General features: G+C 39.5%; 1 protein-coding gene across 2 annotated transcripts; it reads left to right on the forward strand.

The window, feature by feature from the left end:
• Positions 1 to 6,096: 6,096 nt before the first annotated feature.
• LOC308388138 (uncharacterized protein) lies at positions 6,097 to 53,217 on the forward strand. 2 transcript variants are annotated; one of them, XR_013970061.1, is made up of 4 exons: positions 6,097 to 6,798; positions 7,601 to 8,677; positions 45,354 to 45,411; positions 49,407 to 53,217. XR_013970061.1 is itself a non-coding variant. In XM_080868665.1 (4 exons), the coding sequence occupies exons 1-4, from the start codon at positions 6,574 to 6,576 to the stop codon at positions 49,426 to 49,428; spliced, it is 1,371 nt and encodes a 456-aa protein (XP_080724791.1). In that variant the 5' UTR covers positions 6,097 to 6,573; the 3' UTR covers positions 49,429 to 53,217. The 2 variants fall into 2 exon arrangements, 1 of the variants encoding a protein (XP_080724791.1); XM_080868665.1 differs by having other exon boundaries at positions 7,601 to 8,666.
• The last annotated feature ends 18,872 nt before the right edge of the window (positions 53,218 to 72,089 follow it).

The raw sequence follows: 72,089 nt of genomic DNA on the forward strand, positions 1-72,089 counted from the left end.
AGACTCTCTCTTTGTCTTAGCAGATGTAAGCTTCTTTAATACAGCTCTAGGTTTAATGCTGTTGCTTGCTGTCCTGTTTTTTTTTTTCATTACATAAAATGTCTTGGTCCTTTATCTGGCAGGAAACCAGGATGTCCCTTGAAGCCAAGAGCAACCTGGCAATCAACCCAAGGCTGATTATGCTTGGTAAGAAATCATTTATGAAATAGAGCTGATTAGACCATATTACAACTTCTGTTTGGCACAGGAGTTTTTCATGGAGACAGGTATCCAGTCTCTGTTTATTTAGCTCACATTTCTGTAATTTCCTTTATAAACCAAGGTTGTTGGATATGTGTTTCGGTGAATCCAGCAAAGTAACAATATCAAATTTCACATTACATATTACTGATCAACATGGTAGTCTAGCTACACTAACAGCAGAAATACTGAAGTCAATACTGTAAAGTTTAACAGCACCACAAACTATAAACTCCAAAATAACCATACAGTTGATGGAACTCCAGTAATTTAACTGGGCTGACTCTTTGTTAGGTGTGTTTAATGTGCAGAATAATTCCCAATTATGTACAATAATAATATGTTAACACGGACTACATAAGGCCATTAATAATTAACTGTACGTAGCTATTTCCTTTATGATTATCTAGACAGTGTGAAGAAGTGAAGTATTGAAATTATTTTGTGTTACATAATGACAATGTTGCCCCTGTACATTTAAAGACAAAGTTTAATGACCGCCACCTGCTGGATGGTGAGTGCAGAGGGGCGTGTAATTGTTGAGCTGGACAAAGAGAACACCTTTGCTGATGCAATGTCAGTCTTCTTTGGTTCATTCTATGTATTGAACCTGGAATACCAGGAGTCAGCATGTGCAACATTGGAACTAATTCAGAGGTATGTTTTAACAGTTAGCTAATTGTGACAGATGATGAATAAATTATCCCTAAGTAGGTCATTTTTTTCACATCACAACTCAATGTTACTGTATGTTACTATTTATTGTGGCATGCTTTAAGGGTTTTTGTAAGGATAAACCCTGAAGAGGGAACCAAATGTACCTCCAAGGTTGGGACAAGCAGAAAGACTGGGACCACTGTGAAGCGAAAGGTTGTTCACATTAACCCTCATGTCTCCAAAAAGTTGATTCTGTTCATCTGGACGTAGCATTTTGTGGGAGAAACTTTTCGTCACTCATCCAAGTGACTTCTTCAGTCTCAGCTGACTGCAGGTTTCCCCAATCTTATAAACAGTACATTTGCATAATGACTGAAACCAGGCAGAAAGACTGGGACCACTGTGAAGCGAAAGGTTGTTCACATTAACCCTCATGTCACAACTTTCCTCCAGCGGCTTACTGAATTTGAGTGGAAAACTTCAAATTAGGTAACTGTTGTTGCCATTTATAGTAAATTTCTTGCATAATTTAAGTGAACAATGTATTGTTACCTGTGTCTCCACAGATGATCCATGGCCCATGCTTTCTGGACATTTACACGAGGCGAACAACAATGAAGACAAGCTCTTTTGCCACCTTGCAAGAAGCTGTCTCTGTCCAATAGGTTTTATGAGTGCAACAGTTTTGATTTTTTCCCCCTTCTTTTACCCGTTTCTTAAAATTTATTTCAGGTACTTACACTTTTATTGTCACATGCATTAGCTCACCCTACAAATCAATGAACTCGGTCCACAAAGCAAGATCAGGGTTCAGTGCAGGTCCTGCTCCTCCATGTCCTTGTAGACCCTGCTTTGTACATTAATTTGGTGGTGTGAGCCAGTATTTTGGATAAGTGTATATAGAGGCAGAAGTGTGGGGCTTGATGTTCTATTCATTTCAATTCAGTTTATTTGTATGGTGCCAACAAAATGAATGCCAAAGCACTTCACAGTGTAGGTTTAAGACCCTACAAAATATAACTAAGAAAACTCATCACTTGAGCATATGTTGTCTGTTGTGATATGGATATGACATAATATCGCAACCATCTGAGAAAATACATGGGTTAAATGGTTTAGTAAAAACAAGTGCTTCCTCAATCAAAATATGTTTTCAGTTCTTTTCAGTTTTTGATTTTGGAAATGTGTATTTCTGCAGAGGAAAATCAGACCTGAGTGGTGTAAAGCACATGAATTATGAATTATATGTATATATATATATATATATATATATATATATATATATATATATATATATATATATATATATATAGATAGATTTAGGAGCAAACAAGAAATTGATTAAAACGTTCTATTTTATTTTAGCAATCATCAACTTCATATCCAGGTTTCGTACGGGTGCTTGAAATGCTTGAAAAATCTTGGATTATAATATTGTAGTATTGGATTTCAGATTTGGTGCTTAAAACCTCTTGAAACTGTAACCGTATTTCATTCACTACAAATAACTATCTGATTGAATAGTTTTCTTATCAGATAGAGAAATAAAATGAGTCGCAAAGTCTAAAAGCAACATTCTCTGTCTGGGCTGCCTTGTACCTCTGCACGTCAGTCTGTTTCAATGTGTGACCCCCAGCGACTGTAGAAAATATGGACGACGCGACAGCTCCCCAAAAATGAAGCCAAAACGTCTCTATCGCCCCCTGGTGTCTGGCTGTAGTACAGGTCATAAACCCCGCCTCCTACATGTTAGCGGATGGGACAAGGGTCAGACTAAAATAAATTAATTCTCCTCAGATCATGTTTTTCCAAAGATTCTTCCTTTGTTATCAATAGTTCTCATCACGCTGATTTATGTCCAAGGGGTCTCGTTTCCCATAAGTTTGATTCTAATTTCTACCACGGTGATGTTAAATTGGGGTGTAACGTCATCATAGCAGCTTTGACTGGAGTCACGGAGAAACTTGCGTATCTCTGTTCGGGAATAGCAGATGGAGCGTAGGCTGTGAGAGGAGGGCTAGCGTTTACGTTACGAAAACACGACCGACTGTTTTAACCTGACAGCCTGAGGTGTTCTTCATAGTAGTGATGTGTCGGTCGCGAATGAAACTGAGCCGACTCTTTGAAGTGAACGACGCGAGCCCTGGGTTTCTTTCTTTCTCTCACCCTCTCTCTCGCACTTTTTTTCCGCTTCACTCCGCACGCGAGCCCTGTGCTTTGCGCTGATGAATCGCATTATTGGCTGGACTATGGGATAAGGCAACATCGTTCTAATCCCATACAGCAGCCAGTCACTTACTGACTAACACTGCAAAACAGAATTGTTAAAGTGTTAATGTTAATTTCAATTCAGGTTAGATTTTTTTTTTGTACGCAACGCAGTGTGCAATTGCGCACACCCGCAGCTTAGAGGGAACATTGGTTACAGTCATTAGGATTCACTAAATTTTTAGTTAATTTTCCACTGGTTTAGAAAGAATGCCTGCCCTCTTTTACGTTTCACGTCACACATCAAGTCCTAATAATCTATTGTTTAACAGGCGTTAAAATTACGCCATGTTAACAGAAACTAAGACAAAATGCAGAATCAATCAAACTACCTACACAGATTCAATAGCTTGCAGCACTATTTTGAGCGACAATAACTTGAAGTGAGCTTTTCAGTATGACTTCTCATACATATCTTTCACATTATTATGGAGGAATTGTGGCCTCCTCTTCTCATTGCTTCAGTTCATTGAGGTCCGCCAGGGTTTGTTTATGTACAACTCTCTTTAGGACCTGCCACAGCATTTCATTCGAATGAAATGCTGTGGCAGGTCAGCCTAACCCTAACCCTATGCTCTGAACTTTGACTGGGCCATTATAACAATTTGATTCTTTTCTTTTTCAGCTGTTCTGCTGCTGATTTGCTGCTGTGCTTGGGATCACTGGCCCACCTTTGACCTAACCTCTAGCTGTCAGACAGATGGCCTCACATGTGACTCTAGAACACTTCGGTCCACATTGTGGTCAATGAGTGGAAGGTGGCCAGGTTCTGAGGTTGTAATATAAGTCAAACCATCATCATCTTTTCATCATCATGTTTGACAGTTAGTATGAGCTGTTTGTGCTGATACGCTATGTTTGGTTTTAACTATATGTGATGCTATGCATTATGACCAAGCATCTCTACTTTGGTGGGCCCAAAAGAGATTGTTCAGTAAGTCTTTGGTTGTGTTTTGTTTAATTTCAGATGCAGTTTTGCAAATCTAAGCCATGTTGCCATGTTCTTTGAACCTTTTAAAAGTCATTCGGGATGCCTGGGCACTCTTTTGTCCAGAAACTAAAATTAAGAAATAATCTTTCACTGAAAAGGGCAGCACGGTGGCACGGTGGTTAGCACTGTTGCTGCACAGCAAGAAGGTCCTGAGTTCAATTCCACCATCAGGCCGGGGACTTTCTGTGTGGAGTTTGCATGTTCTCCCTGTGTTTGCGTGGGTTCTCTCCGGGTACTCCGGCTTCCTCCCACAGTCCAAAGACATGCAACTTGTGGGGATAGGTTAATTGGATAATCCAAATTGCCACTAGGTGTGAATGTGAGTGTGAATGGTTGTCTGTCCTTGTGTGTTAGCCCTGCGACAGACTGGCGACCTGTCCAGGGTGTACCCCGCCTCTCGCCCTATGACAGCTGGGATTGGCTCCAGCACCCCCCGCGACCCTGAAAAGGATAAGCGGTAGCGAATGGATCGATGGATGGAGAAATGTCACCTGCTTTGTGGATAGGCTAAGTATAGAGCTATAATCTTTATGAAAGATGTTTAGTCAACAATAGAAAGTAGTAAATGAACACCATGCTCATGGAAAAAGAATATGGGGAAATTGAGTAGCAATGGATATAAAGATTTTTATATGAAAATAATATTTTTTTCAACTGTTTTGGGTGGAGAGTGCTTCCTTTCTTAATGAATAACTACTCCACATGCAAAAAATATCTAATCATAGTGTGACCCTTATGGTTATCCATAGGTATTATTTGCAAAAATGTAAAGGCAACACATGATTGGCTCATGTGCCCTTGGAACAAATGTATTAGTGAGATATTTTTTGTCCACTACAGCACCATCAGCAGTTGCACTGTGGGTCTTGTGGTTTACACTGTCAAAAAGTTCCCACAAATTGTCTGAGTGCATTGTTGTTGTTGCCACTTAAACTCGTAGTGATGCTGCTGACTCTTAAGCTCTGTCAGAGTTTGCAGTGTCATCAGGTTTTTTCTACACTCTCTCAATCAAACCTAGAAGCAGCGGTAAGCCATCTGTTGAAACTGGGGTGAAATACACCAAAACCTCAAAAAGCCATAGTCACGTGATATCTATAGTGTTTCCAACTTTTATTTTATCCATACTGTGATTTTTAAATGCCTGTCCATGAGTGCCTTTCATTCTTCTTATTCTTCTTAATAATAATAAATCAAAACAGCATCAATCTGTCACTATCAAACAGCTAATCTTTATTTCTGTTCCACGTCAGACTTTCACCTGTCTCAGCTGGGAGGCCTCAAGCAAAAACAAAACACCTAAAACATACCAGACCTCTCTACATGAGTGTATTTCTTCATAGATATAGTGTCACAGTAATCATGTGTAAATACATGCTGCTTCTGCATTTTAGTTTAATTTTTGTCAAATAAATAATGACATTGTGTAAAATATCGTGTTTTGTTATTCATCTGAGGTTAGATTAATTAATACACATGACACTATGTTTTATTATCTCCTGATATGTAATACCTTGGAAATGAAAGAGGGTGTGCGTTCTTTTTACTGTATTTATTTATATAGATTTTTTCTATTTTCCTTGGCCCTCTCCTGACCGGTTTTGGTATCATCTCATTTATAAAAATCCTGGAAATGCTCCTGGGAGTTGTATTTTTAGCTTACAATCTGGCAGTGACACTTTTTGGAAATGAGGATTGACTCTTCCCCTTTTAGTGATTGCTATCCTTAAGAAGAGAGGTCACGCTTCCATAAATATCAGAGCAAACCATGATCAGTGCTATCTGCCCTGATTATAAACGAACCTAAAAATAGAAGCAGCCCGTCACTTTGAACAATCAGAGTGCAGCACTGTTCACATCTAACTCCAGCAGATGGCGTAACAAACCAAGAGGCACAAGGAGAGAGCGAGTAAGCGAGTGATGGTAGAACGAGAGAGGCTCTCCACACTATCACACCTTATCATCCTGGCTCTTCGGCTATGCACCTGCAACCTCTCCTTGGAGCCCCCCTTCTTATCATCCTCCTCTTTTTTCCGCCCTCCGCCCGGCGGTCGGACTGAGGTAGTGCGCGCTCAGCAGCGGGAGTGCGCAAAGCGGTCGGCATGCACCTGGAGAGAAACCGCCCCGCCAAGCCGGCCAAGGGCTTAACCAGAGACGCAGCAGGATGCGGAACGATGCTCTAACGACAGTGATATAGCAGCAGAGCACCGGGTGGATATCAGAGCTGCAGCATGGGCGTGGGAAAGAGGCGCAATGACAGCGATGTGATTCCACAGATATAAGAAGGGTGGGTGGGGGGAACCCGAGTTACGTTTGGACCAGAGTTGTGCATTTGAAAGCTTCGATTTGGTTGCTCTAAAATTCATCAGACACAACACTTTGTTTTACCTCCCGGTCTACCTTCACCGGAGTTTAAAGGGATGGAGAAAAGCGCACAGCAGCAGTCCAAAAGCGCAGAGAGACCAGCAGAGGACATCTCCAAAATACCCGATGAGGAGCTGCTGAAGTGGGGTAAAGAGGAGCTGGTGAGGCGGCTGCGGAGGGCAGAAGCAGAAAAAAGGGGCGTCATCGTGGAGCACGGCAATCTGATGCGGGAGGTGAACCGGAGACTCCAACAACACCTGAACGAGATACGGAGTTTGAAGGTGAGGTCGGGTGGTGCTGATGAAGGGGATCCCGGGGAGCCAGGCTGTGCCAGGGCCCGTGTGGGGTTTCTTCCAATGTGTAGACTATGTGTAGACAGCCTACTGACTGAAACAAGTGTGGGCTCTGCATGAGAAGAAATACGGCCAGGTTACAGGGGTAGATTTAAGGTCAAATTTAGCTTTAAATAAGCAGATTAAACCTGTTGCTTCTCCATGCAGGAATTTGGAAACATTAATAAAAGGAAAATTGTACCTTGTACCTCTGTTTTATGGTTTATTATTATGTGCTAAACAACATATTAACTTAGAACAGGTTTTCTGAGAAACTATTTTGTAATGCATTTTTTTTTTAAATTTTCTGCACTAAAAAATCAGTTAGTGGAGCTGGTAGACTAATACTGCCAATTATCATTGACTGAAGCTCCAGTTTCATTAGTGGTTACGTATTGGTTGCGTCCTTGACAAACCATTTTATCCTTTAACCAATAAAATGTTGAAGAATAGATAAAATTGTCCATCATTCTGCCCTGCCTCCCTAATAGTCCAGAAGCTAAAGACACACACAGACACACACAGACACACACACAGAGACACAGAGAGACACACAGAGACACACACACACACACACACACACACACGTAATCTTCTTCATCAAAGCTTCATTCATAGCAGGAATGACTATGTAATCTCTCTATGTGCTTCTGTGCTGTGTGTGTGTGTGTGTGTGTGTGTGTGTGTGTGTGTGTGTGTGTGTGTGTGTGTGTGTGTGTGTGTGTGTGCGCGCGTGCTCTGTGTAAACCAGGACGTGAACCAGAAACTGCAGGAGGACAACCAGGAGCTGAGGGACCTGTGCTGCTTCCTGGATGACGACCGGCAGAAAGGGAAGCGGGTGTCGCGGGAATGGCAGCGATTGGGTCGCTACAGCGCTGGCCTGATGAGGAAGGAAGTGGCTATCTATTTGCAGAAGCTTAAGGAGCTGGAGCAGCGGCAGATGGAGGTGATCCGGGAGAACCTGGAGCTTAAGGAGGTGTGCCTCATGTTAGAAGAGGAGAGGGCCACAGTTGTGGCTGCAAGCACAGGGGGAAGTGGTGGTGGTCAGGGAGGGCCTGGCTGCAGGAGCTCCATTGACAGTCAAAGTAGCCTGTCTCAGCTGGGCGGTGGCATGCCTACACCAGGCCTGTTGCGGGATGTTGGCGATGGAAGCAGCACCTCCAGCGCAGGGAGCACAGACAGCCCAGATAACCCTCACCATAAACCCTCCCCTCTTGGCTCCAATTCAAGCCCTGGATCTGGCTCAAGATGCAGCTCTTCAGGACAAAAGAGAGATGTTTGTGAATTCAGCGGGAGGAGGCGCAGCTCCACCACGGAGTACCACACCTTTCCCCAGTCCTGCCGGCCCCGTGGAGGTTCCCTCACCAACCTAGAGCTTCACAGCTTTCGAGGACACAGCCCAGAGAAACACAGCAAGTCTCCTACCAGGCTACCTTGTGGCTCCCACTCCAAACCCTGCAGCTCTGACCTACTAGCACAGAAACAGCTACTGATGTCAGGACAGGCATCTCCAGGCAGTGACAAGGGCTCAGCTAAGTCCAGCCCAGATCTGAGTCAGCGACACCGGCAGGTAAACTCAGCAGGGGCTGGGAGTCCTGAAGCCAAGCAGGTAGCAATGGGCACACCTGAGCACCTGAGAAAAGGGCGGGTGATTGTGGGAAGTCCAGAGTCTATACGGCACCACTATCACTATCATCAGAGCCCAGGGGTGGAGCACAGCAAGGGGAAGTATAGTAGTGGCTCCCCTGGCAGGGATGGAAGTCACAGGAGACCAGCGGGTGAAGAGATTGCCCCCCACCACCAGAGTCTGTACAACGGTAGGCACATGGTAACTCTTATCTTGTATTTTTTCATTCATAAACCATTTTATGACACATAAATGAACACTTATACATTTATAGAGAGATGCACTAACATATTGTTTTATCTAACTAGAAAATGGTGGAAGCAAGTACTAATAATGACCAAATAGAGATATTTTTATCAATTACATGAGCCGTACATTCACAACAAGCATACAAACATTTGAATGTTTTCAACAATATACATTTATTGCATTTCTTTACTTAATGAGGATAAAGGGGGCGATGGCGCGATATGGCAGCCTCGCCTCTGTCAGTCTGCCCCAGGGCAGCTGTGGCTACAACTGTAGCTGCCTCCACCAGTGTGTGAATGTGAGAGTGAATGAATAGTGGTATTGTAAAGCGCTTTGAGGGGTCCCGAAAAGCACTATATAAAAATGCAATCCATTATTATTATTAAACTGTTTACTGTTTGGAGTCCATGTTAGCGGTGTGCCTATTAAAGCAACAAGATAAAGAATAGAATAGAATAGAATTAAACTTTATTGTCATTGCACATGCACAGGTACAGGGCAACGAAATGCAGTTTGCATCCATGCAGAAGTTCTTCAGTGATATAGATATATTACAATATATATTAGCAATAATATAGATATGTAAAGGAACTACATAGCTGATATCAATGCTTTAGTATTTGTTTGCCATCATCTCAGTATATTATTTTTTAACGTATTCCTTCAGATTGTTAAAACCTAATAGGCATATAGAAGATTTGTTATGTAAATACACCTTAGTCTATTTGATCTAATGCTTTTTTTTACTTGACCATTTTAATAATTTTCAACCAGGCTTCTACTCCCATATTCCACCTTTCATTTATATTATTTGTGATTCAGATTCATTTTTGTATATCTTTACATATATTAAAAAGTTGAGCCTTTCAATGTAAGTTAAATGAAAAAATATTAACTTATGGCTTATTTGCCAGTGTTCTCTGGGAAGTTTGTATTTATAACAACAAGCTTTTAGTTGCTAATATAATTAAAAAACAGAAAGAAGCACATGTAATACTTTTATTAACAATAACTCAGTTGACCAAAAACTGATGCAATATCAAAACAGTTCAGGAAGTGGAGAATGGAAGTGAGAATTTGTAGAGATAAATTCTCATTATTTTATAATCTTTCAGTATAAAAGATTATACAAACTAATGGACTGCTCATGGACTTTCTATGCTGTGGTACTCCCAAACTCTTAAGTGTAAAGTCACAGTAATGGATGACCTTGGTTCAAGGAAACACAAGACTGAGTTAACTCATAGAAACTGCTGAGGACTTAGCTAGGTTTAGACGTGGCCTATGAGCTAGACCTACAATTATAGTCGCACATACATGTTTGGATGCACATGCGCACACAGTGACAGCTGAAGGATGAGTAGACAGTATTTAGGCATGGAAACAAATAAAGAGAGTTTAACATGCATGTATATATAGTGTAGTATGCATGCAGGGACACAGGTAAGTGTGACTTTGTACCCATTCATTTTTATTAGCTCACATCTGACAGCTGCTCAGCTCTTCTGAAACGCTCACGTGGAATTTTTCCACATGCACACTGCACAGGCCCCTTCAATTTTTGACAGCAAAAGGACTCATGACATTCTTTGAAACAGCTGAGCGGATTTGAAATGCATTGGCTTGGCTTTTAAGCTTGACTTAATTTTGGCTTCCATTAAATATTCCAAAGTCCTCCCTTGTGACTCTTTGGTTTAGTTGTTTCTCTGTGTTTTTGAGTGTCGGCTTTGCATGTGAAAAACAGCATCGGCACAACAAGCTCACATCAACTAGGGTGGTCCAAAAAATCGATACTCACATATTAATTGATACTAAATTAAATCACTCAATTCATACAATATTACAGTGTTCACTTGCAACGATCGATATCTTCTAGCTGCACCGCTGCAGACAGACGGGCGTTCAGCTCCTCCCCTCACTAACAGTTGAAGTATTTAACATTCATGATATTGAACTACACTTTGGGATGATTTTTAGTGGTCAATAAATGTTTTCAAAACATTCATTTATAAATAGTTATAAAAAATGTTAACCTGGCTGGTGCACATGCACATTTAGCTCCTTAACTATTAGCAGTTACTCATTAGCCGCATTAGCCACCTGTTATAATTACGTAGCGGCTCGTGGACTTGAGTTGCAAATGGAATATTGAGCCATGGTTGTTGGCTGTGCAGAGCAGTGGGGGAACTGTTGCTGAACTGAGCAGAGTATCCAGAGAGTGGACGACTAATCCGAGCAAGCAGAATAAACTCGAGCAGAGCACCACAATCAGATGGTTTAAGGTCTGAAGAGCAAAGCTGAGGATGTTGAGAGCTGCAGACTGAGACGAAAAAGCGTAAATGGTAGATATGAGAGAGGCTACAGGCAGATGCAGACAAGATGATGAACTTTTTTTACTTTCACAATAATTTATTCAAATGTTTCTTATTTTGTTTTAAAATGCAGGAAGTGACTAGTTTAATCTTTCACAGTGAGCTTTAACTTTTCCATAATGCTCTTCTGCAGTCAATGAGTGGAGCATGATCTCCTCTGTAGTAGCAGCTTTGTATTCTAGAGTCACATATGAGGCCATCTGTCTGACAGCTTTGCCAAAGCTGGAACATGCAACAGAACAATGATCCCAAGGACACACCAGCAAATCACAATGCTCTAGTGTTGTCTGTCCAAAGGAATACTCTTGTGGTTTCTTCAGATGCAACTTTGCAAACCTTTGTGATGCTGCCATGTTCTCTTTAGAGAGAAAAGGCTTTCTCCTCAGTCTTTTTCTAATTGCACTGTCACGAACTTTAATATTTACATACTATCTGAGGATTTTAGGGTCTGAGATGCAAGTCTCTGGATTTTTGGAATTTCAAGGAGTCTACTACAGTCTGACCTTCTTCTGGAAAGTATTAACACACACCTGAATACTCCAGATGATCAAACTGCCAAAACGATTTGACAGAGGGGTGTCACACTTGTTGATCAACTAATCAAATGCATTGGATCTGCAGCAACTGGCTCTATCTAATCTCTAAATTACTTTTTTACATGTCTGTACAACCCAGGCCATTTTCATGATTTTTCTAATTTCACAGGATTGTATGTTGTGAATTCTTGGGCTAGACTGTCAACACAAACTATGACTGTTTTATTCTAAAACATCTGAAGAAGAATATTGCCTCATATTACAGCATATCACTTGTGCTGTAAAAAACATAGAGTTCATGAATAAATCATGTATTTTTAGGCCATAACACAATCTTTGTTTATCTCCTGCCCAAACCTGCCTCCCTACATCCAAAATGAAATTAGGTTTTGACACACAGTAGGAGAACCAGAGGGGACTGCAGAGGCAAGTGAGGAAGTGGTTAGAACCATACTGAAGTGGCTCAGTCTTAAAATAGGTTCAGAAGACGGCGATCTTACACCAGAAATTGGCCACATTTTAAATCAGGGTAGACAGTTCAGATACCACCAAGTATATGAATTACAATGGCACATGTTTTTATAATTTTGTACATCACCGTAGTAGAATTTAAATCAAACAATCAAGATGTGACTTAAGTACAGTCTTTCAGCTTTATTTCTCAAGGTTGAACTAAACAACTGTTTCAAACAGACATCTATTTTTATACACAGTTCTCACTGCCAGGATTAAAAGTTGTGATGGACAGGGCTTAGCAGCGACTGACCTTTCAAAATAAGAGGGAACATAACTAATTTGAAAATATGCATGAGGGCTATATAAATAAGGAAAGTGTGATTTGTCAAACGTACACGTGACACAGTGGGGAGTGACAAATCTTATCATGCTCTATGTCTGTCTGCTTGTGCAGTGGCTCGTTTACATAAAAAATGGCAAATGCTGTCTTAAAAATCCTCATATTCCCGGGAGATCCTTGTTTCTAGCCTTCAGTAATGAAGCTCATGGCTGCTGTAGGACATACTAGTTCAGCACTAGTATAAGTAGAACAAAATGAAGTGTTCTTGATTTAATTTGTGTATTTTCAATCTGTTATTTTAAACAATAGTTAAAAAGTATGATGCACACTATCACTTTGCCATTGTAAGACAACATTAAAGGTTGCAGTTAGGTCTTTGTATTTAGCACTACATTACAAAGTGCACATGACCCTTCCTACTGAAACATGACTGTATAAATACTGTGTTGTGGTAGTCTAGCATCAGTAATGATTTCTACTGTGCTGAGTGGAAGTGCTCTATATTACAGCTGAGACCATGGGAAATAGCTTTGTACCTTAGGTGGACACAGGATGCCTGACTCAGCTATTACTAGGAAACAATAGTGGCTGGATGTACTGTACTGTAAACTGAGATGCTGCACAACTTTTCACACATCCTACTATGAAAGAGAACAAAGCATATGCTTTTGGTAGAATTTACAGTATAGAAAATCACAAGCTCCTCAGAAGTTTTCTGTCTATTAGCTCTCAGAGAGAATAGCAAGTAACAAAAAGATGCATAGACCTAAAAAAATAAATCGATCTGAAAAATGAGTCGGATGCTATGAAACCCGGTCTGGTTATAAATGGTTTAACTAAGAACACGGATGTCACCATAGCTGAAATTTTAGCTGCAGGAGACTAAATTCAGGAGGCAGGAACAGAAATGCTGATTTAGTTTATTAAGATTTAATTTGCTCCAAATTGAGACTTAATGAGTTTTTTGGCATTAAAATGAAGTTAAATGCTCTTTGTAGATATTCAGAGGGAAATGCTGTTGCAGGAAGAGTTGCAGGGAAGCTGAAGCTTAAAGTGAATGAATCTGGATTATACACACTATGGTGAAGAAATCAACAACACACTCTTCAATAAGCCAAACAAAGTATTATCTGACCAAATATGCAGCTGGCCTCATCCCAAAAAAGTCACAAAAATGGTGCCAAAATGACTTTCTGTTGCCTTTCGAATCCAGCATTTTCATACATATACATGAAACACAGCGGTGGGGCAGAGGCATCTTGTTCTACCCATTTAAGAGACACAAGCTTTCAGCACACCTGTGATGTGTGTAAGTTTTTATGAGCTTTTAAATATGTTTAGGCCCTAAATAAGATATTTATTTGTGTAAATAATAAGATACAACAGGGCCTTCAAACTATCAGTGCTCAGGTGTTTATCTCTAAAAGCATATAAATAGTTTTTTTTAATTACCCTCACTTTGGTTACCTACATACATTGATATATACATAATTCAATTCAATTCAATTTTATTTATATAGCGCCAAATCACAACATAAGTCGCCTCAAGGCGCTTCATAGATACAGAGAAAAACCCAACAATCATATGACCCCCTATGAGCAAGCACTTTGGCAACAGTGGGAAGGAAAAACTCCCTTTTAACAGGAAGAAACCTCCGGCAGAACCAGGCTCAGGGAGGGGCGGGGCCATCTGCTGCGACCGGTTGGGGTGAGAGAAAGAAGACAGGATAAAAGACATGCTGTGGAAGAGAGACAGAGGTTAATAACAGATATGATTCAATGCAGAGAGGTCTGTTAACACAGTGAGCGAGAAAGGTGACTGGAAAGGAAAAACTCAATGCATCATGGGAATCCCCCGGCAGCCTACGTCTATTGCAGCATAACTAAGGGAGGATTCAGGGTCACCTGGTCCAGCCCTAACTATATGCTTTAGCAAAAAGGAAAGTTTGAAGCCTAATCTTAAAAGTAGAGATAGTGTCTGTCTCCTGAATCCAAACTGGAAGCTGGTTCCACAGAAGAGGGGCCTGGAAACTGAAGGCTCTCCCTCCCATTCTACTTTTAAATACTCTAGGAACAACAAGTAGGCCTGCAGCGCGAGAGCGAAGTGCTCTAATAGGGTGATATGGTACTACAAGGTCATTAAGATAAGATGGGGCCTGATTATTTAAGACCTTGTATGTGAGGAGCAGGATTTTGAATTCAATTCTGGATTTAACAGGAAGCCAATGAAGGGAAGCCAAAACAGGAGAAATCTGCTCTCTCTTTCTAGTCCCTGTCAGGACTCTTGCTGCAGCATTTTGGATTAGCTGAAGGCTTTTCAGCGAGTTTTTTGGACATCCTGATAATAATGAATTACAGTAGTCCAGCCTGGAAGTAATAAATGCATGAACTAGTTTTTCAGCGTCACTCTGAGACAGGATATTTCTAATTTTAGAGATGTTGCGCAAATGGAAGAACGCAGTCTTACATATTTGTTTAATATGTGCATTGAAGGACATGTCCTGGTCAAAAATGACTCCAAGGTTCCTCACAGCGTTACTGGAGGCCAAGGTAATGCCATCCAGAGTAAGAATCTGCTTAGATACCATATTTCTAAGCTTTTCAGGGCCGAGTACAATAACCTCAGTTTGATCTGAATTAAGAAGCAGAAAGTTAGCGGCCATCCAGGTCTTTATGTCTTTAAGACATTCCTGCAGTTTAACTAATTGGTGTGTGTTATCTGTACGTATATATATATATATATATATATATATATATATATATATATATATATATATATATATATATATATATATATATATATATATATAAATTAATAACTGATGCTATGCTAACTAAATAATTCTTTACAAATATTTCAGTCACTACAGACTGTTGGCTGGACCTGCACTTGCTGCCCATTCTACCTCAAGTGGTATGATAGAAGAACATCCAGAGTTTTAGCTCCTTGTGACATCCAAGTGTTGTTGCTGCACTACAAATTGGATATGTTTGGACTTATTTAGTATTAGTAGAAATAATTCATTGGTTATTTTATAAAAGAATTATTATTCATTCTACTTTTTTTTCTTTGATTGGTTCATGAAATGATCACTGCAACGTTCTTATCCTCTTATTCTTTAAGATCATCTATCTCTTCTACTGCTCATTCATTCTGCTTCTGCTTCCTTTGTGCTGTCTCCTTTCTGTCTACTTCATGCCTTTGGACTATAGCAGTTGGATAATACAAATTCTTAACTGAAGCTCTTCACTTCTTGTTGCAAACTTACACACAGCCAGTCTAAATCTTCATTAAGCAAGTTCCATCAAGGGCCAGCACCTTTACAAATTGAGGTCATTAACATCAATATGCTCTCTGCTCTCCAGTCTTGGTGCACTAAATAATTGACTAGGCGCTATGTAATTTTCACCCTTTATAGTAGCACTGCTATGCTGGTATCAGTATATGGTGTCTATGTAATGTGACCCTCAGGCTGTCTACTGGGACTGTAATTGAGGTATGTCAATTGTAGAGATATACACATTAAATGATATTAGATACAGTACTTTATCATGACAAATGACACTGAATGAACTGTAAAAAAAAAAAAAAAAAATTACACATAACATATAATGTAATTACAAGGAGGTATTTCTGTAGTCTATTGATACTAGATAGTGGAAAAGGGGTGGGATTAAATAAGCTTATGCTTCTTCCTGCTCCTTTTTGAACATGAACGTTATTTGGAGTTGTGGTTGCTCGTTTTCCTTTTGTTTTTCTTTGTTCATTTGTCTCTTTTAATTCTATTTTGTTGTACTTTTTCAACATGTTCAAAATAAAGATTCAATCAACCAATCAACCATAACTGGGTATAAATATACTCAAGTTTAAAGTTCGTCATATATTTTAATGCCATTTAAAGATATGTTATTTGCAACTATTCACTGATAGTGATTTTATTTTCGTTCATACTGCATGGGTAGAAGATGCCATGATACAATTTTAAATTTAATCATATAAAATCAGATGTGGGCTGTAGCAGTTATGGCATCTTTATTAAGGTAGGACAGTGAGCTTTTAGCACCTATTACACTATTTCAAAGGGGGAAAAAAGAGCTGTGCTTCAGTAAATATTCATTGTTATTCTGAGGGATATACAGTGCATCTAGAAAGTATTGACAGTGCTTGGCATGTTCCACATTTAGTCATGTTTACATCACAATATTTTATTCATGACATAAATCATGAAAAAAAAATCTGTTGCATTTGTGATATCGCTGTGGTTTTTTTTATGTCATACGGTACGGGAGGAAATTTCTGGGAATTATGCACGGATTGCATTCTGCAGCTAAACAATCAACTGTGCAATGTTCAAATTTATTCATGGCCGCACCAAAAAGAAAACAGAAAATGAGAAAAAAAGCATGTTGGCAATGCTTCAGATAGAAAAAAATATATTTTGGTATTACCTGCCTTTCTAGGAACATGTTTTTGACACAGTTTGTATGGTGCTTTGATTTCTTGGCAGACCTTAAGTAGTAAAATATCTCCACACTACCGACTTCCTTAGACCCATCTTTTCAGCAAATAAGGATCCTTGTCTTATGAGCCTTGGGCTGCATCCATTGGGTTGTTAAATTTTCATTAAGGTTTTTTGTTGTTATTTTGTCTTTTATCTTGCCCATGCTCCTAGCAAGCTCAATGGCACAGATGCAGCAGCCCAAACATGTGTTGTTCCAACCACATGATTGATTTAGCGTGACACAATTCTCATTGTCAGTGGTTTTTTGTCTTATCAGTCAAAACATGGATGGAATGAGTTCTATCGACTTTACAATGACAACAGAAAAGTTATTTTAGCATAACTAGCTTTATCATTTCATTGATTAGTCCTAGATATAAAGGGCTGTTACAGTTCTTCTAAAGGGGGAAAATATATGTTAGTAAAATTGCAATCACCAATTATTAGTATTAGTATTTTTGTCTAGGAAATGATAAAATGTACATCCAGCATCCACAGCTCTATTTTGGCCCCTGGTTTATTGCACAGGATTTAAATCTGTTATCTCCTTCTGCTATCTCCTGAGCGAGCTTGTTATTATTGTGAAATCCAATAGTGCTATTTTTCTCAGTTCTGACAAAGCTCTTCTGGAGCTAGTGGGACCATACAATTGTTTTTTCTGGAGTATGAGGCATGATCAAAAAGCTCTAAGAATTACCTAGAAAAAATCTTACCTGATTTTATTTGGCCAATATCCTGTTCCCATTCTTCCCAGGCTTGTCCAGACAGCTGGACAAGTAACAGCTTTTTCAGATTGCTCCCTGGTCCCATTTTGATCCCTTACACTGTGCCCTCCACAGCTTTGACATGGTCAGCAAACTTTTGCAGGGAGCAAACACCAAATTCTCTTTCCAGCTGACCCAAATGGCCCAAGAGTCTCACTTTTCCAAACCTGAAGGCAGTACCTCACTTTGAGGATGAGCAAGAATAAGAGCATGCTTATCCAGTATTCACGGTGTTGTGCACAGTAAAACCCAGGGGGCAGTGTTATGCATGTTTCTATCATGCTATCACATGCTGGCCCAGAGCATGTTTAAAACACAGGGTTTTCAATACTATATACATTACATAATCTTCACTCATCACATGCCCTAGTCACAAGATTTATCTCCCTCTTCTGCTCCCCAAAGAAATGAAAAGAAGTTGAAGGATCTGCTTGGTTTGAGATAGACACATGTAGGATGTCTCTGTTAGTCCTTTTGTTTAGTGGTTTGAGCTGTTATATTGAGCCCAGCTGGTCTGGCTGTCAACTCAGGTTATATTTGTGCTGAATCAGATGGGAAAAATGAGTGTGCCAAACTCATTAGGCTCTGTAAATAGCCAGAACCCAAAGTACGGTCTAATGGCGGTTGGTTAGTTACAAAGTCTTTGTTCTTGCACAGAAGGGGATCAGAAGATTTTCTGTGCTTTTTTAAAAAAAAAACTATTATCTTGAATGAAGCATGCGTGGCAGAGACCCAATCATGGAAACAGCTATACCAATACACACAGGTACATTCACAGCTGCATATCACATAATCACACACAAGCTTATTTACACACACAACTTTGGATGTGTGTGTAAATAAGTATATATCTATATATCTATCTCTCTCTATCTCTCTCTATCTATATCTATATATATCTTGTAGCTACATGCACAGACACAAGCCACAGGTGCACGCAATGCAAACATTAAACACTAACCCTTAAATGCATCCCCATTTCATAAACACACAATTATTTGTACAAGCATAAAAAGCTCTCTAATTAAAGAGAAAAATTATGAATTAAGTAATAGGAGCATCTGAAGATTTCCAAATTTTGGGGGAAGAATAGAGATATCACTTTCTAAACTGGCTTCTCCAAGAATGTAAATGGACTGATTCTTATAGAGCGCTTTTCTACTCTCCCGGAGTACTCAAAGTGCTCTATACAACATGCCACATTCACCCAATCTCACAAGCACTTTCATTATAGATAATGCTTTCTAAATACATTCACACACATTCATACGCTGATGGATGCATTGGAGAGCAACTTGGGGTTAGTATCTTGCCCAAGGATACTTGACATGCAGACTGGAGGAGCCAGGAATCGAACTGCCAACCTTCCGATCAGTAGATGACCTGCTCTACCTCCTGAGTTACAGCCAACCCTAATGTCAGTGTGCAGAAAAAATACTGGCATTCTAACAAACCATGAGCTGAATCATGTACTAGAACTAACACATACTGAACAGTCCTGAAGGTACTGTTCTCCTGGTAGATAGAGTGAGGTCTATAGGTCTCAGATCACTACTGGCGATTATTCTGTTTTGCATCAGTATTGGATTCTTCAGTTAAAAATTCAAGTTTCTGACAACAGAAACTCAGAGACTGTTAGAATATCTTAGAATATGTTTGCTTTACTTTTTACTTTAATGACAACACCAGATGAGTAGCATGGACTTCTCAAAAAGCTTCTTCCAGCCTGGTCTTCTTTCTGTCTGATGTACTCTGACAGCTCTTTGGTCTTGCTCATGGTGGTGGAGAGGTTGGAATGGAAGAAACTGATTCTGTGGACAGGTGTGCTTTGTACACAAAATTCCTAAAGAATTATTGATTGTAATCTGTGGGAGGCAGGGATTAAATACTGAGTTTCCTCACTAATATGCAAATCAATTCATAACTTTTATGTAATGTGTTTCTGGATTTTTGATTGAACTAAAGTTCAATCAAAAATCCAGAAATGAGACAGAATGGTGATGGTGATATCCATTCCAGGGAAACAAGACAGCTTCCACAAACAGTGGAGTGCAACATTCTCTTTTTTCTCTTAGCCTCAAAATATTACATAGTATACCTTTAAAAAACATTCAGATAATTACAATTAGTAATAAAGTTTTGAATCACTTGTATATAGTCATATATAACTATAATGCCAAAACCAAATAGTCACTCAATATTGTAGTAGAACTACAATTATTAGTAAGAGAAGTAGGGTAACGCTGGGCTGAGATGATCTGGAATGGTGCTCCGCCACCTTCTGGCTGAAACCTGTCCGAGCTGTCATAGGGTGAGAGGCGGGCTGCACCTTGGAAAGGTGATTAGTCTGTTCCGGGCCTGAAAGAGAAGACAATCATTCACAGTCACATTCACACCTTTCACTCATTAAGTTAACATGACTCTAGGAAGAAGCTGGAGAATCGAGCCATACACAGGGAGAACTACATCAGGTGTGGTTTCGTTTCATGGTTTTGTTACAAGATCTCGCTTACAGTGTAAAACACCTTCAGATGATTGTGATCCGTTGCTACATAATTAAAATAATACATTTTTTGAAGATTTTGACTTCATATCTGTTCACATTTTGTGGTTTCTCAGCCCTTTTTTATATTTTTCTGTCTCTCTCTGTCTTACACACACAAACAAACACACATGCACACACGCATGCACGCACACACACAGAGACAGGGGCTTAAGGGTGTCATGTAACAAGCTTGCGCTCTTCAGATAAGCCTATTTAGCAAGTGCTGGTCTAATTGAATTACTGTGCTGCAGACAGTTTGTGTGACTGTGTGTGTGTGTTTTTTACTCTGACGCAAGGCATCAGAGCATAACGTCGACTTGGCCTGTTTTGGTGTCAAACTGGAATGTAATTTGTGTCTCTCAGAGATCTTGACTGTAGGAGGGAGAGATGGAGCCGGGACTGCATCTCTTTTCCATCCTACATCTGCTCATCCTTTCTCCTCCCATCCTTTTCTGTCCATTTCTATTTCTAAATCAGGCCTCTCCTGTTTGGGAACTGGTGGTTTTTCATCATGAACTACTGCCCTGACTTAAGACATACTTACATAAATCTTTACTGTAAAAGCTGTACATGTGTGGTTACAGAATTTCATTTTACAAAAATTATATGTGGTGGATTTAGTAATTTAATTTAATAATAGTGGCAACAAAAAAAACCCCCAACCACTGGTATTACATTACTGACTATGGTCCAGATTGTAAAAATCAGTTTTGTGAATTTCAATGTCTTTTTGTAGTGTACTTTAACGATTCAGACTATCTTCATTGAAGTCCGCTGTCTCTGGACCATTCTTCCCAAAGAAAGCTGTCAACTTCATTTTTTTTAATATTACTAAGAAAGAGAAAATAGCTCATTACCACTTAATTTCTCCCTGTTTCTTCTTATCCAGACACGTCTCCTGTTTCTGTTTGTCGCCATCATTACAATCTCCTTGAAATTAATATAGGTTTCTCAGATTTCCATCATTTGTTCAGAAATTTTTACAAAAGGTTGTTTTCAATGAAGCCTAGTTTTCTAAAGTAGTACAGTAATTTATTTCCTGCCACTGTCACTTTTTCGAATTCTGTTGCCTGTAAATAGGCAAAGCTATTAGCCTAGGAGCAGGTAGAGTAAGATCACTTAACTGTTGTGATTTATGTACACCTACTGGATATTTCATTACATCCTTCTGGCTGAAATTGCAGCAAAAGGATTTGTTGCTTTTACATCACAGCAGGCGATTTAGGAAATGAGAAAGGCCTCTTTTTGTCATTATTCATCTGTTAATGGTCCCAGAGTTAAACAGACTCAATCCCCAACAATGGCTCATCTTGATTAACATTACTATTGAGTGTGATATCCCATAAATTTATCAGTTTCACTACAAATTTAGACATTTTCCCCTGATGTAGCTCAAGTTGGCTGTTTATCATACTTTGCACAGGTTACACTTGTTTATCAGGGACTGTAGTTTTTCTAGTTCTGCTAATCTCTCTGTGTGTCTTTCTCTCTCTCTCTCTCTGTTTGTGTGTATGTGTGCTTCATCAAGTGAAATCACAGCAGTTTTGTTGGGCTCTGCTGACCTGGGCTCACATTACTGTGCATAGGCAGAAAATAGCCTATCTTCACGGAAAGCTCAGAGTGTATACACAGACAAACACATCACCATCTAGTTAGTGCCAAGGGAGCACATAATATATTACCCTACTGCTGCTGCTAGTAACAAACACAAGCTATGTACTTGTGGATACCTGCACTGTTTGAGCTGTCACTAAAACAAATGTGGGCATAAACACATTCAGAGATGGTCTGAACATCTGAACTACTTAAGTATATCTCGCTGTTACGTAAAAAGCCACATGTGACATTTGAACATCGGAAGTACCTTCCATATTAAATAAGTGTTACGATCAAAAATGTTTAGTTGGCCATTTGTCAGTAATATTAAAGCGAGGAGGGGGGCTGACTTTTTCAATCATTAAACTTATAGTCTAGTTCCATAGTGCCAAGTTTTGTGGTATTATAGGTGTTTAAAAATTACTACTATGGTTACTATTAAATAGACTGATGCCTGTAGCATCCCAGTACTAGAGACTAGCTTGTTGGCTTGTGAGTATCATTCATGGAGAAAATTAATGCCTTTATATAGACTAAACTGACATATAACCACTCAAAGCAGTGAGTACTGACATTCAGCACAGACACATGGACATTAATCTACAAAGAAAGGTCTGTTATTGCTAGCCCGCCAACTGTTAGCAGACCCCACAAGTTAATCTGACATTGCTGTGTACAGGGCTCTATGTAGTGCATTTCAGTGTAATTTAAAATCAAATCAGATGTTATCAAATAATGTTATTAAAGATGTTAAATGGCTGTAAAATATAAAATATTTATATGTGTAATAGTTAATGGATGTGCAGCAGGTTTGAGTGATCAAAGATAGAGATGGAAATGTACAAGTGAGTGAAGCGCGTGTGTTGAGTGTCAGAGTGAAGAAAATGAGAGCGAGAGAGAAAGAGAAAAGTGGACAGCTGGAGGAAAGTTAGTGAATCACAAAGTGCAAAGTAGGAGGACGTGGAAGAACCTATATAAGATCATGAATAGGGATGGGTACCGGTGTCCGGTGCCATGATGGCACCGGTTCTGACATAAACGGTAGTAACCAGACCGAAAAGCAGCGCACATTTCGGTGCTTTATTTCGGTGCTTTTTTTTCCTGAGCTGTGATACACTTCTAGCCAATCATTTTACGTTTCCGAGGATAGTAGGCGGGGCCAGGTACGTACGTTCTGTTAGAGCAGAGCTACAGATTAAAAATGTCCAAGGCGAAGCGGTCAAAAGTCTGGCTGTACTTCACAGCAAAATATGCAAACTCAGCAGCCTGCAACAAGTGCTTTAAGCTGATACTGTGATACTGTCAAAGGAGGTAACACCTCAAATCCGATGAAACACCTGGCGACGCATAGCGTTTTTTTTAAAAGCCGAGAAATGCGCCGTATTTGATAGCTTGCTGCGAGACCTCATACCGTGCACGTCGGGTGGGTTGCCAGTTATCGGACCCGGAGCAACATCCCCCAAAAACCCGAAGAATAGAGTCCTGGCCCCTAGCCCTGCCAGTGTAGCAGAAATGATGACAGATGATAATGGCAGCAGCAGCCGTTCTTCTCTGCATGAGTAGCTTAATGTTGTTCGTGTGTAATTTACGTTGAGTAGGCTAACCACGTTATTACATTAATGCACGTAAGGTGAACTAGCAAACATCATCATAGCTACATGCGGCTGTCTTCTTGTTTGATGGCAGATACTCCCTTCACCCTGGCCAAAAAGGCTAAAATGACCAAAGAAAAAGTGGGAAACAGTTAAACATGAGAGGGTTTAAGTTTGTGTTTTTTCCATTGTTTAAGCACTGCTTCCAGCCAAGAGTGATGCCATATATGCCCCATAGCTGCAGAAAAGGCTAACATTGTTATCTTTTTACAAAAAAAACCAGCTGAACATGAGAGGTTTTTGGACCAATTTTGTGTTCTCCATTCTTTAAGCACTGGTTCGAGCACCGTTTAAGCACCGGCACCGTTTCAAAAGTACCGATTTGGCACCGGTATCGGATAAAACCTAATCCCATCCCTAATCATGAATAGTGGAAAGGCAGTAGGTCCAGATTACATACCTGCTGAGGTATGGAGATGTGTGCTTTTTAATTAGATTGTTTAATCCTATTCTGGTGAGTGGAAGGATTTCTGAGAAATGGAGAAGAGTCTACTGGTACCGATTTTCAAGAGCAACAGTGCTGTACAGAGCTATACACACCATGAAGATATCGGAAAGTTGTTGAAGCTAGGTTAAGCAGAGAGGTGATGATCAGTGAGCAGCAGTATGACTTCATGCAAATAAGGAGCACTACAGATGTTTGCTTTTAATAGCAAACTGTGTACCCCAATAAATTTGGCACCTACGTTATTGACAATGCCACTTGACTGTCAGGAATTTAGCCTAAGATTTAGGTGTGCTATAGTAGCAAAATGCTTACATTCTGGCCTGTATACTTTTTTGTAGCATACTGTGATGATAATATATATGCTGTGCTTTGTTATGTGAAGCTGAGAAAAACATATCTGGAACAAGAGGCTCCATCTTTTTTTCCTCATTAGTGTCCATTCTTGCTGAGAGATACTACAGCAGCTCTATATTTTTGGTATTTCTTTGATCTGGTTTATCTTCACTGCTAGTGTATTTATAACAGAGTAGTAGATTCTTGAAATAATGAAAGCACAAATGTGTATAGTCCATATTGTAGTTGCCGTTGGTCACAAAGAATGCTATAAATAATCTGAAATTATGATTGATATAAGGATTTTTCTCCTGTGATGCCTCTGGGTCAGGGTTTAGCTGCATTATGAGCCCCCATTAATAATGCTTTAGTGCACTGAAGAAGATGATCACAATGCTAAATCCCTCAATAATCAAATAATTCCCATCCATCAGCAATGGGATTTAATTTAAGTGCCTCTGAGACAGCAGGTCCCTCTGCCATCATAACAATGATTGCTCTAAATCATGTTGCATTGCATGACATTGACTTTTGGCTCTCTAAAATGATGGGACAAACACTAAGAACCAGTTAAAGATAAGAGGCTGATTGTTCCACATGAAACACAATTATTGCTTTCATGTCAAGGACATTACTGTGCTTGGTTCTTCTGAAATCTGGAGTTGGAATATATCACGAAGAGCTGACGAGGCCTGTGTTAGTGATTGGGAAACAAATGAAGTATTGTTTTAATTTGACTCTAGAGGACACAGTCCTTACAATTCAATTCAATTCAATTTTATTTATACAAATCAAAACAACAGTCACTTCAAGGCGCTGTATATTGTAAGGTGGACCCTACAATAATACATACAGATAAAAACCCAACAATCATATGACCTCCTATGAGCAAGCACTTTGGCGACAGTGGGAAGGAAAAACTCCCTTTGAACAGGAAGAAACCGGCAGAACCAGGCTCAGGGAGGGGCGGCCATCTGCTGTGCACCATCATCATAGCATAGCAACATAGCAGCATCAACAGAGATTAAAACTAAAAGATAGAGGAAAATACTTGGGAAACTAGAGCTGGGCGATAGAACGATAATGATACGTATCGCGATATAACTTTTACTCGATAGAGAAATTAAGCTATCGCGATAGACCTCGCCGCTCTTGTCCTCAAAAAAAAAAAAAAAAAAAAAAAAAGGTCAGCCAATCCAAATTAAGTAGCGCAGAGCCGAACCAATCACAGCCGCAGCGTCACGTCGCGTGACTTGTTACGTACAGCACAAGTGCCAAGCCGCACGTGTGTTTGTTTGGGAAGCAGCCAGCGGGTAATGGAGCCAGCGCGTAATGGAGGAAATGAGTGTGCCGACTAGAAAAATCAACCGAGCGTGACCGAAGAGAAAACAGATGATGGTTCCAATGCCGGAGAGATTGTCGAACGGAAGAGCCAAAGAAGTTCCGTAGTGTGAAGGTATTTCGGCTATTTCAAGTCTGACAAAAAATAGAGTAGCGTGCACTGTAAATTGTGCCGAAAGCAAGTCTGGAAATACAATAAACTGGTGCATGCGTCACACTGTGCGCCACGTTATTGTTTCGGTGAAATGAATTTCTACAATACTGTTAATTCTACACTCTGCAGTGTTTAAATGCTTACATATACACACAGTTACTGTCCCTCCACACATACGACTCGGTTCTGCTTCTATGCCGCAGCTTTGTTTACTTTTTCCCACCAGGCTTCTAGACTTCTGATTGGCCAACATTTCTGCACGGTTAGGAATCTAGCGCCACCTGCTGCTTTGGCATGTTCATAGCAGCGTTTTCCTTCATTTCTGCCTTTATGTGTGGACGGGATTATTTTTTAAAACGAAAACGGAAAATCTCCGTTTTCAAAAATACCCGTGTACGTGTGGACGTAGCCTCAGTCTCTGACTGGAAGCGCTAATTCGTCATTCGGCTAAAGTAAAGTAACTGTTAAAACTGTTTGAAAAGCTCAACTATACAACAAGGAGAGATTGAGAATTTCCTTTTAGTTCTCAGTTTATTTGATATTGACAAAAGTTAGTCAGTTTTGTCTGTTCTTCTGTAAAACAAACTAAGATTTATTTTTAGAATTAATATTTTGTTTCTAAGTGGAATTGACAATTTAGTCTGTTTTGTTTGTTCTATTTTGAAACTTAAACGCTTTAGTGGCTGCCTTTTGTGTAGTTTGGAATATTTGCCTTTATTTATCTGAAAAAGTCTCATGTTCCTTAAGTACATCTACCCTGTTGAACTTATTATGGGAAATAAATATTTAAATAAAAACAAGCTGCTGATTATTTCACATTTTACTTGTGAGCAACGGCACATTTAAATCTTACAAATATAGTTATTTGGCTTATATCGTGATAGATATCGTTATCGCCTGAAATGAAAAAAACATATCGTGATATTAAAAAATCTCATATCGCCCAGCTCTATGGGAAACTGAGAAAAATAGAACCTGCTGTGTATAACTTCTACATGTAAAGGCCTGGTTATTTCTGCAGAAATGGCCTAACAGAGACATTATCTTGAATTATTTCCAGAATTACTCTTGAGGAACTTGGCAAAAGAGATGAAGGAATAAAATTCACTTTGCTCCCTTAGCTATGCTATTGGTGTTAGGGATTATGAACATAAGTATTTGGTTTGCAGCAATGTAGTTCCAGGAGTAAAGCAATACTTTATGGCAACTATAAGAGTTGGAAAATGAGCACTGAAAAGGAGTTGCGGAATTGGATGGCACTAATTTCATATTAGAGCTAATGGTACTTTTAATTATTTTGTAAATATTCCATTCTAGCCTGAGATGTTTGATTTCATAATTTGACGTAACATTTGTTACTACAAGGATGAAACCTACATCTGATCGTCTTTCATCTCCACAGAGAGAGAAAACACATAGGGTGGAGATGAGTGGTATGTTTGGATGAAGATTCAGCAAGCCAAAATGAAGGGAGATTTCACTGCCTCAATCTGAATTCCTTCTTTGGGGGGAAAGGGAAGGGAATGGGAAGTTTGGAATGGACAGTCAGTGCAAGCTAAGCCTCTACAATCTGCCCAATTTAGTGTTTGTGTGTGTAAGAGCAGTCTGTCATCTGTCGTTGAATAAAAACTGTCTGACGACTAACTAGTGCATGACGCATGCTGATAGACTGACGCAGGCTGTGAGTATTTACCTTGGTGATGTGTCATAAGAGCTGTGTGCCAAGCTGAAGGTCGCTGTGCCGTTCATGATCACTGTGAGTAACTGGGTAAAACAAACATGCATCTATACCTTCTTCCAATTACTTCCTATTCATTCTTTGTAGAAATTACACTAGTCTTTCATTAAGTGTTTCACACATATATATATATATATACTGGCCAAAAGTTTGAAGTCATTTTAAAGTTTATTTATTTATGAAACAAAAATATTTGACTTCATCAAATATTTTTTTCTTACTGGTAAATACAGCTAATGTAGATTTATGATCTTGACTACAACTTTATTGACATTCTTTATTGCTTTCATACTGGTGACCAAGTATCTTTATGCTTTCAGCTGGGAGCAATACCAGGCTGCAGTACATGAAAAATTATTTCACTTAGTATTATGTGTTAATCTGACTATCATATTGCTCATTAACTGGATTCCAGGTTCCACCCCATTCTATCTTCTGCCTGTCTTCCACCAGTCTTCACCTTACGGATGCACAACAAAGTCTTTCAACTACAAAGAATGAAAAAAGTTTATTAGGGGACAGACTAGGGGTGGGCGATATAAACCATATACAATAGAAACGATATAAATTTGGCCAGCTATAGAGATTTTGACTATATCGCTCTATCGCGATAGCGCATGTTGATTATGTCATCAAGCTGCGCCTGTTTTGGTCGAAAGCATCGCAGCGGCTATAACCATTATCATCTGCAAATTATGGCGGGCGACAGTCACAGCAAAGAGATGAAGCACTTTTGAAATATGGGGGAAGCCAAAAACTACGCTTCCTCCACTTCCGTAACATTGATTCATTAATGTTGAATTCTCTCGCAGCTGTTCTATTCCCATGTTGTTGCAGTATATTAATAACTAACCTCGTATTGTGGATGAATAATCTCAATTGTTCTCCTGACTGAAGTTTGGCCCGTGTATAGCATCCTGCTATGCGATTGCATTTGTCCCTGACCACCAGAATCCCTCACGTTAACTTTTATGGAGTGGAAAAAAAGTTGCCGTTCATCCTCCAGCTTCACTGTGCTAATGTTATGCTAACATAGCTGTTAGCTAGCAATCACGTAGCACAACATTATATACCAGGTAGTCCAACTTCAGTAACCCTGCAAACGCCACTGCTGTTTAGTTTTCTGTCTTCATTTATGTTGGAAGTGGTAGCAGAGCTGTACGTTTTAATTCGTTTCAAAAATCTCTCAGTCAGAACATGGTATGAAATGTTTAGGTTTAAACTAGCGAGCTAACTTCCTGTTAACTTCTAACTGCGTTAAATTTAATAAATTCTGTTTTCATGGATGCATGGTTGTAAAACGTAATTGTTACACCCGATAAAGCAGCAACGTTGATGATTTAATTAAAGATGAGAGAATTTAGACCGTTTTTAACTCTTAGTGTTTGTTTGACTTTGGGACCTGAAATGGACGGAGTTTTGGACCCAGATTACTCCGCGAAGCTCCTCACTACGGCAGCCGTAATGCTCTGACAATCCATCAAGCAGTGCGGCTTACCAAAGTTGTACTAAAACATTTTTTAACAGATTTCTGCACGCCAAAATCAGTTCGAGGTCAGTAAGTACAACCAGAATTCAAACATAAGGAACACTCTCAATTTTTGAGAAAATTAAAGGATTTTCAGTGTGCCTTATAGTGCGGAAAATACGTTATACAGAAGAAAAGAATATATCGTGATATATATCGTTACCGCACATGCTTCAAATTATATCACGATATGAATTTTAGGCCATATCGCCCAGCCCTAGGACAGACCATCTCTAAAAATGCACTGTTACCTTAAATTCAATTTTAAAACCAGGCTAACAGAGAAACACCCACTCTTTGTTTCTTCGTCTCTGGTTTTGAGATGATGAATCAGTGCACAAGCATTGCAAATTTCTTCCAATCTCATTAGTTTGTTTGCACTGTTTTGTGGAGGGAGCGAGTGCAGGGAATTGTATGCACATCTGGGCATGTTAAATGCAGAGATGCTAACATGAAACTACAGTGGGGTTAGTGATGATATAGTAATAATAATATTAATTATCTAGACTGGTAAAATATGCTTGAATGCTGTGATTGCCATCCATTGTCCATTGACACAACCCTACTACACTCAACAAAAATATAAACGCAACACCTTTGTTACTGCTCCCATTCCCCATGGGATGGACGTAGAGACCTAAAATTCATTCCAGATACACAATATAACCATCCCTCCCAAACAGTGGTCACAAATCAGTCCAAATGTGTGGTAGTGGGCACATCTGCTATATTGAGATAATCCATCCCACCTCACAGGTGTGCCACATCAGGATGTTGATCTGACATCATGAGTAGTGCACAGGTGTACCTCAGACTGCCCACAACAAAAGGCCACCCTGGAATGTGCAGTTTTGTCTCACAGCAAAATGCCACAGATGCCACAAGCAATGAGGGAGCGTGCAATTGGCATGCTGACAGCAGGAATTTCAACCAAATCTGTCGCCCGTGCATTGAATGTTCATTTCTCAACCATAAGCCGTCTCCACAGGCGTTTCAGAGAATATGGCAGCACATCCAACCGGCCTCACAACCGCAGACCTCGTGTAACCACACCAGCCCAGGACCTCCACATCCAGCAGGTTCACCTCCAAGATCGTCTGAGACCAGCCACCCAGACAGCTGCTGGAACAATTGGTTTGCACAACCAAACAATTTCTGCACAAACTGTCAGAAACCGTCTCAGGGACGCTCAACTGCATGCCCGTCGTCCTCATCGGGGTCTTGACATTTTGACACAAGATGGCGCGGCCACGTCCAGACGCCTTCCTGACCGCTCCGCTCCGACTATCCACTTTTCTTGTTTTTTACCTATTTTTTGCTCTGGTTTACATCCCAAAATCCTCTAGTCTTATAGTATACAACAGCGGATCACTTGTAAACTGGCCGCCAGAGATTCTACGCGGCGCGGAAAACAACAAAGGACGGGCCGCTCATCCGAGGCGCAGAACAAAGAAGCGCCGGGGAAAACGCGCTGGTATTAGGAACAGACTGAGACAGCAGGCGCATCGCGCACCACTGCCCAGTATCCTACTGGCCAATGTACAATCCATGGAGAACAAGCTCGATGACCTAAGAGCAAGGGACTGCAACATTCTGTGCTTCACGGAGACATGGCTGACCCCCACCGTGCTGGACCAGGCCGTAACTCCGTCGGATTCATTCTTTGTGCTCCGCGCGGACAGAACGGCAGAGTCGAACAAAACCAAAGGTGGGGGAGTGTGTTTCATGATAAACAGAAAGTGGTGTGATGCCAGGAGCATTTCTACTCTCTCCAGCGGCTGCTCGCCACATCTGGAGTTCCTGAGCATTAAGTGCCGCCCTTTCTATCTGCCCCGTGAGTTCACCTCAGTCATCGCCACGGCGGTCTACATCCCACCCCAAGCGGACACAGGTATGGCTTTGTCCGAATTACATGATGTGCTGAGCTCGCTTCAAAACAAGGACCCGGGCGCAGCCCTCATTGTAGCAGGAGACTTTAACAAAGCGAACCTCAGACAAGTCATGCCAAACTTTTACCAGCATGTCTCGTGTCCAACGAGAGGGGATCGGATTTTGGATCACTGCTACACGCCATACAAGCAGGGCTACAAAGCTGTCTCACACCCGGCTTTTGGGAAGTCTGACCACAACGCCATCTTCCTCATTCCCCAGTATAAACAAAGCATACGGAGGGAAGACGTGACCAAGAGGGAGGTAAAACGGTGGACTGCCCAATCAGAAGCTACGCTACAGGACGCACTCAACGACGTCGACTGGGACATGTTCAGAGCATGCGCAGTCGACATCAACGAGTTTACGGAAGTAGCAGTATGCTTCGTCAATATGCTAGCGGAGGAGATTATCCCCACTGCGAGAGTCACCACATTCCCAAACCAGAAACCGTGGATGGACAGATCGATCCGCACTGCCGTAAACACCAGGACCGCCTCCTACAACGCGGGTCTCGCCACTGGCGATATGAGCGCCTACAAAGCGGCCTCATACGGCGTGCGGCGCGCGGTGAGAGATGCCAAACGCCGGTACCGGGAACGTGTGGAGTCCCGCTTCCACCAGGGTGACACACGGAGTATGTGGCACGGACTACGCACCATTATGGACTACAAAGCCAGGGACACTGCGCCGATCAACGCCGACTCTGCATTCACCAACGAGCTGAATCGGTTCTACGCCCGTTTCGAGGTTAGCCAGGCAGCTAATGCTATCTACTGCCTGACTACCGAGGACAGTGACGTCATCAGCGAGAGACCGGTGACCAGCATCGCGGAGCATGATGTCCGAGTGGCACTGAGGAGAGTGAACACAAGGAAAGCGGCGGGGCCAGACGGCATCACCGGCCGTCTGCTGCGCTGCTGTGCTGACCAGCTAGCAGGTGTGTTCACTTACATCTTCAACGAGTCCCTGGCGAAGTCTGTGGTCCCCACATGCTTCAAAAGATCCACCATCATCCCTGTGCCCAAGAACAGCAAACCCTCATCCCTGAACGATTACCGGCCAGTTGCACTGACCTCGGTAGTAATGAAGGTGTTTGAGAGGCTGCTGAAGAACATCATCTCCCCCTCCATCCCAGACACCACAGATCCGCTGCAGTTCGCCTACAGATCCAACAGATCCACAGAGGATGCCATCACCCACGTCCTACACACCACTCTCAGCCACGTGGACAAGAAACAGGGTAACTATGTGCGAATGCTGTTTGTTGATTACAGTTCAGCGTTTAACACAATAGTGCCCTGCAGACTGTTCACAAAGCTGAGGGATCTGGGACTTAACAGCCGTCTGTGTGCATGGGTGTTGGACTTCTTCACTGGCAGAACTCAGGTGGTGAGGGTGGGCAGGTGCTTCTCCAACAGCATCAGCATCAACACAGGAGCACCTCAGGGATGTGTCCTCTCACCACTGCTCTACTCCCTCTACACTTCAGACTGTGTGGCCACCCATGGCTCCAACACCATTGTGAAGTTTGCTGACGACACAGTGGTGTTGGGTGCCATCTCCAACAACGATGAGGCGGCCTACATGGATGAAGTGAAGAATCTGGCATCGTGGTGCCAGGACAACCACCTCCAGCTGAACGTCAGCAAGACCAAGGAGCTGGTGGTGGACTTCAGAAGGGGTCAGCACAGAGACTACAAGCCCATCATCATCAATGGTGCTCCAGTGGAGAGGGTGCAGTCCTTCAAGTATCTTGGTGTCCACATCTCCTCAGACCTGACATGGGCTGCCCACATTCAGGTCCAGACCAAAAAGGCTAGGCAGCACCTGTATCACCTACGACAACTGAGGAAGTTCAGGGTCTCTCCAAAGATCCTCAGGATTTTCTATACAGGCGCTGTGGAGAGCATCCTCACACAGAACATGACATCGTGGTTTGGGAACAGCTGTGTGAAGGACCAAAAAGCTCTCCAGAGAGTGATCCGTACAGCAGAACGCTGCTGCAGGATTGCTCTCCCCCCGCTTCAGGACACCTACACCAGGAGATGCCGGACTAGAGCAGCGCAGATACTGAAGGACCCGTCCCATCCAGGCAACAAACTGTTCCAACTTCTGCAATCTGGTAGAAGGTTCCGCATCTTCCGGGCAAGGACAGAGAGACTCAAGAGGAGCTTCTATCCCCAAGCCATCCGTGCCCTAAACACACACACCCGCCCTCTCACATCATCTATAATTGACTGAGACAGGACTCTCTTCCAGACACGCTAAACCAAGGCACAATGTACATTTCAATTCCTTTAATTTTAAATATGTTTATATTGTCTATCCTGTAAAATAGTCAGATGTCTATTCATATTAATGTACAGAATTCACCTGCTTGCTGCTACTACTGCACATTCACCCTGTGTATATACTATATGTATGTATATATATATATAGTGTTCTTCCTCTACACCCCCCCCCCCCCCCCCCCCAATTTTTGCACATGTCGAGGAGCGTGTCAGGCTACATTTCACAGTGTTATACTTGTATAACTATGCATGTGACAAATAAAGAACCTTGAACCTTGAACCTTGAACCTGACTCCAGCTCGTCGCCGTAACAGACTTGTGTGGGCAAATGCTCACATTCGATGGCGTCTGGCACGTTGGAGAGGTGTGCGCTTTACGGATGAATCATGGTTCACATTGTTCAGGGCAGATGACAGCTGAGAATGTCCCAGTTCTTGCATGGCCAGCATACTCACCGGACATGTCACCCATTGAGCATGTTCGGGATGTGCTTGACCGGCGTATACGACAGCGTGTACCAGTTCCCACGAATATCCAACAACCTCGCACAGCCATTGAAGTGGAGTGGACCAACATTCCACAGGCCACAATTGACAATCTGATAGACTCCATGCGACGATGTGTTGCACTGCATGAGGCAAATGGTGGTCACACCAGATACTGACCGGTTCTGGGTCCCCAGACCCCCAATAGCGCAAAAAACTGCACATTCCAGGGTGGCCTTTTGTTGTGGGCAGTCTGAGGTACACCTGTGCACTACTCATGATGTCAGATCAGCATCCTGATGTGGCACACCTGTGAGGTGGGATGGATTATCTCAATATAGCAGATGTGCCCACTACCACACATTTGGACTGATTTGTGACCACTGTTTGGGAGGGATGGTTATATTGTGTATCTGGAATGAATTTTAGGTCTCTACGTCCATCCCATGGGGAATGGGAGCAGTAACAAAGGTGTTGCGTTTATATTTTTGTTGAGTGTATATTACAGTCTCAACTTGAATAATGAAGGACTTTCATTTGAAACTTATATAATATTATATAATAATCCGTTCTTGGAAACAGAAACTGTTCCGCATGGAAAACTGCCAAAATAAAACAAACCAGTGCAAACAGACTAATGAGATTGGAAGAAATCTGCAATGCTTGTGTTTACGGCTAAGCAAAAGAACAAGTGCTTCAGAGTCTCAAGTTTGAGAAACAGGGAAGAAACAGATTTAGAATAATTCTGTTTTGCTAAGATATTCAAGGTCCTAAGAAATACATTGGAAGTGTGCATATTTCATGAATATGATGGTAATTCTGTGCTTTTTTCACTTTTACTCATTACTAAGTGTTATGTTAAGTAAAATGTTTTTCTGCACTTAACTGAATGTTTTAAATATCAAGGGGAAAAAGTCAAGATCAAGCTAATTCAAGTTGTGGGTCTTAATAATATCTCTCCATATATTTTCATTGTTTTAAAATTCACAAATCAAGAGAAAGGACTTTGGCTGTGTCCATATTGTGAACAAATCATACACATATATGCTTCTAATGTTTTTAATATAGATGTACTGGAACATGATATAAACATCTTTTCCGCCACACACTCTGGCGGTAAAGAATTTGCTGTCACCTCTAGTCCACTCAGATATTCATGCAAAAGCACAGTGTATTTCCCTGTGACTCTCAGCCACCGAATAAATGCTGCATGTATAGAAAAGGTGTGACTTTATGCATGATGTCTGGATAGTACTAGAACTGGAGCCTGGCTGAAGTGTCAAAGCAGTGGGTCTGTGGAGGCAAGCGTACCTTTTTCACTTCTCTTTTTCGCTGTCAGTCAATTCCTCTTGTGTATCATTCAGTACAGATGAATAAGCTGCATTCCAAATCAAATAGAGCCTGTTGAAAACAACTGTTATTTCTTTCACAAACAGGTGCAACCACTGATGTGAATCCTACAAGCTGAGCTTAAAAAGAACTTCCCTAGTATTAGGTTAAATTAACACGTAACCCTCAGTGATAAACCCTAAAGAGCCCAAGTGTCCTTTTTTGTTGCTAGGGAACTGCGGAGTTAGCTGTCAAACCTGCATTCATATGGCTGCTTAGTTACAGGAAAGGTTGTGGCGTTAACATAACTCAACATCACATAGCTTTACCTCAGTATAACTGTTTTTGGCTTGTTTTCAGTAAAAAAAAAAAAAAAAAAGAATGTTTAAGTACAGTACAAGAACCTACAAATTCAACTGAAGTATGTACCACCTCTGTCTAAAGTAAGAAAATAATTTAATCACTACTTAAACTGACATATAATTAAATTGAATAACATTATCCAAGCAAAAACCCCAAGGTGGTTAGGGTTATTTGTTATTTATAATACTAGTTTTTTGTTGTAATGTTTTTTTTACCTGCCTATTGTGCACTTTCCAACCAGCCTGTATTAGCAGGCTGCATTAGCTCGGGACAACTAGCATGCCTATAGCATCAATGCAGAGAAAGCAAGTAAGCCAGTGCTGAGCTTGTGATGACACTCTTATTTTCTGCTGTCTCTGTGCGATCATAGTTTATGTTCCACTGATGCATTTTTGCCTTAATGTGACTCAATCCAAATAAGCCTGTTTACAGTTTTTCACTACACAAAAGACAAAAACTGATAAGGAAGCAATTTTTCAGGAAAGGCTTATGAAGTCAAAGTAATAAGAAAAAGAGAGGAAGTGGTGTACAGTCCTGTGTGGATTTCAGTATCCACTAGGATACATTTTCCACATTATGCATATGTAAGCAGTTTTCTGTAAGAATCTATAGACCAGTGATGTGCTACTGTTACAGCAGCACTTTTCACGCAGCCTACTTAAGATTGAACTCTTATATGTTTTTTCAGCCTTTTATTACTTTTCTGTTTTCTGTGATTGGTAACGAGATGGAGCAGATGGGCATTGGGCCTGCTTTGATTGATAATACCCTGACACATGGAAGTGTGGTCAACTTGTGTCTGCTGAGCCTCACCTTTGCTAACTGGACCTCTTGACAGTGTTTGTGGTGTGAATGCCTTTTGGAACCAATAATATGGTTATACAGGGTGGGCCATTTATATGGATACATGTTAGGATGGCTGGGTCGTTGACCCAGGGTTTTGAGTTTATATATTATTTATCATTTCTATTCTTTGGTTTCTTTGTTAGAGTTATGTCTTATGGTTTGTCTCTGTGTAATCCTTAGTTGCTGTCTCCCCTGTCCGCTATATCCCCGTGTCCAGTCAGTGCCTGTGTCTGCCCTGGTCCCACATCTCTGTTCCCTCTGTTTTAGTGCCTGCATGTGAGTCTGTGTCTTTTGTTCAGTCTGTGTTATGTGTTTCCTGTTTTACTTTGAGGGTCTCTGTCTTATCTCAGTGTGTTCAGTTTACGCTTCCTTGTCTCGTCAGTTCTGATTTCCCCCAGCTGCGCTCTCCTTCTGTGTCTCATTCCCCTCGTTACTTCCCAGTGTATTTAAACCCTGTGTTTCTCTGAGTCATTGTCGTGTCGTCCCTCATTCTGTGTGGATCTTATTGGTAATGTCACAAGAAAAACAATGGTGTGCTTGGTTCCAACGTAACTTTATTCTTTCACGAATTGTTTACAAGTTTCTGACCACTTATAAAATGTGTTCAATGTGCTGCCCATTGTGTTGGATTGTCAATGCAACCCTCTTCTCCCACTCTTCACACACTGATAGCAACACTGCAGGAGAAATGCCAGCACAGGCATCCAGTATCTGTAGTTTCAGGTGCTGCACATCTCGTATCTTCACACCATAGACAGTTGCCTTCAGATGACCCCAAAGATAAAAGTCTAAGGGGGTCAGATCGGGAGACCTTGGGGGCCATTCAACTGGCCCACGACGACCAATCCACTTTCCAGGAAACTGTTCATCTAGGAATGCTCAGACCTGGCACCCATAATGTGGTGGTGCACCATCTTGCTGGAAAAACTCAGGGAACGTGCCAGCTTCAGTGCATAAAGAGGGAAACACATCATCATGTAGCAATTTCAAATATCCAGTGGCCTTGAGGTTTCCATTGATGAAGAATGGACCCACTATCGTTGTACCCCATATACCACACCAAACCATCACTTTTGTTGTTCCAACAGTCTTGGAGGCATCCATCCAATGTGGGTTAGTGTCAGACCAATAGCGGTGGTTTTGTTTGTTAACTTCACCATTCACATAAAAGTTTGCCTCATCACTGAACAAAGTCTTCTGCGTGAACTGAGGGTCCTGTTCCAATTTTTGTTTTGCCCATTCTGCAAATTCTGTGCGCCGATCTGGGTCATCCTCGTTGAGATGCTGCAGTAGCTGGAGTTTGTAAGGCTGCCATTTGTGAGTAGCTAATATTCTCCGAAGGGATGTTCGACTAATGCCACTCTCCAGTGACATGCGGCGAGTGCTACGCTGTGGGCTCTTGCTGAATGAAGCTAGGACAGCCACTGATGTTTCTTCATTAGTGACAGTTTTCTTGCGTCCACATTTTGGCAAATCCAACACTGAACCAGTTTCACAAAACTTAGCAAGCAGTTTGCTAACTGTAGCATGGGAGATGGGTGGTCTCGTAGGGTGTCTTGCATTGAAATCTGCTGCAATGATCCGGTTATTCCATTCACCAGATATCAACACAATTTCGATCCGCTCCTCACGTGTTAACCTCTTTGACATGTCAATGGCTGTGAACAAAGAGAAACTTGTAAATAACTCATGAAAGAATAAAGTTATGTTGAAACCAAGCACACCATTGTTTTTCTTGTGACATTACCAATAAGTTTGATGTGTCACATGGCCCTCTTCCTATTGAAAAAACAAAAGTTGTATCCAAGATGGCCGACTTCAAAATGGCCACCATGGTCACCACCCATCTTGAGGAGTTTGCCCCCTCACATATACTAATGTGCCACAAACAGGACTTTAATATAACCAACCATTCCCATTTTATTACGGTGTATCCATATAAATGGCCCACCCTGTAGTATAACGGTTTGTTATTAACTTTTGTTGATTTAATGTTTATGAGTTATGATATGACTTTTTGATAACCTAAGACTATACACATTGTCCAAGTATGACACTTTTCTAAAGCTATCCTCTGCAAGAGGCCTGTTCACCTGTATGTAAATGACATCTCACAATTTATTGCAAGATTTGAATTCTTTACTGTTTCCCCTGTTTGCTTCTGTTTTGTGCAAACTCCTTTTAGTTAATTATCCTACATATCCTCTTGTATCATTAGTTGTATATGCATTAGTCCATTTGTTTCACCTCTAAAATTTAGCATTAAGCCTGAACACACATAAAAAATTAATATATTGAAGAATTAAATATGCATAGTCTATACACTCTGGGTTTTTTTCTTTCTTTAGAATGAAAGGCAGGGAAAATTGCTTGAATGCAAAATCACCTGACGGATGCCACCACATCTCAGTTTGAATTTTCCCTGATTCAAAATGAGTAAATACTCAAGGTACAGCATGAGATGATTTCAGCTAGTGTACTGCATTTGTTTTTAAACCTCAACTATTAAGATTGCTTGTTAGCATATTGTTGGCATAAATTGTTTTTAAAGATGTTGAAAACAGCTTGAAAAAAGACAGAAAAGGAAAAATGAAATAAAGAGGCTAGCGTTGTCAGGTAATCACATTTACTCCCTCAGCTGTTATTCATCCAGTAGCCCAAATTTCAAATTTCATTTCTGGTAAATGATGTTTGTGTTTCCCAGTATTTGACTGTGTTTGTGGTGGTAGCGAATGTGTGTACGACAGGAGGCACACCAGTGAAGTCTTAAATACAATAGAATACAAATTAGTACTGGAAGAGCTTTAGCTTCACTGCAGCTCTGATCTGCAGTTAGTGATAGTATTTCTTCTGACTTGGTTGCAGTTGGGGTTCTTTCTATGATGCACTGAGCATTTCTTATCAGCTCACCTCTTTTCACTGCCATTGCACTCAAATCTCAATATGCCATAGTATGTGTTTTGTCCTGTGCTCTCCTTTTTCCTCTCTCTTTCTCCTCAGTAGTTGTTAGCCTGGCTCTGCTGGCTATTGCTTCCTGTTAAAACTGAATTCTTCTAAATTCTCAAGTTCTCATAGGGCAAACACTATGAAAAAGCACTTGAATCACTGGGATTCTCTCACTGACATTTTTCTTACAATACAAGCATCTCAATCCAGATACTGTTTTGAATTATTGCTATGTGAATAAAACTGGATTGAACTGAAATGAAAAAAGTTGATGGTTTGGGATTTCCATAACAGCAACCTGATCAGCCCACTGGTAGGAAAACAGGAGTTACTCATCAGCAGCAACTGAACGCTGAACAGAAAAGTGAGAGATTTGTCCATTTGTAAATGAAGGTGTTTTTTTCTTATATGAATGAAAGAAAATATAGTTTGTTAAATATCGGCTGACCCAAGTTAAATCTGTGGGTGGTAAATATGTTGGTTACTCTTCAACTTCATCAAGTAGAAGAATAACCATAGTAACCATAATTGAACTCCATAGTTCAGATTCAACAGTGCATATTTGACTGAGGTGTAGCGTTTAGCGTTTACGTTTTGCACATATTGCATACTGATACATACTGCATCTCTGTATGGTTCTCCAGCTGCACCGTGGCACACAAACAGGCACTTTACATTCAAATTCAAATTGTATTTGTCACACACACAACCATACACAGTATGACATGAGGTGAAATGTTTATTGCTGTGCAATGCCCAACCATTAAATGACAGTAAGAATTGACAGTAATATTTACAGATTTACAGATCACTACAAAAACTTACAGATTTTATTAATAAAAAGAAATTATAAGACGCATGCAAAAAGAAAAACCAGAGTGCGTGTGGAGATGTGATGTGTGTGGGAGAGTTCAGTCCTACACCTGGTTCAGGGCCCGAATAGCCTGGGGGAAGATGCTTCTTCTTCAGGGTCATTAATATGGCCAAAAAAATCCTCGGACAACCTCTTCTCTCCCCGGAGGACCTGTACAGCACTCGCTGTCTCAAAGGGGCACGTGGCATCTTACTGCACACACCCAGGACACCGAGTGTTTAAGCTGCTGCCGTCTAGCAGGAGAATTAGGTTGCTGAGGTCGTGGACAAGCAGACTCAAGGACAGCTTTTAGAACAGGGCAATAACCCCAATCAATGCTAACAGCTGACCTGATTGGCTACTTCCCTGGACTTTTTGGGGGGCAATCGTGTGGAATAAACATTCATTCTTTAATTTATCATTCATACCTTTTTTGCACTTTTTATCCACTTTAAAGTTTACTGTTTTGTGTTTTGTTGTGTTTAGCTGTGCTTAGTGCCGATATGGGACAATTTTGCAATTTCGTTATCATATCTTTTATTTCAAACACACAAACATGCGAGTGGTATCAATCTCCTCATCTTAGTCTTGGAAACCAAATGAGGATGCATCAGTTTAAAACTGTTGAACTATTAGCTTAATCTTTGATAGTTGCTGAGCAACTATAGGCTAAATAGCTTACTTGATTACCTTCAAATTATAACAAATGTAGATTCAGTCATCTAGATTTAGCTCATGGGGGTTATTTGCTTTTGTTATTTGCATGTAAAATTTGATTTGTTGTTTTGCATGGGTGGAGTTGATTTCCCAGATGTAAACATGCTTGACACTGGAACGAATTTAGCTGTTCATCTACAGCATCTCCCTTATGCATTTTATGATGCAGGCTGACAGACCTCCCCTATTTTCACATAAAAACCTTGCCGGTACAGGTTTACTATATATTACACAGAATATTGGGACCTCTTTTATTAGAAAGTGTGTCAGGAAAGTGAAAAGGCCTGGGAACATTTAGCTGGAAACTTCATTAAGGGTTGAACTGAAGGTCTGTTGGATGATGGGATGGCACAATTCAGTGAAATCACGAGTTCACACAAAAATGTGTAATTTTACACACATACAATGGTGAGGCACACAGGCAGGTCAGCAAAGTGATGGCAAAGTTCAACAGAAGCTGGGAGCTTGCTTTTGCATGTGCAAGTTCAATTTATGTGTGTAGCTTGTGTAATTGAAAGTTTGCAAATGTGCTTGTGTGTGCATGTGCGTATGTGTGTGAGATCAGAGGTCCTGTGTTAAGGACAGGCCTGCTAAGTAGGCCAACAGCTGCTTCCCTGGCAATTCATCTCCAGTCAGCTTTGAAGCCTGCTTTTTCCTCTTATTATTTCAAACCAGGCACATTTGACATATTAATTGAGCTTTCTTTTGTATTCTGGTACACTGACCATCATCATTTTTACTTGCCGGACTTTTACACAAACACATTTAACATCCCTTTGTAGATACAAGCATCTGAGAAACACAAGTGACCAGGTGTTAGTTCCAAGGTTGGTTTATCTATTATGTATTCAAATAAATGCAACATATTCACCACCTGCATGTGCGTGTGTGTGTGGTAGCGTGGGTGTTTATAATTGCGCATTGCAGAAATTACAAACGCTGCTGCTCTGTCCCTCTACCACCTATCGGATGTGTGTGTGTTTTTGTGCCCTTTGATGCTGGACAAAAGACCAGTTCTCCCTTGATCACTCATTTCTTCTCTCTCTTTGCTCTTGTTCTTTTCTAACTCATTTTTCCATCTCTTCTTAACAAAAATGGAAAAATAAACTACAGAGTAAAATACTGAACAGTGGCACAAACACGTGCACACACACTATCCCTCTTTTTGTCCATCACTCTTCATGGCGCACGCAGCGAAGTGCATTCAAGTGAAGCAGAGCACACAGCTGTGAACCAGCCCAGGGGCTTGTCCTCTCTCTCTTTCTCCCTTTCTGTGTATGTCTGTGTGTCTTGACAGCTTGGACCACTGGGACACAACCAGAGGTGTAAACAGGTCAACATGAGAATGAGGGCACTCTCAGTGCACGAGAAACAATCAGAGAGTAGCACCGTTGACTCAAAGAACTGTCTGTGCTTGCTGTTTAATTAGAATATTCAGCATCTTCACACACACGGGTACACACAAAGTGAGTGGTTAATCTGTGTTAGAGTTGATAGATGACCACAGTCAGCGGTCAGCCTTTCTTCCTCCCTACAGCTGCTGTGCCACATGCTCACTTGGAGTGGTGAAGCACATGCAGCAGGCCTCCAGTGTAAGCATGGTAAACTGCCGGAAACACTGGTTATATAATCACAGCATGTGTTCACTGTCACTGTGGTCTGGGCAAAATCTCCTGTTTACACAGCACAAACACATCTGCATTTGGTCGTCTTCTCTGTCAGTATTCCACCTGCACTGTCCAGCTTTGATGAGTGTAGCAGCACTAAGAGTTTTGGTTCAACAGCTGTTTAACCCGAGTCCACTTAATATATGAACATCCTCCCACATACCTCATCGATTACTGTTAACCTCATGTGAGCTGTATATGTGGTTAGTTTTACGGGTGATTTATGAAAGTTGTTGAAACTGTTTTCTGAACACAGGCACAGCTGGTTCATTTCAATATCAAGCTGGGCCAGTCACAAAACTCTGTAACGTGCAGTCTTATCACTGCACTTTCCTTGTAAATACAGTACTTTAAAAAAAAAACAATTTTTACAGCAAAACCCAGTTTGTACTGGCACAGCGTGTTACTAAATCAAGCCCTTAATCTCCAAGAGAACACTGGTCACCCATCTAAGGTTTGGGTTGGATGTGGGGTTTTCAAATTTATAACAGTTTGGAATTCTGGAAAAAGCATTTAATGGTAAAACTTGAAGAGAGACGTCATTTGAACTACAGTATCTTCTACAGTATCTTCTAGTTTCTGATAATATATCTCTTTTTAAATGTAAAGGCAGGTTTACATTTAGTGTCCATCATTTGGTAAATGGTATATGGTCTGTATTTGTATTAGAGATGGCACGATACCACTTTTTTATGTCCGATACCGATATCATAAATTTGGATATCTGCCGATACCAATATGAATCCGATATGGTGTTTTTTAATCAACAAAACTGTTTTTTTTTAAATATCTTGCTGCATTTTGTATAAGTTCATACTCAAGTTTAAAACAACAACTACACTAAAGCTATTCTGTTATACCTGTATGCAAAAAAAAATATTTCATAGTACAGCAATACTGATCAATCTAATAAACTTAAACCTACACCATCCTCCCTATTCTGGTATTTTAAAGAGTACTTAGCATAAATATTAAGCAACCTAACTAATAGGGTTCCAACTCCCAGCAACAACAAAAATAAATAAATAAAAAATAGGGAACCACCCCTCACGCGCCACCTCATGATGCTTAATCGACGTAATCAACCTTAATTTGATGCAGTGTGAAAAAAAAATGCACAGAAATCAATTATTTTTCAAGAAATATTAAATAGATTCAACATCTTTCTTCAACAAAATTGCAGACTGCACAGATGGTACCTTCCCAAAGGAAAAAGTACTATAGCTTACTAGGGTATATTAGACTTAATAGTTACTATATACAGTAATGGACTTCTATTCATTTTGCATCAAATTAAAACTTTGGCTGTCAGATAATTATTTATTAAAAGCTAGACATTTTAAATGAGAATAAGAAAGAAAAGTATGTCTTTGTGCCCCCTTTTCCCTGTTAATGCCCTAATGCCCTGGCTAAACTTTGCTAGATCCGCCCCTGCACAGTTACCAGCCGTCAGCTACGTAGAAAAAGATCCTCGAGTAGAAAGTAATATTAAATACATTCTAACAATAGCTGATCAAGCTTAAACGTGCTGCTGTTGTTCAGCCGCTGGTTTCCTCTTTCTGGTGCAAAGTGGGCCAAAAGCAAACTAGAGACAGGGACTCGCGACAGAAAAGCCGATCAGCTGATCGTTAAGCAGTTTCATGATTGAAGTAGCAGCAAGAAGAGGCAGTCGCTTGTTAAGCTTAACGCAGGAATGCTTTACAAACATTCAGAGATGGACTTACACACTTGCTTTACTTCTCTCGGGATAACTTTGTCGGAGATGAAATGCCGGGTTGCTAGCGAAGCTCCACATGCTATCCAGACCACTGACAGGTCCCGCATGCCACAGCCGCTCTATCACGTGATGCATACTGCTCCGACGTGCTAACGTTCTGAGGCGAGTTACGGCGTGTTGCAAGTTTTGTGAGGTGCTTTCGTGATATTTAATGGATCGGATTACATTTTTTATTTTTCTCCGATATCCGATCCAGTAATTTAGGTCAGTATCGGACCGATACCGATACGTAATATCGGATCGGTCCATCTCTAATTTGTATAGCGTTTTACTTGGTCCTAAGGACCCCAAAGCACTTTACACTATACACAATCATCCACCCATTCACACACACATTCACACACTGGTGATGGCAAGCTACAGTGTAGCCACAGCCACCCTGGGGCACACTGACAGAGGCGAGGCTGCCGGACACTGGCGCCACCGAGCTCTCTGACCACCACCAGTAGGCAACGGGTGAAGTGTCTTGCCCAAGGACACAACGACCAAGACTGTCGGAGCCGGGGCTCAAACCGGCAACCTTCCTTGTATGTAACTAAAGCTACAAGTAACTAATGTAAATGAAAATTCCCTGGCATTTATATATCAATGAGCGCTATGTTTTGTTTGAGGTCTAGGAAGTCTTCTTTTAACCTCTTCAGACAGAGCTGACTTCTTTGTCTCGGACAACTTCCCTCTATGACAACAACATAAGATTCACGAGTGATTTGGTTAATAGTTTTTCCTTTTTCCTCCTCCTCAGTGTAATTATGTGTGTGGTAGACAGTGACAATATTTGGCATGGCTGGCTCTGTTCCTGACTGACTGGCACGTATTTGAGTAACAGAAACACAATTAGTCACAACTCAAGACAGGGGTGAGAACCAGTTTTTGCAGTCATTATATCACTGAGTAATTTATTGCTGACTGTGGAAGCATAGCGTGACTCTTACTTGTATGTATTCAAAATTGAAAAGAGAACGAAGGAGGATTGACATCAAGGGAAAACACTCATCATTGAGGCAATTCAGTGTGGGAAGATACATTTTTTCACTGTGTGTGCATGTGTGTACAACAATTACTAATCTTAACTAAGAGTATCCAGTTTCTGATGATTTCTGCTGGTTTATTTTTACAGCTCTGATATCTGCTGGCTGCTGCACCAACTCATGTAGGAGTGTTAAACTTTGGGACAGGTGAGTCCCCAGAATTCTTATCTTTTATATATTATATCTGAACTTTTTATATTATTTTATATTATTTTATATTTAGAAGATATGGTTAAATCACTATGTGGTGGAGCTGTTTTTAACATAAAAGTCCGGTGTGCAAAATACTTTTGAGTGCTAAGACTTTATCACAAGTGACCTTAATGCGGAAAAAGTTTTGTGATCTTTATTTATTTATTTCAGTTATCTTAACTGTCATTATATCAAATGAACAGGTTTGTGAGTAACTATGTACCAGTCTGATGTTTTCCAGTTCCAGTGTGTTGGAACACAGATCAGCACAGTTCTCTCAATACTACAGTGCCAATACCACTGTTCAATTTCTGATAATCATTTATCAGATCATTTGCAAGGCAACACCAGACTTGACGTAAACATTGCTTCCCTTACTTTGTCATTTAAAATGTAACATAAAATATAATCCGAACATATACATTTGGTAAACAGGTGTTTAGTAATTAACTAACAAAGGATAAAATCAAACGATTAAAGAAAAAAAAGTTTAGCTCAGTTTACGAGTTGATGGAGGCAGTTAACATTTACAGTCAAATTAGCTCCACCTTCCCCTGCTCTCAGGCTGAGTGAATGACTGATTTTCTTGTCCTTTGATTGTGCTTGGATAAATAATTCTTAAATAAATAAAAATTAAAAATAAATAAATAAAAATAAATAAAACTACTGATATAATTCTAATAGCCTAGGGTTGGAATAAGGGTAGAAATAAGTCATCACAAATGATGACTTACACATACCAGGATAATATTTATATTTGATAAGAACATATTGATAGGTTTGTAGCTTGAACCTATTCGCTGGAACGTTGAAGGCAATATAATTACACCGCAAGCAAGACACGAAGTAGGCAAAGTTCTTCATGTTTCTCGTGCACGGGAGAGAACCGGACAAACGCCGTTCCTTCGCTTGACCCCAGTTGCTCTCGTCCGTTCTCCCGTAACACTGCTCTTTTATTGAGGTTACATGAATATGCATAGGTTCATTAACATATGATGTCTACATACAAACAAAGAGTACCTTGCCTTTGTGTGTGTGTGTGTGTGTGTGTGTGTGTGTGTGATTTGTGTGAGGTCAAGATGTGACCCTGTGAAGACTCCCCAAAGCTGGTGCCAGGAGTCTAGCGGGTCCATCTGAACAAAAGGCTCTTATACTTAAAGAGATATACGTGTGTTTGCTATATCAACAAAGAGAAGATAGGACCTCTCTTATGCTCCTAGGATGTGGGTGTGCATTCCACTCTAGAATGCACACCAAGCCTTTGCAGCCTGCTAAAGATCACAGTCCTATCACTACACAATTGATTATACACCTCTAAGCATATATGGTTAAATATTTCTAAGCATAAATGACAATCAACAATACAAAACCTAACACATATTATTTTACTTAAGTGAAATGATATGCAAGTGTTACACCAAATATAACAAGAGTGAGAACAAGCAAGACGATTTCACAGGAAAGCATTGCTATTAAGACAGAATTAGTCTGAAGTTCAGTTGAGATGAAACGAAAAAAAAGTCCAGTATCAAATCCAGAAATGATCAAATTTGGCAACGCTTTTTAATTTATTCAGTCGGTAATATGTGAAAACCCAATAAATTCAGAGAGAACAGAGAATGTAAATCATCTACAGGTTATGAAAATTTGGAAAAACATGGAGTAGGTAACACCTTTGGTAGTTGAAGTGCTGACATAAGAAGTCATCTTGGGCAATGGATAGGTTCAAGGTTCAAGGTTCTTTATTTGTCACATGCATAGTTATACAAGTATAACACACAGTGAAATGTAGCCTGACATGCTCCTCGACATGTGCAAAAAATGGGGGGTGGAGGAAGAACATTTTATTTATATATATATATATATATATATATATATATATATATATATATATATATATATATATATATATATATATATATACATACATACATACATACATACATACATACAGTGGGGCAAAAAAGTATTTAGTCAGCCACCGATTGTGCAAGTTCCCCCACTTAAAATGATGACAGAGGTCAGTAATTTGCACCAGAGGTACACTTCAACTGTGAGAGACAGAATGTGAAAAAAAAATCCATGAATCCACATGGTAGGATTTGTAAAGAATTTATTCGTAAATCAGGGTGGAAAATAAGTATTTGGTCACCTCAAACAAGGAAAATCTCTGGCTCTCACAGACCTGTAACGTCTTCTGTAAGAAGCTTTTCTGTCCCCCACTCGTTACCTGTATGAATGGCACCTGTTTGAACTCATCATCTGTATAAAAGACACCTGTCCACAGCCTCAAACAGTCAGACTCCAAACTCCGCCATGGCCAAGACCAAAGAGCTTTCGAAGGACACCAGGAAAAGTATTGTAGACCTGCACCAGACTGGGAAGAGTGAATCTACAATAGGCAAGCAGCTTGGTGTGAAAAAATCAACTGTGGGAGCAATCATCAGAAAATGGAAGACATACAAGACCACTGATAATCTACCTCGATCTGGGGCTCCACGCAAGATCTCATCCCGTGGGGTCAAAATGATCATGAGAATGGTGAGCAAAGATCCCAGAACCACACGGGGGGACCTGGTGAATGACCTGCAGAGAGCTGGGACCAAAGTAACAAAGGTCACCATCAGTAACACACTACAACGGCAGGGAATCAAATCCCGCAGTGCCAGACGTGTTCCGCTGCTGAAGCCAGTGCATGTCCAGGCCCGTCTGAAGTTTGCCAGAGAGCACATGGATGATACAGCAGAGGATTGGGAGAATGTCATGTGATCAGATGAAACCAAAGTAGAACTTTTTGGTATAAACTCAACTCGTCGTGTTTGGAGGAAGAAGAATACTGAGTTGCATCCCAAGAACACCATACCTACTGTGAAGCATGGGGGTGGAAACATCATGCTATGGGGCTGTTTTTCTGCCAAGGGGACAGGACGACTGATCCGTGTTAAGGACAGAATGAATGGGGCCATGTATCGTGAGATTTTGAGCCAAAACCTCCTTCCATCAGTGAGAACTTTGAAGATGAAACGAGGCTGGGTCTTCCAACATGACAATGATCTAAAACACACCGCCCGGGCAACAAAGGAGTGGCTCCGTAAGAAGCATTTGAAAGTCCTGGAGTGGCCTAGCCAGTCTCCAGACCTCAACCCCATAGAAAATCTGTGGCGGGAGTTGAAAGTCCGTGTTGCTCGGCGACAGCCCCAAAACATCACTGCTCTCGAGAAGATCTGCATGGAGGAATGGGCCAAAATACCAGCTACTGTGTGTGCAAACCTGGTAAAGACCTATAGTAAACGTTTGACCTCTGTTATTGCCAACAAAGGTTATGTTACAAAGTATTGAGTTGTATTTTTGTTATTGACCAAATACTTATTTTCCACCCTGATTTACGAATAAATTCTTTACAAATCCTACCATGTGGATTCATGGATTTTTTTTCACATTCTGTCTCTCACAGTTGAAGTGTACCTCTGGTGCAAATTACTGAACTCTGTCATCATTTTAAGTGGGGGAACTTGCACAATCGGTGGCTGACTAAATACTTTTTTGCCCCACTATATATATATATATATATACACACACACACACACACACACACACACACACACACACACACACACATTGGGTGAATGTGCATGGTATAGGATAGTGTTGGAAAAGGCAAATTGTGTGTGTGTGAGAGGTCACCCTTGTGTAATCCCTGCTTTAATGCATCAACTGAGTGATGGGACTTGGTTAATATTTAATGTTGAAGAAGTTCCTAATGGATGAATAAATCAACCTTCATCTTTACCTGGAGTTGACAGATTTCTGCATCCTGAACCCAGAAGCTACACACACACACACACACACACACACACACACACACACACACACACACACACACACACACACACACACACACACACACACACAAATGACAGCACGTTTTTTGTTTCTTTCCTGTCTTTCAGCTTCGATGCTTCCTTACCATGACATGCCTCTTGATGAGATGCTGCTGTGACAACATGCACCCCAGAGAGAGCAGAAGGGGCAAGAGGATCGATACATAACCGGTCGCATAAATGATCAGGCCAATCAAAACTTCGCAGTGAACAGCGACTACAAGCAGACATAAATACTCTCTCTGCCTTTTCTGCGGTTGCTGCTACTGATGCTGCTATGCATTTACTGAGGACCACCAGAAAAAACAAATGTCATTGTTCAGATGGGCGAAGATTTGTCCCTGCATTGCCAAAAGGAACAGAAGAAAACAAAACAACTGAGAATCTGCGGTTGCCAATTATAAAGCCCTACCTCTTTGGAAAGACAGAGCCCTTATGGATAAATTAAGTTATATATCAAGAGTAGTTGTTCCTGCTAACTGTCTCTTCGCTGTCACACCTGTAAGCATTTGAAAATTAAAATGTGTGAAAACGCAGTTTTAGGTAATGGTAACTACTTTTACAAAGTAATTGTGGATCTGGAATTGAAGCACAAAGTTTACTTTAACCTCTCAACATCTGTTAGATTACCAGTGACAAGTTTGCGTTAGTATTAGGTTTATGTCTACTTTTTATATTGAATTGTAACCAATTGAAAATCTTAAAACTGTTAGACCAACATGCATGTAAAAGAACTGATTTGAAAAGCAACATTTTCTAGTTTATGAAACTATGCTTATTTAGCATGTGGCTTAAACTTAATTATAACCTTTTCCTTATTTGGTTCACCTGGTGGATGTTAGGAGGTTAACATTTTTTGTGGATAAATTTGATAGTTTTGGCCATAATTGTCAGAAATTATATTTCTATTCACTACAGAATTTCTCAAGATGTAAGACAAGAAACTAATTTGACAATTGGCAGTCACAAAGGTTGTTGATCAATGGTCATGAGAATTTGCATAATTAAGATTAAGGAGCTGACCTCCCAGCCCATTGTTCCTTCAGTGGGCTGGTTTCAGTCATTATGCAAATGTACTGTTTATAAGATTGGGGAAACCTGCAGTCAGCTGAGACTGAAGAAGTCACTTGGATGAGTGACGAAACGTTTCTGCCACAAAACGCTACGTCCAGATGAACAGAATCAACTTTTGGAGAAATATCTCAAAAGCTCAGTGTTCAGAATGAATTTTTTTTTTTAACTTTCACTTTTTCTCTACTTCTGGCCACCACAGGTGCCATTCAAACTCATTTCTCTAAAGGAATACAATCTTTAAAAGGGTTTAAGGCCCCATTCACACACGCCCAGAGAACGTTTGGAAGCCGCTGGCAATCACCGGTCGATAGGAAAAGACGTGTTTTCCTAACCAGTTGGTGAGCGGTTGTGGAAGTTGCTGATTGTTGCTAGCCCTAGAGACTGGCCAGTGACCTTGTGGCAACCATTACCCATAGTTTTCATGGAAGCTGCTGACTTGTCTGCAAAAACTCACCAACTACTTGTTCATCTGTAGTGAAACTGTGAAAAAAGCAGCTCAAACTGGAAACACAAACCATTTATCTTCAAATATAAAAGATGGATGTAGGTCTTGGTTTCTAAAGTCCCATCTTGAAGCGTCAAGGTAAAGAGTTTTGCGATTGCCATCTTAGTATTCTGAAACCACATTTGAAAAGATAGACAAGTCTTATTTTGAAACCCCATATCAATTCAATTCAATTTTATTTATACAGCGCCAAATCACAAAAGTGCTCAAGAGAATTTATATTGTAAGGTAGACCCTACAATAATACCTACAGGGAAAAACCCAACAATCAAATGACCCCCTATGAGCAAGGACTTTTGTGACAGTTGGAAGGAAAACTCCCTTTGAACAGGAAGAAACCTCCGGCAGAACCAGGCCCAGGGAGGGGCGGGGCCATCTGCCGCGACTGGTTGGGGAGAGAGAAGGAAAACAGGATAAATCATTCAGCATACCCCAAATAATTCTCTTCCCTAAAACACAGCATGACTAAGATTTACCAAATTTACTTATTTTATTTATTTTTAGTGTGACCCCAAAATGAGCGGAAAAGCCTTTACAGCAGAAAAGCCTTTAAAAATCTGAGGGCTGTAGACTTTCGAAGGAGACTACGTCTTTTTTAACCACAGGTTTGGCTCTATGGTGGACATTAAAAAGAAATGCAGGTTTAGGCACTTGCATGCTGGCTTCACCTTCCAGACCCAGCACCTACATCCATCTTTTATACTGTCAAAAAAATTGTTTAAAAAATATGGAGCTGGCGATTAGCATGATAGGTCACTTTCAACCATAACCACTACTAGCCTAATCCTGACCTACAACAAACGTTAACCTAAATTTTGTCTTTCCCTTGTTTTTTCACGTCATTCACTGGTGCAAACAAAATTATACCTCTGCAAAATGTTATACAAGTACAGTAATTGTTACAAAATTCATCTTGTAATAGATTTTTAATTAAAAAAATCCACATCAAATTCCAGATTCCTCTTACTATATTTGGAAGTATTGTTGAATTTTTGTGAAATAAAGTTCTTGCTTAATAATGAGACATTTATTTAAAGGGTTACTGTGAGAATAGGATGTCAGGGATCGAGGGGATATATGTTTAAATATTTTCTTGTTTAGTTTCTGCTCCTTATTCAGCTTTGTGTCAAGATGTGTTCATATACCAACAACATCATGTACTCTAAACCTTGTGTCAACATCAAATCATATATGTAGCTGTGTGTGCTTTTCGTTTTCCACACCTCTGGGTTTTATGGATAACAGGCTTGAGCAACGTTTTCTCATTGGATGGGAAGAAACTCAGGCATGAAAATTACTACTATCAGACACTGTTTTCAGTTAAAACACTAGAAAAATTTGTCAACTTAAAAATTTAACTGGTATGTTTTCTTAGCTTTAAAGACATTTTAAGACTTTTAGACTTTTCAGATGTCAGTTAACCACAGGATATACTGATATCAGTTCCCCCCCCAAAATTGTGAAGGGATTAACTACTATGGGTTGGTAAATATAAAAGCCAAGCTTTGTTTATTATATCAATTTTTAAAGTTGTTGGGGTTTCAATGTCACTTGCTCCTTGTCCCCTTTCCCCATTTTATTACACGTCCTTTTTTGGAAGGACACACTAAAGAACAGATTATAGAATTTAGAATAATGCAGCCATTCTTTACTGTTCTTAACTGTTCACTGTTCCGTTAGCAATTTCATAGTAGCATCTTGTAGATCCTAGCACTTAACACATATGTTCCAGACTGTACTGATTTAAGTACAGACTCTCTCGCCCCCAATGATACCTTACTTTATTTATAAACTCTCTGTTTTTGCTCAACATGAAATAGAAAGCAATTGAAACTATTTGAAGTTTTTACCACTACTTTCAATTTGCCCATTGGTAGCTAAAATGCACACAATCAAAGGTTTCAGAGTACCAGAAATGCTTCTGATTTCACTTTAGGGCAGAACTGAACCATTGTTTTCTACTGTTTGCTTCTCACTATCTGTTTTCTTGTTACTGCTCAGATGTGTGGAAAACATTTTACTTGGTGCATACCTAATGACTCACAGTAATATCGACATACAGACATCTACACACATACAGTTATCCAAACTCTTTTCTGTATAACCTCTTCACCCTGAGTGTCTAGATTTGTTGAAAGGTTAACAAGGCAGAAAATACTACTATATTATCAAAGACCTTGTTTGTTTTTAAAAAGTCAAGAGTAGTAAATCTACTTAGTTTTATAAATATATAGGTTATTATTTTTGACTTCTTGGTATTATAAAACTACTTATTCTATTCAGAGACATATGTAAAAGCTAATAAAGTGACTTTATGTAAAAATGGCTCAGTTGAGTTAGAATTGGTGGATTCACACACACACACACACACACACACACACACACACACACACACACACACACACACACACACACACACACACACACACGATGAAGCAACTAAAAGCCAATTGAAGTATAGAGTATAGAGTTGTAAACAACTATTGGATTAATGGTTGAGTAATCAGTGCCAATTTTATGGACAACCATCTTTTTCAGGTGGTGAGTAAAGGTTGAGTAATAATACCCACAAATGAGATCTCATTCTATTTAGAACAGGCCATTCCTAAGCTACAGACGCTGAGTGGTAAGCTCAACTGCGTTGATTCATTCTGAGGACAAAATGCAAACTTGGAGCAGGAAAAGCCTTTTCCAGCCAAGCGTCCAAAAGTAACATGCTGCTTTGTTTCAGTAGATGCTACATATAGCAAATTTTGTAGGAGCACAATTTACTACTACCCCATTAAAAACTTGCACTGTGTGTACAGTATGACATTATTTATTTACTCATTTAATTAGAACATTAGTATACAGTACATGTATTTGTACATGTGCATGCTCTTGCATGCAAGGAGAAGAGACTGAGTTCAATGACTGACAGTGAAAATGGTTCCCAATTACTTATTGGCTTGGAATGAAAAGTGCATATGTATCATGTCAAGTATGATATGTATTATATCATATCAAATTCTCAGTTATCTACCTCTTGGTGGTCTCAGGAGCGTTGAAGAAAGACAACTGGACTTCTCTGAATATTTGAAAGATATTGAACACATAAATTAACTATTCAATGAACCATTCAAAATAAAGAATTTCCCAAAACAAAGATAAAGAAAGAATAAAGAAAGAGGAGAAGCACAAATGTTTTCATTTAAAGTGTCTCAGTTTCAAATCATTTTGAGTGAAAAATATAACCTAATGTTCCCTTCAACGTGAATAAACTCATATGCAAGGTCACTTTGAGTGGGTGCACTAAGAAATACAACCACCATTGTATTTTGTTGTCATCTTTTGTCTCCAGTAGCTGTTGAAGGATTTGTGTGGTTTCAATCAGAGGCATCTTATTAACACATAAATCAACGATTCCCTGAACTATTCAAAATAAAGAATTCGCCAAATAGGAGAATTAAGGAAAAAGGAAAAGAAGAAGAAGAAAGTGTACTTTATTGGTCCCCGTGGGGAAAATCCCTCCAAGTGTTTCCGTTTGAGGGGTCTCTACTTGAAATGTTCTTTAAGTGAACCATGTTAACTAGTGTTTGCTTCAAAGTGTCTAATTGCTGTAAACTCGTATGCAAGGTAACTTTGAATGGGTGCACTTAGGAACAGTGTTGGGAAGGTTAATTTTAAAATGTATTCTACTGCAGATTACAGAATACATGCCCCAAATGTATTTTGTAACGTATTCCCGTTACATTACTCAATGAGAGTAACGTATTCTGAATACTTTGGATTACTTAATATATTACCATGCTTTTTCCCTGCAGCACAGACTACATGAGGCTACATTCTTTAGGGTGTAGCCTCATGGGCATGTAACACTCTGCCTATTGCCTTCATATTAAATCATAAAAAATATTTCTTCACGTCATTATGAGATGCGAGATTGAGACTCAGGCATTAGAGCCTCTTAATGTGTGTTTTGTTTGGGTTTCCACCAGCGTGGGATTACCAAAAATTAGACAGGGCATAGCCTAAAGTATGAAACAGGAAAAGACTTTCTGTGTAATCCCTTTATTTTAGAAAAGTAACTGTATTCTGAATACCACCTTTTTAAACGGTAACTCTAACGGAATACATCCATCCATTTGCTTCCGCTTGTCCTTTTCAGGGTCACGGGGGGGCGCTGGAGCCTATCCCAGCTGGCATAGGGCAAGAGGCGGGGTACACCCTGGACAGGTCGCCAGTCTGTCGCAGGGCCAACACACAGGGACAGACAACCATTCACACTCACATTCACACCTAGTGGCAATTTGGATTATCCAATTAACCTATCCCCATAAGCTGCATGTTTTTGGACGGTGGGAGGAAGCCGGAGTACCCGGAGGAAACCCACGCAAACACGGGGAGTACATGCAAACTCCACACAGAAAGACCCCGACCTGATGGTGGAATTGAACTCAGGAACTTCTTCCTGTGCGGCAACAGTGCTAACCATCGTGCCACCGTGCTGCCCTAGTAATAGAATACAATTAATCATATTTTGTATTTTAAATATGTAAAGGCGGTACATGTATTCAGTTACTCACCAACACTGCTTAGGAATACAACCACCACCATGTCTCCATTCAAAGTGATCTTGATATGAAACATAGAACTCAATTTGATAGACGTAACATGGAGGGTCAGGTAGAATTTGTAGCAGTTGTTGTGTACAACTGGTCCAAGCAGATGCACTTACTGAATTCAAGAGACAAGTTCTTGCATGAGTTGGACCAATAATACAGACTTGTAATGAATGCTCTTCCTTACCAGTGAGTCCGGAAGTTCTTTTGGAATATTCTGTATTGTCTGTGTTTCCAAATCCATGAGATGCTTGAACATGAGTCTCCTTTTATATGAACTCAAGACTCCTCTTGCAGTCCCACCCACATTTAAGTCAATGACATTCAGTCATGAAATGAATGGTTGGCTAACGACTGTCGTAGCAGCCCATTGTATTTTGGTTTGCTCTTTTGTCTCCAGTAGCTGTTGAAGGATTTGTGAGGTTTCAATAAGAGGGATCTTATTAACACATAAATCAATGATTCCCTGAACTATTCAAAAGAAAGAATTCCCCAAATAGGAGCACTAAGTAAAGAGGAAAACCACAAGTGTTTCCATTTGAAGGGTCTCTACTTGAGATTTTCTGTAAGTGAACCGTGTTATCTAAAGTTTGCTTCAAAGTGTCTAATTGCTGTAAACTCACATGTAAGGTCACTTTGAGTGGGTGCACTTAGGAAAACAACCACCATCAGTGTCTCCATTCAAAGTGATCTTGATATGAAACATAGAACTCACTTTTTTAGATGCAATCAGGTAGAATTTGTAGCAGTTGTTGTGTACAACTGGTCCAAGCAGATGCACTTACTGAATTCAAGAGACAAGTTCTTGCATGAGTTGGACCAATAATACAGACTTGTAATGAATGCTCTTCCTTACCAGTGAGTCCGGAAGTTCTTTTGGAAAATCCTGTGTTGTCTGTGTTTCCAAATCCATGAGGGTTACCTGGACATGAGTCTCCTTTTATATGAACTCAAGACTCCTCTTGCAGTCCCACCCACATTTAAATCAACGAGATTCAATCATGAGACTAATGGTTGGCTAACGACTGTCGTAGCACCCCACTGTATTTTGTTGTCATCTTTTGTCTCCAGTAGCTGTTGGAAGGATTTGTGCGGTTTCAATCAGATGAATCTTATTAACACCTAAATTAATGATTCCCTGAACTATTCAAAAGAAAGAATTCCCAAAATAGGAGCACTAAGTAAAGAGGAAAACCACAACTTTTTTCATTTGAGGGGTCTCTACTTGAGATTTTCTGTAAGTGAACCGTGTTATCTAAAGTTTGCTTCAAAGTGTCTAATTGCTGTAAACTCACATGTAAGGTCACTTTGAGTGGGTGCACTTAGGAAAACAACCACTATCAGTGTCTCCATTCAAAGTGATCTTGATATGAACCATAGAACTCAATTTGATAGACCTAACATGGAGGGTGACGTAGAATTTATAGCAGTCGATGAGTCTATATTTGAGATCTTCTTTAAGTGAAACATATAATCTAAAGTTTGCTTCAAAGTGTCTAATTGCTGTAAACTTGTATGCAAGGTCACTTTGAGTGGGTGCACTTGGGAATACAACCACCATCAGTGTCTCCATTCAAAGTGATCTTGATATGAAACATAGAACTCAATTTGATAGACATAACATGGAGGGTCAGGTAGAATTTGTAGCAGTCGATGAGTGTGTCTATTTGAGATCTTTAAGTGAAACATTTAATCTAAAGTGTCCTTCAACGTGTCTAATTGTTGTAAACTCGTATGCAAGGTCACTTTGAGTGGGTGCACTTAGGAAAACAACCACCGTCAGTGTCTCCATTCAAAGTGATCTTGATATGAAACATAGAACTCAATTTGATAGACATAACATGAAGGGTCAGGTAGAATTTGTAGCAGTTGTTGTGTACAACTGGTCCAAGCACTTACTGAATTCAAGAGACAAGTTCTTGCATGAGTTGGACCAACAATACAGACTTGTAATGAATGCTCTTCCTTACCAGTGAGTCCGGAAGTTCTTTTGGAATATCCTGTGTTGTCTGTGTTTCCAAATCCATGAGGGTTACCTGGACATGAGTCTCCTTTTATATGAACTCAAGACTCCTCTTGCTCCATCCACATTTAAGTCAATGACATTAAGTCATGAAACCAATGGTTGGCTAACGACTGTAGTAGCGTCCATTTGTATTTTGGTTTCCTCTTTTGTCTCCAGTAGCTGTTGGAAGGATTTGTGCGGTTTCAATCAGAGGGATCTTATTAACACATAAATCAACGATTCCCTGAACTATTCAAAATAAAGACTTCCCCAAATAGGAGCACAAAGAAAAAAGGAAAACCACAAGTGTTTTCATTTGAGGGGTCTCTACTTGAGATGTTGTGTAATTGAACCGTGTTATCTAAAGTTTGCTTCAAAGTGTCTAATTGCTGTAAACTCACATTCAAGGTCACTTTGAGTGGGCGCACTTAGGAATACAACCACCATCAGTGTCTCCATTCAAAGTGATCTTGATATGAAACATAGAACTCAATTTTTTAGATGTAATCAGGTAGAATTTGTAGCAGTTGTGTACAACTGGTCCAAGCAAATGCACTTACTGAATTCAAGAGACAAGTTCTTGCATGAGTTGGACCAATAATACAGACTTGTAATGAATGCTCTTCCTTACCAGTGAGTCCGGAAGTTCTTTTGGAATATCCTGTGTTGTCTGTGTTTCCAAATCCATGAGGGATACCTGGACATGAGTCTCCTTTTATATGAACTCAAGACTCCTCTTGCTCCATCCACATTTAAATCAACGAGATTCAATCATGAGACTAATGGTTGACTAACGACTGTCGTAGCACCCCACTGTATTTTGGTTTCCTCTTTTGTCTCCAGTAGCTGTTGAAGGATTTGTGCGGTTTCAATCAGAGGCATCTTATTAACACATAAATCAACGATTCCCTGAACTATTCAAAAAAAAAAAAAAAAGAATTCCCCAAATAGGAGCACTAAGTAAAGAAGAAAACCACAACTTTTTTCATTTGAGGGGTCTCTACTTGAGATTTTCTGTAAGTGAACCGTGTTATCTAAAGTTTGCTTCAAAGTGTCTAATTGCTGTAAACTCACATGTAAGGTCACTTTGAGTGGGTGCACTTAGGAAAACAACCACCATCAGTGTCTCCATTCAAAGGGATCTTGATATGAAACATAGAACTCAATTTGATAGACATAACATGAAGGGTCAGTAGAATTTGTAGCAGTTGTTGTGTACAACTCGTCCAAGCACTTACTGAATTCAAGAGACAAGTTCTTGCATGAGTTGGACCAATAATACAGACTTGTAATGAATGCTCTTCCTTACCAGTGAGTCCCGAAGCTCTTTTGGAATATCCTGTGTTGTCTGTGTTTCCAAATCCATGAGGGATACCTGGACATGAGTCTCCTTTTATATGAACTCAAGACTCCTCTTGCTCCATCCACATTTAAGTCAAGGACATTAAGTCATGAAACCAATGGTTGGCTAACGACTGTAGTAGCGTCCATTTGTATTTTGGTTTCCTCTTTTGTCTCCAGTAGCTTTTGGAAGGTTTTGTTCGGTTTCAATCAGAGGGATCTTATTAACACACAAATCAACGATTCCCTGAACTATTCAAAATAAAGACTTCCCCAAATAGGAGCACAAAGAAAAAAGGAAAACCACAAGTGTTTCCATTTGAAGGGTCTCTACTTGAGATGTTCTGTAAGTGAACCGTGTTATCTAAAGTTTGCTTCAAAGTGTATAATTGCTGTAAACTCATATGTAAGGTCACTTTGAGTGGGTGCACTTAGGAAAACAACCACCATCAGTGTCTCCATTCAAAGTGATCTCGATATGAAACATAGAACTCAATTTGATAGACATAACATGGAGGGTCAGGTAGAATTTGTAGCAGTTGTTGCGTACAACTGGTCCAAGCAAATGCACTTACTGAATTCAAGAGACAAGTTCTTGCATGAGTTGGCCCAATAATACAGACTTGTAATGAATGCTCTTCCTTACCAGTGAGTCCGGAAGTTCTTTTGGAATATCCTGTGTTGTCTGTGTTTCCAAATCCATGAGGGATACCTGGACATGAGTCTCCTTTTATATGAACTCAAGACTCCTCTTGCAGTCCCACCCACATTTAAGTCAATGACATTCAGTCATGAAACCAATGGTTGGCTAACGACTGTAGTAGCGGCCCATTGTATTTTGGTTTCCTCTTTTGTCTCCAGTAGCTGTTGAAGGAGTTGTGCGGTTTCAATAAGAGGCATCTTATTAACACATGAATTAATGATTCCCTGAACTATTCAAAATAAAGAATTCCCAAAATAGGAGCACTAAATAAAGAGGAAAACCACAAGTGTTTCCATTTGCGGGGTCTCTACTTGAGATTTTCTGTAAGTGAACCGTGTTAACTAAAGTTTGCTTTAAAGTGTCTAATTGCTGTAAACTCACATGTAAGGTCACTTTGAGTGGGTGCACTTAGGAAAACAACCACCATCAGTGTCTCCATTCAAAGTGATCTTGATATGAAATATAGAACTCAATTTGATAGACGTAACATGCAGGCTCAGGTAGAATTTGTAACAGTCGATGAGTGTGTCTATTTGAGATCTTCTTTAAGTGAAATATATAATCTAAAGTGTGCTTCAAAGTGTCTAATTGTTGTAAACTCACATGTAAGGTCACTTTGAGTGGGTGCACTTAGGAATACAACCACCATCAGTGTCTCCATTCAAAGTGATCTCGATATGAAACATAGAACTCAATTTTTTAGATGTAATCAGGTAGAATTTGTAGCAGTTGTTGTGTACAACTGGTCCAAGCAGATGCACTTACTGAATTCAAGAGACAAGTTCTTGCATGAGTTGGACCAATAATACAGACTTGTAATGAATGCTCTTCCTTACCAGTGAGTCCCGAAGCTCTTTTGGAATATCCTGTGTTGTCTGTGTTTCCAAATCCATGAAGAATACCTGGACATGAGTCTCCTTTTATATGAACTCAAGACTCCTCTTGCTCCATCCACATTTAAGTCAAGGACATTCAGTCATGAAACCAATGGTTGGCTATGACTGTAGTAGCGGCCCATTGTATTTTGGTTTGCTCTTTTGTCTCCAGTAGCTTTTGGAAGGTTTTGTGCGGTTTCAATCAGAGGCATCTTATTAACACATAAATCAACGATTCCCTGAACTATTCAAAAAAAAAAAAAAAAAGAATTCCCCAAATAGGAGCACTAAGTAAAGAGGAAAACCACAACTTTTTTCATTTGAGGGGTCTCTACTTGAGATTTTCTGTAAGTGAACCGTGTTATCTCAAGTTTGCTTCAAAGTGTCTAATTGCTGTAAACTCACATGTAAGGTCACTTTGAGTGGGTGCACTTAGGAAAACAACCACCATCAGTGTCTCCATTCAAAGTGATCTTGATATGAAACATAGAACTCAATTTGATAGACATAACATGGAGGGTCAGGTAGAATTTGTAGCAGTTGTTGTGTACAACTGGTCCAAGCAGATGCACTTACTGAATTCAAGAGACAAGTTCTTGCATGAGTTGGACCAATAATACAGACTTGTAATGAATGCTCTTCCTTACCAGTGAGTCCGGAAGTTCTTTTGGAAAATCCTGTGTTGTCTGTGTTTCCAAATCCATGAGGGATACCTGGACATGAGTCTCCTTTTATATGAACTCAAGACTCCTCTTGCAGTCCCACCCACATTTAAGTCAATGACATTCAGTCATGAAACCAATGGTTGGCTAACGACTGTAGTAGCGGCCCATTGTATTTTGGTTTCCTCTTTTGTCTCCAGTAGCTGTTGAAGGAGTTGTGCGGTTTCAATAAGAGGGATCTTATTAACACATGAATTAATGATTCCCTGAACTATTCAAAATAAAGAATTCCCAAAATAGGAGCACTAAATAAAGAGGAAAACCACAAGTGTTTCCATTTGCGGGGTCTCTACTTGAGATTTTCTGTAAGTGAACCGTGTTAACTAAAGTTTGCTTTAAAGTGTCTAATTGCTGTAAACTCACATGCAAGGTCACTTTGAGTGGGTGCACTTAGGAAAACAACCACCATCAGTGTCTCCATTCAAAGTGATCTTGATATGAAACATAGAACTCAATTTGATAGACGTAACATGCAGGCTCAGGTAGAATTTGTAACAGTCGATGAGTGTGTCTATTTGAGATCTTCTTTAAGTGAAACATATAATCTAAAGTTTGCTTCAAAGTATCTAATTGTTGTAAACTCATATGCAAGGTCACTTTGAGTGGGTGCACTTAGGAAAACAACCACCATCAGTGTCTCCATTCAAAGTGATCTTGATATGAAACATAGAACTCAATTTGATAGACCTAACATGGAGAGTGACGTAGAATTTGTAGCAGTCGATGAGTCTATATTTGAGATCTTCTTTAAATGAAACATATTATCTAAAGTTTGCTTCAAACTGTCTAACTGTTGTAAACTTCAGTCCCACCCACATTTAAATCAACGAGATTCAATCATGAAACAAATGGATGGCTAACGACTGTAGTAGCGGCCCATTGTATTTTGTTGTCTTCCTTTGTCTCCAGTAGCTGTTGAAGGTTTTATACTGTTCTAATCACAGTTATCTTATTAACACATAAATCAACGATTCCCTGAACTATTCAAAATAAAGAATTCCCCAAATAGAAGCACTAAGTAAAGAGGAAAACCTCAACTGTTTCCATTTGAGGGGTCTCTACTTGATATATTCTTTAAGTGAAACATATACAGTGAAGTCACATTGAATTTTCCTCTATTTGGTGCTCTATTTGAAGTTTGCTTTAAAGTGTCTAATTGCTGTAAACTCATATGCAAGTTCACTTTTATTGGGTGCACTTAGGAAAAGAACCACCATTGATATGAAGCACAGGACATGTAGCTTCAAATATTTTTGAATTTGTTATGTATAGCTATAATCCATGATTACTAATGAGCACAACAATAATTAGCACTTAATGTACTCAGAATCCAAGTAAGTGCTTAAGTCTCTGTAATGTTCATGACCAATCTTATGCTTATTGAATACATATATAACAAGGGTATCGTTGAAAAAGCTGATGTCTTGAATGTGATACTTTGTTGCTGAGATCAAGAGTATAATTTGTAACACTGTACCTACCATTCCAGGTGGTAATAGTCTTTTTTGTTATGATGGTGAATAATTCCTTAAATTATGTCATTGTTTCATCCTGATGTGAACCCAAGGTTATCTCAAAGGAAGCACTTGGGAAAAAAAGAATCATTCCATTTTCATTCCATGAAATCTTGACAATTCAGTTCAATTCAACTGTATTTATACACCACCAAATAACAACAACAGACGTCTCAAGGTGCTTTATATATTATGTAGACCTTACAATAAAAAATTCAGAGAAAAACCCAACAATCATATGACCCCCTATGAGAAAGAACTTGGTGATAGTGGGAAGGAAAAACTCCCTAATGTGGAAGAGAGTCAGAGATTAATAACGAGTGTGATTAAATGCAGAGAGATCTATTAACACATGTTGAGTGAGATAGGTGACTAGAAGAAAATACTCAGTGCATCATGGGAATCCCCCAACAGTCTACACCTATTGCAGCATAACTAAGGGAGGACTCAGGGTCACCTGATCCAGCCCTAACTATATGCTTTAGCAAAAAGGAAAGTTTTACGCTTAAGTTGTAATAAGGAATTTTATTTTAAAAGGACATAAAGATTTCGGAATGTCAAAATACAATATAAATCAAAATCCAAGATTAAGTTTACAGTTATGATTAGGTATAGAAGACATCAACAACACAACAACAATCAGCACTTACTGTATTCAGAATTCAAATAACTACCTATATTGTCGCGATGTTGGCAATGATGGTGGCTAATTCCTGAAATGATGACTTTATGTGACCCAGATGAAAAACATAAGAACAAACGCACCCACTAAGACAGAAGATGCCTGCAAAACACTCTTTGTTAATGACCTAAAAAGGAGGAAAACTTACTGTACCTTAATGTAGAACCTACTGTACTTTGAATTTCAGTTGGTGACAGTTGTTTTTAATGATGGTGAACAAGTCCTGAAATAATCTGGCTGTGTAATCCTGATGTAATACAATCAAGATTACTTCGAAAGGAAGCACTTAGGAAAACACGGAACCATCAGTGTCTCTGTTCGAGGTGATCTTAATGTGATATGTCCTGAAAATCTAAAGTAAGCTTTAAGTTAACATACATCTTTATATCAAGTCCTGCAACCTTGGCAAAGAGGAAAGATTTGCAACAAAGATTTCTGATGGTCAAAATGAGCTACAATGCATAATGCAATGGTAATTTTACAGTGATTGTTGGCTGAAGAAGACATCAGCAACACAACAACAATCAGCACTTACTATTTTAAGAATTCAAATAAGTGCCCTTGTTGCCGTGATGTTGGTGACTAATTTCTGAAATGACGATTTCATTTGACCCTGATGAAAAACATAAAAAGCCATGCATCCACTGAGACAGAAGATGCCTGCAAAACACTCTTTGTTGATGACTTATACAGCACGAAAACTTGCACTTACTGTAGTTTGAATTCCAGTTGATGACAGTTGTTTTAAATGATGTTGAACAAGTCCTGAAATAATCTGGCTGTGTGATCCTACAATCAAGATTACTTCGAAAGGAAGCACTTAGGAAAACATGGAACCATCAGTGTCTCCGTTCGAGGTGATCTTAATGTGATATGTCCTGAAAATCTAAAGTCACCTTAAGTTAACATGCATCTTTATATCAAGTCCTGCAACCTTGGCAAAGAGGAAAGATTTGCAACAAAGATTTCTGATGGTCAAAATGAGCTACAATGCATAATGCAAAGGTAATTTTACAGTGATTGTTGGCTGTAGAAGACATCAACAACACAACAACAATCAGCACTTACTATATTCAGTAATCAAATAAGTGCCTATGTTGCCGTGATGTTGGTGATTAATTCCTGAAATCATGAATTCTTTTGAACCTAATAACCTAATAAAAAGCAACGCATCCACTGAGACAGAATATGTCTTCCAAACACTCTTTGTTGATGACATTTGGCACTTACTCTACTTTGAATTACAGTTGGTAATGGTGTTTTACTTGTGATGGGTGACTAATGCGTGATCCTGATGTAATACAATCAAGATTACTTCGAAAGGAAGCACTTAGGAAAACAAGAACCATCAGTGTCTCCGTTCGAGGTGATCTTTCTGTGATACGTCCTGAAAATGTAAAGTCTGCTTAACTATAGTTAACATGCATCTTTATATCAAGTCCTGCAACCTTGGCAAAGAGGAAAGATTTGCAACAAAGATTTCTGATGGTCAAAATGAGCTACAATGCATAATGCAATGTATCACTGTAATTTTACAGTGATTTTTGACTGTAGAAGACATCAACAACACAACAACAATCAGCACTTACTATATTCAGAATTCAAATAAGTGCCTATTTTGCCGTGATGTTGGTGACTAATTTGTGAAATGATGATTTCATTTGACCCTGATGAAAAAGCATAAGAAGCCATGCATCCACTGAGACAGAAGATTCCTTCAAAGCATTCTTTGTTGATGACGTCAGGAGTACAACAATTAGCACTTACTGCAGTTTAAATTTCTAGTTGGTGACAGTTGTTTTACATGATGGTGAACAAGTCCTGAAATAATCTGGCTATGTGATCCTGATGTAATACAATCAAGATTACTTCGAAAGGAAGCACTTAGGAAAACATGGAACCATCAGTGTCTCCGTTCGAGGTGATCTTAATGTGATACGTCCTGAAAATCTAAAGTCAGCTTTAAGTTAACATATATCTTTATATCAAGTCCTACAACCTTGGCAAAGAGGAAAGATTTGCAACAAAGATTTCTGATGGTCAAAATGAGCTACAATGCATAATGCAATGGTAATTTTACAGTGATTGTTGGCTGAAGAAGACATCAGCAACACAACAACAATCAGCACTTACTATTTTAAGAATTCAAATAAGTGCCCATTTTGCCGTGATGTTGGTGACTAATTTCTGAAATGATGATTTCATTTGACCCTGATGAAAAACATAAAAAGCCATGCATCCACTGAGACAGAAGATGCCTGCAAAACACTCTTTGTTGATGACATATACAACACGAAAACTTGCACTTACTGTAGTTTGAATTCCAGTTGATGACAGTTCTTTTAAATGATGTTGAACAAGTCCTGAAATAATCTGGCTGTGTGATCCTACAATCAAGATTACTTCAAAAGGAAGCACTTAGGAAAACATGGAACCATCAGTGTCTCCGTTCGAGGTGATCTTAATGTGATATGTCCTGAAAATCTAGTCACCTTAAGTTAACATGCATCTTTATATCAAGTCCTGCAACCTTGGCAAAGAGGAAAGATTTGCAACAAAGATTTCCAATGGTCAAAATGAGCTACAATGCATAATGCAAAGGTAATTTTACAGTGATTGTTGGCTGTAGAAGACATCAACAACACAACAACAATCAGCACTTACTATATTCAGTAATCAAATAAGTGCCTATGTTGCCGTGATGTTGGTGATTAATTCCTGAAATCATGACTTCTTTTGAACCTAATAACCTAATAAAAAGCAACGCATCCACTGAGACAGAATATGTCTTCAAAACACTCTTTGTTGATGACATTTGGCACTTACTCTAGTTTGAATTACAGTTGGTAATGGTGTTTTACTTATGATGGGTGACTAATTCTTAAAAGGTAGCTGCGTGATCCTGATGTAATACAATCAAGATTACTTCGAAAGGAAGCACTTAGGAAAACAAGAACCATCAGTGTCTCCGTTCGAGGTGATCTTTCTGTGATACGTCCTGAAAATGTAAAGTCTGCTTAACTATAGTTAACATGCATTTTTTTAATCAAGTCCTGCAACCTTGGCAAAGAGGAAAGATTTGCAACAAAGATTTCTGATGGTCAAAATGAGCTACAATGCATAATGCAATGGTAATTTTACAGTGATTGTTGGCTGTAGAAGACATCAGCAACACAACAACAATCAGCACTTACTATATTCAGAATTCAAATAAGTGCTTATGTTGTCGTGATGTTGGTGACTAATTTGTGAAATGATGATTTCATTTGACCCTGATGAAAAAGCATAAAAAGCCATGCATCCACTGAGACAGAAGATGCCTGCAAAACACTCTTTGTTGATGACTTATACAGCACGAAAACTTGCACTTACTGTAGTTTGAATTTCAGTTGGTGACAGTTGTTTTAAATGATGTTGAACAAGTCCTGAAATAATCTGGCTGTGTGATCCTACAATCAAGATTACTTCGAAAGGAAGCACTTAGGAAAACATGGAACCATTAGTGTCTCCGTTCGAGGTGATCTTTCTGTGATACGTCCTGAATATCTAAAGTCTTCTTAACTAAAGTTAACATGCATTTTTTAATCAAGTGCTTCAACCTTGGCGAAGAGGAAATATTTGCAAAACAGACTTCTGATTGTCAAAATGAGCTACAATGCATAATGCAATGTATCACTGTAATTTTACAGTGATTGTTGGCTGTAGAAGACATCAGCAACACAACAACAATCAGCATTTACTATATTCAGAAATCAAATAAGTGCCCATGTTGCCGTGATGTTGGTGATTATTTACTGAAATCATGATTTCGTTTGAACCTAATAACCTAATAAAAAAGCAACGCATCCACTGAGACTTGGTAATGGTGTTTTACTTATGATGGGTGACTAATTCTTAAAAGGTAGCTGTGTGATCCTGATGTAATACAATCAAGATTACTTCGAAAGGAAGCACTTAGGAAAACAAGAACCATCAGTGTCTCCGTTCGAGGTGATCTTAATTATATTATGTCCTGAAAATCTAAAGTCAGCTTAAGTTAACATGCATCTTTATATCAAGTCCTGCAACCTTGGCAAAGAGGAAAGATTTGCAACAAAGATTTCTGATGGTCAAAAGGAGCTACAATGCATAATGCAATGGTAATTATATATTGATTTTTGGCTGTAGAAGACATCAGCAACACAACAACAATCAGCACTTACTATATTCAGAATTCAAATAAGTGCCTATGTTGTCGTGATGTTGGTGACTAATTTGTGAAATGGTGATTTCATTTGACCCTGATGAAAAACATAAAAAGCCATACATCCACTGAGACAGAAGATGCCTGCAAAGCATTCTTTGTTGATGACATCAGGAGTACAACAATTAGCACTTACTGCAGTTTAAATTTCTAGTTGGTGACAGTTGTTTTACATGATGGTGAACAAGTCCTGAAATAACCTGGCTGTGTGATCCTGATGTATTACAATCAAGATTACTTCGAAAGGAAGCACTTAGGAAAACATGGAACCATCAGTGTCTCCGTTCGAGGTGATCTTAATGTGATACGTCCTGAAAATGTAAAGTCTTCTTAACTAAAGTTAACATGCATTTTTTAATCAAGTCTTGCAACCTGGGAAACCGAATTTCCCAGAGCAACCCACCCGAGGGATTAATAAAGTTTTATCTTATCTTATCAACCTTGGCAAAGAGGAAATATTTTCAACAAAGATTTCTGTTGGACAAAGTCAGCTACAATTCATAATGCAACGGTAATTTTATAGTGAATTTTGACTGTAGAAGACATCAACAATACAACAACAATGAGCACTTACTGTATTCAGAATTCAAATAAGTGCCTATGTTGCCGTAATGTTGGTGACTTAATTTAGCAAAGCACTTTAATTAAAGACGTGTGATCTGTGATTTTTTAGTTGAAATCAAATCCAACCTTTTCTTTAAAAAAAAAAAAAGCTTAATTGCATCTTGAGTCACAATTCAACATTATGGTTTAGGAATACAGTTTACTAAATCATTTACATACACAGTTACTCTTTCAGAAATCAACCTAATCCTACTGTTTTCAGTCAGTTTATGGTTTGTTGTGGACAACAGCATTACAACAACAATTAGCACTTGATGCTTTCAGAATTCACTTAAGTGCTCATGTTGCTGTGATGTTGGTGACCAATTCAGAAGTTTATATCATCATGTGACCCTGATAGAACTATAAATAGACACCTAACATGATCAAGTATCTTAACAGAAGTACTTCATTAAAACACAAAAAAACCAAAGTTACTGTTCTCATGATAAGTATACTTTGGATTACTTCCATCAAAGGATAATTATAAACAGAACTAAATAAGACAATGTGGTAAAAATCATAGAACATAAAACCAATGGATCAATAACACATATGTAAAGAACATGCTTACTTACCGATGAAGTTGAACATGGTTTGTAGCATCTGCCGTGTGGTTTCCCTTTTGCAGTGGATGTGGTGATATACTTATAGGGTACTCCTAACTGCTGGGTGCTACCTCTTCCACCCAACTCCGCCTTGTTTCACACCAAATTTTAAATGGTCTAGATAATGGCTGGCCAACGACCAACCATGATTAACAAAGAACCATTGTCACACCTTAACTCAGGTCATCAGACATTCGGGAGTTAGATTTAATTGATAGAACTAGGGCTAAAGTGATATTTAGAAATGGCATGAAAAAAGATTAGAAATAAAAACTTTCAGCCAAAAGTTTTTAAAATCTCCTTAATACAGAACATATATAAGTCATATTTGTCTGTGATAGCAAACTATGGTTTCCCATATGTCATTCATCAGTTAAATTCCTCACTTATAGCATTTAACTTGGGTTAAAAAATAATGACTTAAGTCTATAATGATATTTTCATGACTACTGAGAAAAGGACCTTAACCTGAAAAATTAGCACTTACTTTAGTGTAAATCAGTGAAAGCTAGAATAATTATGTTATGATTAAGTAGTTATCTTAACGTGAAAGCTGATATATTGTTCACTGATACTGTTGTATACCTGATAGGATTTATTATGAACCAAACTGTGTTTTAATGCAATCTTTGATTGTCTTTTTTTACTTGCTGAGTGGTTTCAAACTATAATGCTCTTCTCTCTCTTTTGACATACATGTTTCAGCGCTTTTTGATGCAGCTGCAGACAAATATTTATTTTAGAGTCTCCTAACAATTCACCTCAATTTCAATATACTAGTGCCTGCTGAGTTTCACACCTACAGTTTCACCTTCAAGTCTGTGTGTCTGCCACTTTCTTTCTCTTTGTCTCTTAAACTAATTTGCATACTCACACACACAGAGAGAGAGAAAGAGAGAGAGAGAGAGATTCTTATCTGTGGGAATGGTATTTTGGCCTTATATTCTTTGTGAAAACTCTTCTTTCAAAAAACACCCCAAAAAACACCCAAAACTGTGCTATACACAATTTTGTCAACACCATGGACAAAACAAAAAACAACAAAAAAAACCAACTTAAGCAAATGCATAAATTAAAGCTATATTTTCTTGAATAGTCTTTTGAATGTAGGTTAGTCTTATGATTGTAAAGAGCTGCTTTGTAATTCTCTTGTTTGAATCCCTCAGCAGCACGCTTAAAAACTGTGAGGTTATGAATCTCTCCCTCTCTTTTGTTGTATGTGTGTGTGTGTGTGTGTGTGTGTGTGTGTGTGTGTGTGTGTGTGTGTGTGTGTGTGTGTGTGTGTGTGTGAGACAGAGAGAAAGAGAGAAATGGTGTTTAACAAATCAGATCACATCCAATGCCACTTTACAGGAATGGAGACCACAGAGGAAAGAAGGATCAAGAATGGTGAACGATGGAAAGCTCCATACTGTTCTCATGAAAATGTCTCAAAGAGAAAACTGACAGAGGTCATAAAACTGGTTTCACAAGGCGCAATGTTAGCCGAAGGCAACAAACTGCTGGCAAATTTACCTTAAGGTGATATTAGCCACAATGTTTTTAATTAGATGACAGTTTAAAGCCAAGGATGGAACTTTCTTGAAATCTCAACCAAAGGCCTTGTCCCCTCTCTGCTCTCACTCATAAGCCCCTTTCAACAAACGTATGAAACCTGTGCAGTGCTAGGAAGGTAGCCTCAGAGTATGTCATTTCCTCGTTTTACTTTCAATCATGGTCATCGAGCCTCTGACAATAAGAAAATGTGTTTACATCATTTTTATAGATCCCATAAATAATCGTGACTATATTACAGAACAGCACTGTTCATAATAAGTGTAACGTAATGAAGGAGAAGGTTATGTTAACAAGAAGATTTTTAAAAGAAATCAGCAAGTACTTGTTTTAGACCAGGGGCCTCAAACTCGCTGCATCCCACATCACCCCTACTTGTATATTGATGTGAAGATATATAATGCAATTGAAGTTGAACTTTTTTTGTTAGAGAGGATTTGTTTGTTGTTGAGTGCAATGGTAAAATAAGTTCTTTAAAAAGCAAAAAAGTATTTAATATGAAGACAATGTGAATAACATGTTGAGGGATTGGCTGTGTTAGTTCAGTGAGAGAGTAAAGAAAACAATTTTCACTAGCAGTCAAAAACTAATGTGAGAAAACAAAATTTGTGTTCACGTTTGCAGTTATACAATATTTGAAATAAAAAACAAACAAAACACTACATTTTCAGAAATATTTGTTGGTGTTTTCTTGTTCGTTTGTTTGTTTGTTTTTGTACTACTTGAACACTAAAGTGGCCCTCCATTGAGATGAGAGTGCCAGCAGTGGCCCACAGCTCATTTAAGTTTGACACCCCTGTGTTAGACTAAATGGCAACGAAAAAGTTGCTCAAAAGAGCAACTGTCATAATATGGAAATGTGTAACTTTGAAATAGTAAAGTAGAATTTAGATAAAGTCATTATGATCTAGGACTGTAACATGCAAAAAATGAGCAAATGAGAATATAAGACAAAATTCATGCCAGAAAAAGTCACTAGTGTTATGTCATATTACAACATCCCAAACACAACCTACAGTAACGGAAAAAAGAAAGTGCTCCTGCAGTGTACCTTCAGCAGCAACTTCATTATGCAGGAATTGTAGTCCTCTCTTCTTCACAGTGTTGCTTAAGTTCATTAAGGTTTGTGCAACGCTTTAAAAAAAATCAGGAATATTATTTTGAACATACAGTGACTTCTGAATCACTAGTCATTCAAACGATATATCATAAGAAAAGCAGAATTTGTTATAACATGATCATGCAATGTGAACACACTGATTGCTGGAATAATTCATCACTGGTGATTATTGTTAAGAGCTCTGCTTTACAGTTGACAAAGTGTTGTCATTTGTTCAGATACAACTAAACTGTGCTGCCATATTTGTTTTAGTCTTTCTTCCTTAGTCATACTTCTTCGGTCTTTTTCTAACTGTGATGTTATGAACTTTAATATTTACCACATTAACTGAGGCCTGTAGCGTCTGAAATGTAGCTCTTAAATTCTTGGAATTTTGCACTGACTGACCTTGAGGTGAATATGCTGGGGCATCCACAGAGAAGATAAGTAACTGTCTCAAATGTTTTCCACTTGTAAATAATTTTTCTGACATTAGAATAATGAACTCCAAATTGTGTGGAAATGACCTTATGAACCTTCCAGGACTGATGGGATAAGCAATTTCCTCGATGCTGATGTCATTCCTCCTTGGCACACATCTGAATGCTCAAGCCAAGGAAACT

Source organism: Rhamphochromis sp. 'chilingali', assembly GCF_963969265.1.
Source record: "Rhamphochromis sp. 'chilingali' genome assembly, chromosome: 20".
Lineage (NCBI taxonomy): Eukaryota > Metazoa > Chordata > Actinopteri > Cichliformes > Cichlidae > Rhamphochromis > Rhamphochromis sp. 'chilingali'.

Bases quoted from the DNA above. Each gene is read 5' to 3' on its own strand.
- LOC308388138 (XM_080868665.1), top strand. From the start codon at position 6,574: ATGGAGAAAAGCGCACAGCAGCAGTCCAAAAGCGCAGAGAGACCAGCA. The intron at 8,667-45,353 runs GTAGGCACATGG...TTATTTTTACAG, and splicing joins CCACCAGAGTCTGTACAACG to CTCTGATATCTGCTGGCTGC. The intron at 45,412-49,406 runs GTGAGTCCCCAG...CCTGTCTTTCAG, and splicing joins AGTGTTAAACTTTGGGACAG to CTTCGATGCTTCCTTACCAT.